The following is a 72,089-nucleotide window of genomic DNA, read 5'->3' as shown; positions in this document are numbered from 1 at the left end:
TGAATACTTCATAAATTATAGATACGTTGGAGACGTATCAGCATCCCCAAGCTTAATTCCTACTCGTCCTCGAGTAGGTAAATGATAAAAGAAATAATTTATGAAGTGTGAATGCTAGCAAGTGCATAAGTTTGATCAATGATAGTTCCAATAAACTTTTTCTTGCATCATTATATATCATAACAGTAGCTCAACTCATAAAACTTTTCATGATCAAGTAACAAGCTATTCACATGTTAAAGCATAGACCATAAACTTTCTTGAAAACTAACAAACTATGTTCTCAGTCATCAAACAACTGCAATTCATCCTATTTTCAGGAAGGGTCTATGTAAGAGCTTTGATTTAACAAATCCCACATACTCAACCATCCTATAGTCTTCCATGATTGCTACCACTCAGAGCATATTTTTAGAACAAATAGTATTCACCGAACACAGAGAAAGATAGGGGCTTAATGTTTCGCCTCCCAACCTTTTACCTCAAGGGTAATGTCAACAATAATAATTCATGCTCAAATATATTTGAATGGCCATATATGCTTAGATCTTTCCATCACATGATGCTTGCCAACTAAAGAGTGGGTTGGAATGAGAAGGAATACTACTGACTCTTGCATAAAAGTAAAAGATAGACCCTTCGTAGAGGGAAGCAGGGATTTGCAGAGGTGCCAGAGCTCGAAGCTAAAACAGAGATGAAAATAATTTTTAGAGGTATGCTTTCATTGTCAACATAACGACCAAGAGTTCCCAATATCTTCCATACTAGATACATTATAGACGGTTCCCACGCAGAAAGGTAAAGTTTTTACTCCCCTCCACCATCATTCACACTCCACGGCTTGTCCGAAACAATGGGTGCCGTCCAACTATCAACATTCCTGAGGGAGTTTTGTTTAAATTATTTGCGAATTTGTTTTTTATCTTTTGATCATAGGACTGGGCATCCCAGTTACCAGCCATTTTCTCGTGAATGATGAGCGGAGTCCACTCATCGTGAGAATAACCCACCTAGCATGGAAGATATTGACAGCCCCTAGTCACTACATGAGCGATTCGGGCATACAAAACAGATTATTATTTGAAGGTTTAGAGTTTGGCACATGCAAATTTACTTGGAACAACAGGTAAATACCGCATATAGGTAGATATGGTGGAAACTCATGGAATAAACTTGGTTCAAGGAATTTGGATGCAAAAGCAGTATTCCCGCTTAGTACAGATATTTTGGCTAGCAAAGGATTCTAAATAGCAAGCACCACATGTTAGAGGATCCATAACAATATAACTTCTATACAAATATACCCAAGCATAACTCATTATGTTGTCTTCCTTGTCCAACTTCAACTAATTTGCTCAGGTTTGAAAATAATTAATGGGGCTCACAATCATAGAAGATGTCCAAGATAGTATATTTATATGTGAAATCTCTCTTCCTTCAATATTCTTTCATGAATTGTTCAAGTGACCAATACAATGTTTGCTAACCTTCAATAAATTTACCACCTCTACTTCTTATATGTGAAGGCATTACTCCCCATGGGAAAGGCATATGAAACATATATAATTTTATATTTATGACATTCAAATCATTCAACCATTTACTCATAGGATATAAGTGAAGCACACGAGTAAATGACAAACTACTCCAAAAAGATATAAGTGTAGATCAATGAGTAGTTAAATAATTATGTAGCTATGTGAAGACTCTCTCTCATTTAAGAATTTCAGATCTTGGGATATTATTCAAACAGCAAGCAAAACAAAATAAAATGACACTTATGGATAGCACTCATCATGTGAAGAAGCAAAAACTTAGGCTCAACCGATACTAACCGATAATTGTTGAAGAAGAAAGGTGGGATGCCTACCGGGGAATCCCCAGGCTTAAATGCTTGAGACTTCTTGATATATTATCTTGGGGGTGCCTTGGGCATCCCCAAGCTTGAACTTTTGTGTCTCCTTAATTCCTTTTATATCACGGTTTCCTAAATCTCGAAAGCTTCATCCACACCAAACTCAACAAGAACTCGTGAGATAAGTTAGTATAAACCAATGCAAAAACCTTATCATTCTCTACTGTAGAAAATCACAAAAATTATTATTCAACATTGCATACTAAATGTCTCTGCATATTCATTACTCCTATCCTCAAATAGAATCATTAAACAAGCAAACATATGCAAACAATGCAAACATAACAGCAATCTGCCAAAACAGTACAGTCTGTAAAGAATGCAAGATTCATCATACTTCCCTAACTCCAAAAATTATGCAAGAAAATTCCCACTGTATTAAATTTATCAGATCTTATTATGCAAAAGGTTTCAACATTTTATCACATTCTGACTTTTCTAGGGAATTTTTGCAACAGCGGTAAACTTTCTGTTTTCAAACAGCAACATGAAGACTTGTAAAATAGGCATAGTAAAGGCTATCAATGCCACTTTTATTGAAATAAAAGATGCAAAACATTGTTCTAAATAACAGAAAGCAAATACTAACAAAATAATTTGTCACTCCAAGCAAAACACATATCATGTGGTGAATAAAAATATAGCTCCAAGTAAAGTTACCGATGAACGAAGACGAAAGAGGGGATACCATCCGGGGCATCCCCAAGCTTAGGCTCTTGGTTTTCCTTGAATATTACCTTGGGGTGCCTTGGGCATCCCCAAGCTTAGGATCTTTCCAGTCCTTATTCCATAGTCCATCGAATCCTTACCCAAAACTTGAAAACTTCACAACACAAAACTTAACAGAAAACTCGTAAGCTTCGTTAGCGAAAGAAAACAAAACACCACTTCAAGGTACTGTAATGAACTCATTCTTTATTTGTATTGGTGTTAAATCTACTGTATTCAAACTTCTCTATGGTTTATAAACTATTTTACTAGCCATCGATTCATCAAAATAAGCAAACAACACACAAAAACAGAATCTGTCAAAAACAGAACAGTCTGTAGTAATCTGTAACTAACGCAAACTTCTGGAACTCAAACAAATTCTACCAAAATAGGAAGACCTAGATAATTTGATTATTGATCTGCTGCAATTGGAATCAGTATTTTATCACGTTCTGGTGATTTTAAACAATTGTTTTCATGAACAGAAAGTTTCTGGAATTTTCAGCAAGATCAAATAACTATCATCCAAGAAGATCCTATAGGTCTTACTTGGCACAAACACTAATTAAAACATAAAACCACATCTAGCCAGAGGATAGATGAATTATTTATTACTAAACAGAACCAAAAAGCAAGAAAATAAAATAAAATTGGGTTGCCTCCCAACAAGCGCTATCGTTTAACGCCCCTAGCTAGGCATGATGATTTCAATGATGCTCGCATAAAAGATAAGAATTGAAACATAAAGAGAGAATCATGAAGAATATGACTAGCACATTTAAGTCTAAACCACTTCCTATGCATAGGGATTTTGTGAGCAAACAACTTATGGGAACAATAATCAACTAACATCGGAAGGCAAAACAAGCATAACTTTAAAACTTTAAGCACATAGAGAGGAAACTTGATATTATTGCAATTCCTACAAGCATATATTCCTCCCTCATAATAATTTTCAGTAGCATCATGAATGAATTCAACCATATAACCATCACATAAAGCATTATTTTTATGATGCACACGCATAGAATTTTTATTACTCTCCACATAAGCAAACTTCTTCTCATGAATAGTAGTGGGAGCAAACTCAACAAAATAAGTATCATGTGAGGCATAATCCAATTGAAAATTAAAATCATGATGACATGTTTCATGGTTATCATTATTCTTTATAGCATACATGTCATCACAATAATCATCATAGATAGCAACTTTGTTCTCATAATCAATTGGAACCTCTTCCGAAATAGTGGATTCATCACTAAATAAAGTCATGACCTCTCCAAATCCACTTTCATCAATATAAGCATCATAAATAGGAGGCATGCTATCATCATAATATATTTTCTCATCAAAACTTGGGGGACTAAAAATATCATCTTCATAAAACATAGCATCCCCAAGCTTGTGGCTTTGCATATCATTAGCATCATGGGTATTCAAAGAATTCATACTAACAACATTGCAATCATGCTCATCATTCAAATATTTAGTGCCAAACATTCTAATGCATTCTTCTTCTAGCACTTGAGCACAATTATGGGAATCCTTATTTTCACGAAAGACATTAAAAAGATGAAGCATATGAGGCATCCTCAATTCCATTTTTTTGTAGTTTACTTTTATAGACTAAACTAGTGATAAAACAAGAAACTAAAGAATCGATTGCAATACCTAAAGATATACCTTCAAGCACTCGCCTCCCCGGCAACGGCGCCAGAAAAGAGCTTGATGTCTACTACACAACCTTCTTCTTGTAGACGTTGTTGGGCCTCCAAGTGTAGAGGTTTGTAGGACAGTAGCAAATTTCCCTCAAGTGGATGACCTAAGGTTTATCAATCCGTGGGAGGTGTAGGATGAACATGGTCTCTCTCAAGCAACCCTCCAGCCAAATAACAAAGAGTCTCTTGTGTCCCCAACACACCCAATTCAATGGTAAATTGTATAGGTGCACTAGTTCGGCGAAGAGATGGTGATACAAGTGCAATATGGATGGTAGATATAGGTTTTTGTAATCTGAAAATACAAAAACAGCAAGGTAGCAAGCGATAAAAGTGAGCGTAAACGGTATTGCAATGCTAGGAAACAAGGCCTAGGGTTCATACTTTCACTAGTGAAAGTTCTCTCAACAATAATAACATAATTGGATCATATAACTATCCCTCCAGATGCAACAAAGAGTCACTCCAAAGTCACTAATAGCGGAGAAAAAACGAAGAGATTATTGTAGGGTACGAAACCACCTCAAAGTTATCCTTTCTAGTCGATCTATTCAAGAGTCCGTAGTAAAATAACACGAAGCTATTCTTTCCGTTCGGTCTAGTATAGAGTTCGTACTAGAATAACACCTTAAGATACAAATCAACCAAAACCCTAATGTCACCTAGATACTCCAATGTCACCTCAAGTATCCGTGGGTATGATTATACGATATGCATCACACAATCTTAGATTCATCTATTCAAACCAACACAAAGTACTTCAAAGAGTGCCCCAAAGTTTCTACCGGAGAGTCAAGACGAAAACGTGTGCCAACCCCTATGCATAGGTTCATGGGCGGAACCCGCAAGTTGATCACCAAAACATACATCAAGTGGATCACGTGATATCGCATTGTCACTACAGATAAGCACATGCAAGACCTACATCAAGTGTTCTCGAATCCTTAAAGACTCAATCCGATAAGATAACTTCAAAGGGAAAACTCAATCCATTACAAGAGAGTAGAGGGGGAGAAACATCATAAGATCCAACTATAATAGCAAAGGTCGCGATACATCAAGGTCGTGCCAAATCAAGAACACGAGAGAGACAGAGATCAAACACATAGCTACTGGTACATACCCTCAGCCCCGAGGGTGAACTACTCCCTCCTCATCATGGAGAGCGCTGGGATGATGAAGATGGCCACCGGTGAGGGATCCCCCCCCCTCCGGCAGGGTGCCGGAACAGGGTCCTGATTGGTTTTTGGTGGCTACAGAGGCTTGCCGCGGCGGAACTCCTGTTCTAGGTTATTTTCTGGAGGTTTCAGTATTTTTAGGATTTTTTGGCATAGGTCTCACGTCAGGGGGGTCTCCGGGTTGTCCACGAGGCAGGGGCCCACACCCATGGGGGGTGGGCGCGCCCCCACCCTCGTGGGCAGCCTGGGACTCTCCTGGCCCAACTCTTTTACTCCGGGGGCTTCTTTTGGTCCAGAAAAAATCATCAAAAATTGGCACGTCAATTGGACTCCGTTTGGTATTCCTTTTCTGTAAAACTCAAAAACAAGGAAAAAACAAAAACTGGCACTGGGCTCTAGGTTAATAGGTTACTCCCAAAAATCATATAAAATAGCATATAAAACATCTAAGATGGATAATATAATAGAATGAATACTTCATAAATTATAGATACGTTGGAGACGTATCATCGCCCCAGTCAAACCTACGAACCGGCGGCGCCAGGCGGACCCGGCAGAACTCCTGTGGGTCGTCCTCCTCAATCCAGCACCACCGGCCCCACCATTCTTCCCACCTCTCCTTCAGGCGCCCTCCTGGTATGTCCCTTTGGACCTTGGGATCCAAGTGATGCAACCAGAGATGGCGCCTCCCTTCTAGATACGAGGGTAGAAGTAATGGCAGAAGAGCGCCATGTTGGGAACGACTCCGGCGAAGCCCTCACAGAGATGGGCGAAGAGAGCCATGCACGCCACGACATTTGGAGTGAAATCCATGAGGTGGAAGCCAAATGTGTGCATGATATCATAGAAGAAATCGGAGAAAGGGGGCAAAGGCCGCAAGAAAAGTAGTCGGCAAAGAACGGGTACCGATTCGGGGCGATCTCGGCGCAATTGGCGGGGATGACGCGCGTGGATGGATGCCCCGTCGCCTCCTCCCCCCCCCGTCTTGCACCCCCATAGGGGTCTGCAGCAGTCCCGGAACTCGAACACGTCGACCGTCGAGGGGAAGTAGGCGAGCTGCGTCCGCCGCGCCGCCAACTCATTCTCCGGCGGCTCCGCCACTCCGGCATCCTTAGCCACCCCTTTGCCCTTTCTGGTTTTGGGGACCATGGCAGCTGCGAAAGGCGAGGGGCGAAGGACAGGAAAGACGCAGCAGCGGCGAGCGAAGGCGAGAGCTCGAGAAGGAGGAAGAAGGGGGCGACGGCTCCGAGATTGAAGAAGACGCAGGGGGTAAAGTGAGTAGCGCGCCCGCGGTTATTCCTTTTTACGGGGAAGGTGCGGGCCGCCTCCTTTCCCATTAACTGCGATGTGACGCATGCGTGCGGGAACCGCCCCACGTATGACCCCCACGTCACTCACGACCCTCCACATCACGCGTTCAACGCGGGTCGTGGGGAAGCGCAGCGGACGAGAAGTTACCACAATAAAAATCCTGCCCCGACTGCCCACGCACCATTCTGGGCCTGGCCCAACAACGCGTCACGCTTATGTGTGGCCCAGGCCCGGGGGCTCCTGTCGGTGTACAAAAGTAGGGGCTCTCCTTTTGACCCCTTTACATGTGCACGGGCAGTCAGAATCACGCGTCGCGGCCACACTTAGCAGGGTAGAGGAGGGAAGCCGGAGAGAAACCAAAGCAACGCCAAAACCAGAGACACAAAGAGCAGAGGGGCGAGGTGGACTCCCCCAACAAGACCCTTGTCGGGGTGACCTCCGCGGCTCCGGAAAGAGCTTTGCCGGGGCAGCTTGCCCAACACCAGCAGAGCGAGCCACCCTTGAGCCGAGGAGTTCCAAACGCCACCACCAACTACATTGGAACCAAGGCTCGAGAGGCGCCTCTGAGGTGGCATGCTGATCTTCGTCAAGATCATAAACATATGAGATCAGATGAGGACCAGAAGACGGCGACCCTCGGCAGGATCCTGGCCGAGGAAATCCACGAGACCCCCGGCAAGCGCCTTTCTAGGGACAACTGCAATGCCACGGCAAGACCCTTGTCAGGCCCCCGGCAAGACCCTTGCCGAAGGTGGGCCACTGCCAGGCCCACGCCAGCCAAGACTCCACCGCCGTCCCCAAGCTGCTGCTAGCTCAACCAGCTGGGCAGGCACCTGCATGGCGACGGGCGGCCTCTACACCAACTCAGCAAGCACCTACATGGTGGCATGAAGATCTTCGTGAAGGCCCTGCCACTACGCCACCTCAGCTGCCTGCCTGCCTACATGGCACCGCGTGCATCGCTGGTCCAAGCGCGTGTCGAAGCGAGGCGGAGCGGCGACGGACGGGACGGGCCTCGTTCCCGTCCCCGATAAAGCTAATGGACACCTAAGTAGCGCATTTAATGCGCTTTGTCCTGTAATGCCGGGCGATAAGCTCGCGCACTGTAGACCTTTCCACCTCCTATGTGCCACTGTGGCAACCCCTTTTGCCTATAAAAGGAGGCCCGAGGCGACCAGGAGGGGGATTCGGGCTCTTTTGGGAAAGTCGCACCCCGTAGCTAGCTCAAGAACACAAGAACACTCAAATACATCCACCAAAGCAGGACTAGGGTTTTACGCATCCTCACGGCCCAAACCTGGGTAAAAGACCCGTGTGCTTCCCATCAGACCTGCTCTTCTTACGACCTCGCGCCCGCCGACCGTAGAAGGGATTCCAGTGATCCCATAGGTGTCGTTCCCACCGACAATTGCGTGTCCACCAATCATGTACTTTGCGAGATAATCTTGAGTGAACTACTTCGTAACCACTGGGAACGAAAAAGATTCAGACATTGTTGTCTAACAACTCATTATGGGCAGTAAAAAGAGAAGGCTGTAGAGTTTGTAGTTACCATCCTACAGCTCACTGTTGTGTTGGATAGAGCATAAACAAATAATTTGCTTGCCACCATTTGTATCTTTTTGCTAATAATCCTTATCAGTTTCCTCACTTGATGCTTGTTCATCAATATATCATTGCCCCATACGCAAAAAGGGTCGATGCGTGGATCCTTGCCAAGGGCATATGTACCTACAAGCAACAAGTCAATATTAGAAGCTAACTAGTGTCCAGGCCTGGATCTATATGCACTACATTATGGAACGACGGGGGAACTACAAGCCGAGGGATGAAGCTAACCTCGGGGGAAAATGGTGGCCACTCCCGTTGTTGTCCTGCATAAGTAGTGGAAAGGCATGATAAGTACAACAATCTTAATATCAAACAAATATAGCAAAGGTAAACAACATCATCTCCAAATGATAGCTTGAATGTGTTGGTTTCAGCATGCTGTTAAAGCAGATATAAAATGGAAGGCAATGTTACCGACAGCAGGCTTAACAACCATCAAATATTGCAATTCAAACTGATATTGCTGAAAATGAATAGAATGTAGGTAATGCTTAAACATCACACTGGATAAATGTGTAAAACTGAAATAAAGGGCATGTGTTAACTACACCAGGAATAACTGGAACCAAATATATCCGTTCAAACTGGTATTGATGTAGTCGAGCGGCACAGTTCTGACTTGCACATAATGAACAACACATTGTGAATGACCGAAGTAAACAAGGCATAAATGACCAGTATAAGAACCAAATATAGCCATTCAAAACTGGACAGGGTCTCACTTCAACCAACCTAACAAGCAAATACAGATAAACAGGGCATATGCTTGAAAATTGGACAAATGCTCACTGCAACCAACCTAACAAGCAGATAAAGATAAACAAGGCATCTGGTTGATAACTGGACAAATGCTAAAAAAAGCAACCTAACAACCAAATACAGATAAACAAGGCATCTGCTTGATAACTGGACAAATGCTAAAAAAAGCAACCTAACAATCAAATACAGATAAACAAGGCATCTGCTTGATAACTGGACAAATGCTAAAAAAGCAACCTAACAACCAAATACAGATAAACAAGGCATCTGCTTGATAACTGGACAAATACTCACTGCAACCAAACTAAGAACCAAATACAGATAAACAAGGCATCTGCTCGATAACTGAAAAAATGCTCACTCCAACCAACCTAACAACCAAATACAGATAAACAAGGCATCTACTCACTATAAACAACCAAATATAGCCATTCGTGAAACTAAAGTGGACAATTCATACTTAAACATCACATAGACCTATTGAACAATACATTTTTGCATAACTAAAATAATTAAACACGGCACAGTTAAAGCACCGCACGGCAAATGCTACTACAACAAAGGGTACGGGTTGGCAAGCTAGAAAAGGTAAGATTTGCTGATAGAATGTTGCCTCACATTTCATGGACGGGATCCTTCCAGTTGGAAGAGCATAGACCCATGGTGCGCTCTCTGATGTCACAGATGGGTTGTTTCACCTTGGAACAACCTTCGTGGGTGCCCTCCTCGTGGTCGTGGTCGATGAGATCTGGCTTGGCAATTGAGGATCCCAAGCCGCCGTTGTAGAACATGTCCTTCAGAAGTGGCAAAATGGGCTCGATGGCGTATAAAGCTCGCAAATCCTTGACAGCTTGGCGGAGGAGATCAGCGGAAGGGCTGTCAAAGAGATCGACGGCAGTTGAACCAAAGGGGTTGGGGATGGACCACTTATCCTGTGACATGGCCCGCGTGAAGCCATCAGTGTGGACGAGCTTGATGTCGTAGCCAGCTTTCCCGAGATACAGTAATACGCTAGCCCGCTGACATGAAGCCTTCGGCATGGCAATGTAGTCAACGTCTTCGCCGGCTTCCGCGGCGACGTGTTGCTCCGAGATCGACAGGTCGGGGCGAACAGCGGCCACCTCGCCAACGTCCGCCGGAGAGGCCATGATAAACCTCTTCTTGGCCGAACGCTCGTTGGGCTCCTCGGGATACGTGGTCGAGCTTAGGCTGCGACATTCTGGAGCAGGCAGGGGATGTGGATCTGGTGGGAAGGGACACTGGAGGCCTCATCTAAAAACTCGGGGGAGTGGGGCGACAGTATGTGAATCGCTGGATAACCTAAACTTTATTATCTAAGCTAGGAGGAAGGGGCAGACCGGCAGGGTTGGCGGCGGCGCCGGCGGTGGCCGCGAGCTAGGGTTGAAAGGGGGGAGGGGGCGGGTGGGGGACTATGGAGGGGGGGTGGGGTGGTGTTTGAGGATACGCCGCGGCTACTGAATTTTTTAGTAATGGTGGGTGGAGATGGTGGTGGACGAGGGAGGGCGACGGTTCAAATGCCTTGGCTACTACAAATTTACTATAAGGTCGGTGCTGGAGGAGTGTGGGCAACTATTGAAGTACGGCGGCTACTAGAATTTGGGTAAAGGAATTGATGCGGGGCGGGAGTGCCCAAGATCGCGCACGGTCCAATAACAATATGCGTGTATGATAATAAGGAAAAGTGGCGCGGATCCGCCGATTTTTGCAACGCTCAAGGCGGGTAGTTTGTTTTTTATATTTCTAGCTAGTGGTCTATCACACACGGTTCGTACTAATTTCCAAATAAACTTACCCGCCTTTAGCTTGCACAGGTGGTGGTTTTACAGCGCACTTGCATCGCACACGGTTAAGCCAGTACCTCCACCCTTTGCTCGCGCTTGCGCGGTCGTGGTGATTTCAGCGCACTTGCATCGCACAAGGTTGAGCCAGTATGCTCGCACTTGCGCGGTCATGGTGATTTCAGCACACTTGCATCGCACACGGTTGAGCAAGTATGCTCGTGCTTGCGCGGTCGTGGTGATTTCAGCGCACTTGCATCGCACACGGTTGAGCCAGTACCTCCACCTTAATTTGCTCGTGCTTGCGTGGTCGTGGTGATTTCAGCGCACTTGCATCACACACGGTTGAGCCAGTACCTCCACCTTAATTTGCTCGCGCTTGCGTGTTCGTGGTGATTCACATCGCACTTGTATTGCACACGGTTAAGGTATTATACCCCGTGTCCATTGAGGGTCATCAGAGTCTTTCCAGCAAAAAATAACGTTAGAGAGGGTCAAAAGACAGCCACACCAGCATGTGGCCCAAATATATACGAGTGAAAAGGGTGGTATGTGATGTTCAAAATTCCAATGCACAACTTTGACCCCGCAGGCCCATGGTTGGGCGCGTCATTGAAGATCGATGAGAGGGGCTAGAAGTCAAGAACCACCTGGAAGTGGCTAAATATATGTACGAATATTGGGGATGTTTAAAACCTTGAATACACAATGCATAACTTTGGTGCCACCTGCCTCGCAAACCCGAAAGCACCCTAACAACCACCTAGCTAGGATATATATAATGACATAATGTCGTACCTAGCTAGGATGCTTGGCCCACCACCTCCCACTTCATGTCAGCGGGGCGGATGCACGTAATGATCGATACTTTGGTCATACATGCATGTCGCCATGACCTACCATAAGACGGACCAATGAATCTTTCGTTTGGTCAAATGACAATTGTTGTTGTCGATAAACCGCTTGGGCCAATAGATTGAACCATCATAAAAATTGCACGAGAGGGACCACAAAACCAGCACCTCTTGCATGCGGCCCAAAATGATGTACGTTGGGAAGGGGTGATCTGTGTGTTCAATATAGAATAATGTACAGTTTAGATGTGGTGCCTACCTCTCGATACGGACAACAACCATGAAGGCAAGGTAGTTAAGGACAAGATACGTACGCAGGGTTTGATGTAGGTCGAACCCAGCAATCCGAGCATCTCGGAGGGAATCCTGATAACGCATGAGCTCGAGCTTTGGTAGACCGACATTTGACGGTGACCGGCCCTAACATGAACTAGGAGGAATCCATTCATGGCCAACACATACCCCTCATTATCGGTCAAAGGGATGATATATATACACTCAGGGAGCCCACAGATATCCGTGTCGTCACAAAAAACCGCACAAGGGAGACATGGTCGATCAGAAGACCCCCTGCATGTGACCCGAAAATATGTATGGGTACAATGGTGTATGATGTGTTGAAATCCCAAATGCACAACTTCCATGGGCCACACCAACTACATTACAAACTGAACACCGTACCCGACTCCAAGCCTGGTTCAATACCTATGATGTCAGTTTCCCATCTTCGAGGCGGCGGCGGGGGGGGGGGGGGTCGTCCCACGCATGCGCTCAAACTTTATTTTTCTAGCATGGGACACATCTATATATATCTATACATCTATACATCTATACACCTATATAGTATGCGAATAACTTTGAAGGTTGCTCGTTGGATGAAGTCAATCCGATGGTACAGAGATGGCAAATCCGAGCACTACTGGCCGTTGGATATCATCTACATTCCACCAGATTCTGCCACATGTACAATCTACTCCATGGTTGAACTTAAGCATAATGCACAAACCTCAAAACACAAGCACTTCTCCTTTTCTCTAGAATCTTCCATATCTTAATTGCCCAAACCTTTTTTTTCTAAATGAATTGTCACTTTTTGTTTTTACCTTTACAATGCACAATTCTATGAATCTTAAAATAGTTTTTTTATAAAACTAATTGATTTTGGATGAGACGAACTATAAGAATTAAACGAACATCTACATCATGCATATCTGGGAGAAGAGGCGGGAAACCGATGAGAGGTGTGGCGAGAAACGGTAGCCTGTTTTGAATGAAAACCTAGTGGAGAAGGAAGCGTGAGCTACACGACACATGCGCACAGTGCTTACCCATGTACTACATGTGCTGTCGAAAAGGCTCAGGGTTGCCGTTCGAGCCGGAAGCATCCAACGGTGCACGCGTACGATCCGTGGGGTTTGGGTTCTGGCCAGTCAGAACGCAGGACTCAGATCGCATGCGCAGCGGGGGGGATATCATACAGAAACCAATATTCAGTGGAAACCGGTGAAAACCACGAGAAAAAGATGTTTTGAAGTTTAACAAAATCAAAAAAATGCAGGATGTTAAGAGGATAATGGTTTATTGCCACACAAAATTTCAAGTTGAAACACATTACGAGATGTGAGCTATGAAAAAGACAAAATCAGTTTTGAATAGTGCCGAATAGTAATGTCACTATTCAGGGCAGAATTTTTCTTTTTCATAGCTCACATCTCGTAATGTTTTTCAACTTGAAATTTTGCGTCGCAATAAAACATCACCTTCTTAACATCCAACATTTTTTTCAGATTTTTATGAAACTTTAAAATATGGTTTCCACGTCGTTTTCATTGAATATCAGCTTTCGTGAGTGAACCGTGTGCTATTTGAAAACATTTCGTGAGAAGAATCTCGGTTTTTAAATCCCCGTGAATCCAAAACTAGGCTGAAAATCATGAAACCTGCCATGGTGTCATGACATCGCACTTATATGTCGAGGAATTTTTTTTCATCCATTGTGGCGCAAGTTTTATTACAAGCCCCGGAGCTTCTCTCAAAGAAGCCTCGTGGTTCTGATAGGGAAACGTGTCCCCCTTGTGGCCGAAACATAATCACTGCCTCTTTTCATCTTGTATTTTCTTCTACAAGCTATCCATGCTGAAATTTAAACTTATTCGGGGTTCGTTTGGCCTTTTTATACACTAATTGAGTTTCCTAGGCATTTAATGTCCATAATTCAAATCTGAACTACAAATACATGCTCCAGTTCACCAAAATGGCTAGAAAAATTATACATGTGTCCTTGGGTGCATGTTTAGGTCCCATGCCAAGAATGGGAACGAATTACAACCGTACCGGTGTCATGGCTCGTCCTCAAACATTTCGAATCTCGGTTTTTAAGTCCCCATAAATCCTAAACTCACCAGAAAGTCATCAAAGGTGGCATGGTGTCACGTCATGGCACATATATGTCGTGGTAAAAACATTGTCCAATTTGGGCCAAGCTTTATTACAAACCTCTTACAAAAACTGGAGCTTCTCTCAAAGAAGCCTCGTGGTTCTGATAGGGAAACGTGTTCCCCTTGTGGGCGAAACGTAATCACTGCCTCTTTTCGCCTTGTATTTTCTTCAACGGGCAACAGGGAACGACAGGATATCCGTGCTGAAATTTAAACTTATTCAGGGTTCATTTGGCCTTTTTATACTCTAATTGAGTTTCCTAGACATTTAATGTCCATAATTCAAATCTGAACTACAAATACATGCTCCAGTTCACCAAAATGGCTAGAAAAATTATACATGTGTCCTTGGGTGCATGTTTAGGTCTCATGCCAGGAACGAGAATGAATTACAACTATACCGGTGACCAGGCTCATCCTCAAACATTTCGAAACTTTGTTTTTAAGTTCCCATAAATCCTAAACTCACCAGAAAGTCATCAAAGGTGGCATGGTGTCACGTCATGGCACATATATGTCGTGGTAAAAACATTGCCAATTTGGGCCAAGCTTTATTACAAACCTCTTACAAATCGGAGCCTGCCGCAAGAACCCTCGTGGTTTCAATAGGGAAACGTGCCCCCTTGTGGGCCAAACAATAATCACTCCCACTTCTAGCCTCGTATTTTCTTCTACACGCGACACGGAAGAACTGGAGAATTGCACTGAACTTTGAAATTATTCAGGGTTCGTCTGACCTTTTTTATTCATTAATTGAATTTTCTAGGCATTTAATGTCCATCATTCAAATCCGAACTACAAATACATGCTCCAGTGCACCAGAATGGCTAGAAAAAATGTACATGTTTCCTTGGGGTGGATGTTTAGGTCCCATGGAACGAATGGGAATGAATTCAACCGTCTCGCCATCCTGGCTTGGCCACAAACATTGCGAATCTCGGTTTTTAAATGTATGTAAATCCAAAACTCACCAGGAAATCATGAAACTTGGCATGGTGTCACTACATGGTACATATAATTGTCCAATTTGGGCGAAGCTATATTACAAGCCTTTTACAAACCGGAGCGTGTCGCAACCCTCGTGGTTCTGGTAGGGAAACATGCCCCTCTTGTGCGTGAAACCATAATTGCTGCCTCTTCTCACCTTGAACTTTGTTTTCTACAGGCAACATAGAATAACAGGAGTGCCGGGCTAAAATTTGAAACTGTTCAGGGTTCGTTTGGCCATTGTATGTATATTACTAATTACTAAGTTTTCTATGCATTTAATGTAGTCCATAATTCAAATTTGAACTACAACCACATGCTCCAGTGAAGCAAAATGGGTGGGAAATCGTACATGTGTCATTGGGTGCATGTTTAGGTCTCGTTTAAGGAATGAGAATGAATTACAAACTTGTCGTCGTCCTGAAACAATGAGAATCTTGGTTTTTAAATCCTAGTAAATCAAAAAGTCACCCAAAAACATGAAATTTGGCATGGATTCATGACATAGCACATATATGTCGTGGTAAAAAAACCGTCCAGTTTGAGAAGAGGCGCACACATTAGTAGCCAACGAAGTCCTTTTTGAAACAAAAAGCTGACACGTTAATATCGCAAACGGTTGTATTATATTTACCGTGTCGAAATTTAACCATACTTGGTGGCATGCGTGCAGCTTTTTGATTAGATGGGGCGAGCGCGAGAAGTCCGCCATGCAGGCTCGACGGGACGCGTGTGAGCAGTCCGCCGCGCAGGCTCGACGGGACGCGTGCATCCTGTCCACCTCGCAGGCTCGACGGGACATGTGCGAGCAGCAAGGCCGCCCATGCTCACCGGGAAGCGATCTCTTTGACCTCCATGCACCAGCCGCCGCCCGCCTCGCTCACAACTTCTCCATTAATGGGTTAATTAAAGCACCTGGACGGAGGGTGTTTGGTTGTGATCCCATGGCAGCATTTTCTTTGCTCGTGTTTTCAACTCGTATTCCGCCCTAATTTAAATTTCCACATAGGGCAACAGATAATATGACCACAAATAAAATGGCAACGGATAATACGACGACAAATTTACAATGGCGCGGATAATAATTGTCTTACATATTCCGGATAATTCAAAATGCCACATGCGGCAAAGCCCGGAAGACACGGGGGCAAGAGAAGAAGGAAAATGCAGACAACGATCTGGGTCGCTACTATCTCTACTCGTCGATGGATCAACGGGCGGCGAAATCCTCCAACTCCTTCTTCAACTCCTCACAACTTTGCTTGAAAGCAGTCATGGATTCCTCCACGTCCTTCTCGCGCTCGATCCGGAGCTTCCTCAAGCCACCCATCAGTTCCTTGACGACCGCTTTCAGCATCATCTCTGAGGCACTACTCTGCTCATTCAGCATCTTCCAGCCGGCGGCCTCCTCCTCCTTCTCGGTGACCAACTTGAGGAGCTTCGCATTGTCATCCATGAGTTGCTTGACGAGGCCCGTCGCCTTGTCAACCGAGGCATCACTAATCTTGAGCAGCTTCATCAAGCCGTCGACTAGCACCTGCTGCGTAGTGATGCCAGCGAGAATGTCATCGTCGCTGGTGAAGGACTTCAGGAACACCGGCTTGTCGCGATGGCCGACGCCGCGAATGCGCTTGTGAGAGCCCTCGCGTGCCCGTGAGAGCTCGTTAGAGGGCTCCGCGGCGCGCTGGGACATCTGTGCTGCGGCTGCGGCTTCATGACGGGACCTCTCTAGTGCTTCCGTGGCCTTGGTCTTTGCTGCCTGGTTATATGTCCACCCTAAACTCCTCCTACCAGTCATGGCGGAATGACTTGACAGAAAAAACCAGTTTTGTGGGCGATGAGGAGAGGAACTATGAAGTAATTTTCAAGTGTGTAGTTTTTATAGCCCGGTGCTAAGTGTGAGCACATATTAGTTTGATAGGTGTGAACAGATTTGCCATTACTTATTGCGTTGTAATCAGCAATGTGATGAGAAACATGGTCAAAATTTATTGATGGCAGAAGGTTGACCACGTGGTTGCTCGCCATTGAGGCGGCCGCGGCGCGCTCTGCTCTGGCGTCCCTGCGCGCGCTCTGCTCGCCATTGAGGCAAATTTACAATGACAACGGTTAATAATCCTTAATAATTGTCTTACATATTCATGATAATTTAAAATGCCAAATGCGGCAAGGCCCAGAACACTCACGACCTACATATGCATACAATTATAATAAAATATAAGCTAAAAGGTTGAGCTGGCAGCCTTCCGATGATGGTCTTCTTGGACTCCATGATCAGCATAGCACCCTTGCGGCCGTTCACTCCGAGTGTCCCGACCCGCCTCCGCCTACGGAGCTGCTGGCGCTGGGAGGCTCTTGGGGCTGCTGGGCCTCTTCCAGAAGAGCTTGACAGCATGCAGTCGCGCGCATGACAACTCCGCGGAACCGCTCCATTTCCATGTCTCTGGCCTGGTAGCAAATTCCGTCGATCACCTGCATCCTCAAGATATCATGTTGGCGATGTTCTACTCCGTCGGGGACGTCAACTCCGCCAAGGATGCGCTCGAGCCTGGCCACCACATCATCGGGATGAAGGTTGACACGGCCGCCGCGGGCAATGATGAAGCCGCATGCTGCCTTTGTCTTGACTAAATCACAGAGGCCCTCTGCCCATTCCTTGCGGGTCATGAGGCTCTCGATGAGAACTGGTGACGGCGGTTCTTCGGGTGGGTCGTCGATCATGCCACCGAGCGGCTCTGGATCTTTTGCAGGGTGGATGGCAAACTGCTCATCACACCTCCTCTGTAATATGTCGATTGTGCTCCCAAGGACTGTGACGCCGATATCGCTGCTGATGACCCATGGTGCCTGCACCGGCCGATGAAGCTCTTGCTCCCCGACCTGCTCCGGCTCGTTCTCCTCGCCGAAGATGTAATGCAGGTAGGCGTCGACGTCGAAGCTGTGGTCGTTGCCTGGCATGCTTGGAATAACTAATGGTAGATGGGTGAGGACTAGATCTTCGCAGAGTGTCGCGGCGGTGCATTGTCATGGAGGGAATAGGCGTTAGCTGGTGGCAGCAAACCGGTGAGGGAATAGGCGTGGATTTTACAATTCACCCATGTGGAGCGCGGGAAGCAGCCGCTGGAGCGCGGGAAGACTAAGTGGAGCACACACACAACCCGAATACCGTATCCGGTGCCACGTGATTTATCACACAAGTGTTAACATAAGGAAATGCATGTGTAACTTACTAATCATCGCACATGAGTACTCGCAGACGCATCGTGTGCGATACTCCTAGCCACCGCAAACAACTAGTTTGCATTTTTCAAAGTTTTTTGTACACACAGAATCGCACATGAACTAACTGCATTAACCGTCCGTGTTGTAAATTCTCATCGCAAACAGTTCATCCGAGTCGGCTATTTGTCACGTATCACACGCATCATATCTAAGTTGAACCGTTTCTGTTGCGTTCGCTAATCGAAAACAGTTCGTCTGAGTGAACCATATGCCCTATATCACACACACCTTGATCTGGCTAACCGTTTATGTTGCACTCCCTAATAGCAAACGGTTCATCGGAGCGAACTGCATGCCGTATATCGCACACACATTGATATGGCTGCCCGTTTTTGTTGTTCTGCCTCATCGCAAACAGTTCAAACGGGTTAACCGTGTGCCCTACATCGCACACGCAACTAAAATCTGAACCGTGTTTGATGTGTCCTCCATCGCAAATGTTTCCACCTTTTTCGACGGTTTTTTTACATCCCCGTTTGTGATTAATGCATCGCACATAGTTTCGTGAAAGGGTCTCTGATCGTAGTGTCGCGTTAGCACCATCCTGCAGTAGTGCACATGTATTTGAGAGAAACTAGAATAACCATCTAGAAAGAAAAAATGTGTATGCTTGGATAATCTTTCTAGCATTTGATAAATAAAAGGTAGAGGGCAATGATCTTTTCTAATAGCTTTATTTAATTTGCGAAAATCAATTACCATTCTATAACCTGTAACAATTCTTTGAGGAATCAATTCGTTCTTATCATTAGGAACAACAGTAATACCTCCCTTCTTAGGGACACAATGCAGACTTACCCATTGACTATTAGCAATAGGATAAATTATACCTGCCTCCAAAAGTTTTAGTATTCCATTTCTTACCACTTCTTCCATCTTAGGACATAACCGTCGTTGATGATCAACATCTGGTTTAGTGTCTTCCTCCAGTTTAATTTTGTGCTGACATAGAGTGGGACTAATGCCCTTAAGATCATCAAGAGTATATTCAATAGTGGCACAATGCTTCTTCAGAGTTTTCAATAATTTCTTTTCTTCATGCTTTGAAAGGTTAGCACTAATAATAACAAGATATATCTTCTTTTCATCAAGATAAGCATATTTCAAAGTATCAGGTAACGGTTTAAGCTCAAATACGGGATCACCCTTGGGTGGAGGAGGATCCCCAAAGATTTTAGCCGGAAAATTGTGTTTCAGAACAGGTCCTTGATTAAAGAATACTTCATCTATTTCCCTTCTATCATTCATAAACATATCATTTTCATGGTCTAGCAAATATTGTTCTAAAGAATCATTAGGAGGCACGACAATAGAAGCAAGACCAATAATTTCATCCTTACTAGGCAATTCTTTATCATGAGGTTGTCTAAGAAATTTAGAGAAATTAAAATCATGAGATATATCCCCTAAACCAACTATAACAATATATTTCTCGCAGTCTATCTTAGCATTAACAATATTCAAGAATGGTGTACCAAATATAATGGGACAAAAATTATCTTGTGGGGAACCAAGAACAAGAAAATCAGTAGGGTATTTTATTTTCCCACAAAAGACTTCAGCATCTCTAACAATCCCAATTGGTGATATAGTATCTCTATAGCAAGCTTAATAGTAACATCAATATCTTCTATCTCAACAGGTGCCATTTCATTCGTAATTTCTTATATAAGGTATAAGGAATTGCACTCACAATATCACCCGCATCACATACGCCATGATAACAATGATCTCCTATTTTAACAGAAACAACAGGCATGCCAACAACAGGTCTATGTTTATCTTTCATATCGGGTTTAGCAATCCTAGCAGCTTCATCACAGAAGTAAATAACATGCCCATCAATATTATCAGCCAAGAGATCTTTAACCATAGCAATACTAGGTTCAACTTTAACTTGTTCAGAGGGTGTAGGTGTTCTAGTATAACTCTTACGAACCACAGTTGAAGCTTTAGCATGATCCTTAATTCTAACAGGAAAAGGTGGTTTCTAAATATAAGCAGTAGGAACAATAGGATCAACATTATAAGTAATAATTTCTTCTTCAACTTTAATAGGTTCTACTACTTTACCTTAAATGGGAGGATGATATTTAAACCACTCCTCCTTAGGGATATCAACATGAGTACCAAACAATTCACAAAAAGAAGCTACTATCTCAGACTCAAGTCCATATTTAGTGCTAAAATCACGAAAAGCATCGGTATCCATAAAAGATTTAACACAATCAAACTTAAGGTTTATACCTGACTCTTTACCTTCGTCGAGTTCCCAATCTTCAGATTTGCGTTTAATTCTTTCCAACAAATCCAATTTGAATTCAATGTCCTTCTTCATTAGGAACGAGTACAAGAAGTATCGAGCATGGATCGATCATTATGAGAAAGCCTGATACGTCTCCAATGTATCTATAATTTTTGATTGTTCCATGCTATTATATTATTTGTTTTGGATGTTTTATATGCATTCATATGCTATTTTATATGATTTTTCGGACTAACCAATTAACCTAGAGCCCAGTGCCAGTTTCTATTTTTTTCCTTGTTTTAGAGTTTGGCAGAAAAGGAATACCAAACGGAGTCCAAACGGAATAAAACTTTCGTGATGATTTTTCTTGGACCAGAAGACACCCAGGAGACTTGGAGTGCAAGTCAAAAGAGCCGCGAGGTGGCCACAAGGGTGGAGGGGATGCCCAGGGGGTTGGGGCGCGCCCCTGATCCTTGTGGGCCCCTCGTAGGTCTCCTGACCTAATTCTTCCTCCTATATATCCTCTTATACCCCCAAAACATCCAGGGGAGCCACGAAATCACTTTTCCACCGCCGCAACCTTCTGTACCCGTGAGATCCCATCTTGGGCCCTTTTCCGGCATCCTGCCAGAGGGGGAATCGATTATGGAGGGCTTCTACATCAACACCATTGCCTCTCCGATGAAGCGTGAGTAGTTTACCACAGACCTACGGGTCCATAGCTAGTAGCTAGATGGCTTCTTCTCTCGCTTTGATTCTCAATACAAAGTTCTCCTCGATGTTCTTGGAGATCTATTCGATGTAATACTCTTTTGCGGTGTGTTTGCCGAGATCCGATGAATTGTGGATTTATGATCTGCTTATCTATGAATATTATTTGAATCTCCTCTGAATTCTTATATGCATGATGTGATATCTTTGCAAGTCTCTTCGACCTATCGATTTGGTTTGGCCAGCTAGATTGGTTTTTCTTGCAATGGGAGAAGTGCTTAGCTTTGGGTTCAATCTTGCGGTGCTCGATCCTAGTGACAGAAGGTGAACTGACACGTATTGTATTGTTGCCATCGACGATAGAAAGATGGGATTTTCATCATATTGCTTGTGTTCACCACGCCACATCATGTCATCTTACTTAATGTGTTACTCTGTTCTTATGAACTTAATACACTAGATGCAGGCAGGAGTCGGTCGATGTGTGGAGTAATAGTAGTAGATGCAAAATCATTTCGGTCTACTTGACACGGACATGATGCCTATATTCATGATCATTGCCTTAGATATCATCATAACTTTGCGCTTTTCTATCAATTGCTCGGCAGTAATTTGTTCACCCACCATAATAATTTCTATCTTGAGAGAAGCCTCTAGTGAAACCTATGGCCCCCGGGTCTATTTTACATCATATAAGTTTCCGATCTACAATTCTTGTTTCCTATTTACTTTATTTTGCAATCTTACTTTCTTCTCCACAAACCAAAAATACCAAAAATATCACTTTACCATTTATCCATCTCTATCAGATCTAACTTTGCGAATAACCGTGAAGGGATTGACAACCCCTTTGTCGTGTTGGTTTTAAGTTGGTGTTTGTTTGTGCAGGTATACAGTGGCTTGTTGCATAGTCTCCTACAGGATTGATACCTTGGTTCTCAAAACTGAGGGAAATACTTACGCTCCTTTGCTGCATCACCCTTTCCTCTTCAAGGAAAAAACCAACGCAAGCTCAAGAGGTAGCAAGAAGGATTTCTGGTGCCGTTGCCGGGGAGTTCTACGCCAAGCAAAGACATACCAAGTACCCATCATAAACTCTCATCCCTCGCATTACATTATTCGCCATTCGCCTCTTGTTTTCCTCTCCCCCACTTCTAAAATTATTTTCGAAAAGATTCTCCTTTTCTTCGCCCCTCTTCCGTTCGTCTTTTCGTTTTCCTTGAAGTCTTATTTAGCTCGTTTGCTCGTTTGGTTGGAATAATTGTGTATTTATTGCAAATCAAAGAACCTAAGATTTATGGATCCTCATCCGCTTGCTAATATTTTTAAGAGATCCAATTATGATGAACCAATTGCTAGTGACTTTTGTGCACTAGATTATCTTTATGAAGTTTTTCTTGAAATTCGTGAATCTGAAAATTGTGATGAAGTACTTTATGAAGTGATTCACGATAGATCTTTGAATAAAAAGCATGATTGCAATGATGTTATTATACATTCTATTAATGTCAATTCTGCTAATAATATGCAAAACCCTAAGGTTGGGGATGCTAGTTTTGCTATGTCCACTACTTGTTGCAATGATCTTGATTGGGGTGATTCTTCTTATGATCTTGAAAATTTATTTAAGCCCCATGATGAATATGAGATTTATAATAGTGTTTGCAATAATATTGAAAGTGGGTTTGGAAGAGTGTCAACTTTAGATCCCACTTATTTGGAGAATTTTAAATTTTTTGATAAAAGTGGGTTTGGAGAGATCATGACTTCAGCTAATGTTAATCCCACTATTTTGGAAGAGTGTCAACTTCGCATGCATGTGGGTCGTGTTGAGAATATTATATGTGATAGCTATATTGTTGAATTTTCTTATGGTCCTACATGTAATTATTATGAGAGAGGAAAATATGGTTGTAGAAATTTTTGTGATATTAAATTACCTCTCTTCATGTTGAAATTGCTATCGTTTCTTTCTTCTTCCTTGCATATGCTAGTTTTTGCTTGCCTTGATAATTTGTTTGTTTATAAAATGCCTATGCATAGGAAGTATGTTAGACTTTAGTGTGTTTGTCACGTGTTTTATGATGCTCTCTTTGTGCTTCAATTCTTGCCTTTCATGTGAGCATCATTGAAATCTCAATGGCTAGCTAAAAAGGCTTTAAAGAAAAGCGCTTGTTGGGAGACAACCCTATATTTTTCCTTGCTGTTTTTCAATAAATATTTCATCTAGACTCTGGTTAGATGTGGTTTTGTGTTTTAATTAGTGTTTGTGCCAAGTAAGACCTATGGGATAGCCTACGGTGATAGTTAATTTGATCTTGCTGAAAAACAGAAACTTTTGCGCTCATGAAAACAATTCTCGTTTTTAGCTGGAGAGTGCTTTTTAGTTGATTCTTTTTGCAGAAGATTAATAGACAAATTATCTAGGACTTCCTATTTTGTCAAGATTTTGAGAGTTATTTCGAAACTTCCAGATTGCTACAGACTGTTATGTTTTTGACAGATTCTGTTTTTCGCGTGTTGTTTGCTTATTTTGATGCATCTATGGCTAGTATCGGGGGGTATGAACCATGGAAAAGTTGGAATACAGTAGATATTACACCAATATAAATAAATAATAAGTTCAAAACAGTACCAAAAGTGGTAATTTATTTTCTTATACTAACGGAGCTTACGAGATTTTCTGTTGGGTTTTTTGTTGTGAAGTTTTCAAGTTTTGGGCAAGGATTTGATGGACTATGGAATAAGTAATGGGAAGAACCTAAGATTGGGGATGTCCAAGGCACCCCAAGGTAATATTGAAGGATTTCAAAAAGCCTAAGCTTGGGGATGCCCTGGGAAGGCATCCCCTCTTTCGTCTTCGTCTATCGGTAACTTTACTTGAGGCTATATTTTTATTCACCACATGATATGTGTTTTGCTTGGAGCGTCTTGTATGATTTGAGTCTTTGCTTTTTAGTTTGCCACAATCATCCTTGCTGTATACACCTTTTAGGAGAGACATGCTAGGCAAAAATTGCTCTAGTGCTTCACTTATATCTTTTTAGAGCACGGCGGTGGTTTTATTTTATATAAATTGATGAACTATCGTATTTCACTTATATTATTTTGAGAGTATTTAGAACAGCATGGTAATTTGGTTTGGTTATAAAATTAGTCCTAATATGATAGGCATCCAAGAGGGATATAGTAAAAACTTACATATAAAGTGCATTGAATACTATGAGAAGTTTGATTCCTTATGATTGTTTTGAGATATGAAGATGATGATATTAGAGTCATGCTAGTAATTAGTTGTGAATTTGAGAAATACTTGTGTTAAGGTTTGTGAGTCTCGTAGCATGCACGTATGGTGAACCATTATGTAACAAAGTTGGAGCATGAGATGTTTTTTGATTGTCTTCCTTATGAGTGGCGGTCGGGGATGAGTGATGGTCTTTTCCTACCAATCTATCCCCCTAGGAGCATGCGCGTAGTACTTTGTTTCGGTGACTAATAGATTTTTGCAATAAGTATGTGAGTTCTTTATGACTAATGTTTAGTCCATGGACTATACGCACTCTCACCTTTCCGCCATTGCTAGCCTCTCTAGTACCGCGCAACTTTCACCGGTACCATAAACCCACCACATACCCTTCCTCAAAACAGCCACCATACCTACCTATTATGGCATTTCCATAGCCATTCCGAGATATATTGCCATGCAACTTTCCACCGTTCCATTTATTATGACACGCTCCATCATTGTCATATTGCTTTGCATAATCATGTAGTTGACATCATATTTCTGGCAAAGCCACCGTTCATCATTGTTTATAGATGTCGCTCTTGATTCATTGCACATCCCGGTACACCGCTGGAGGCATTCACATAGAGTCATATTTTTTCTAGTAGCGAGTTGTAATTCTTGAGTTGTAAGTAAATAGAAGTGTGATGATTTTCATTATTAGAGCATTGTCCCATGTGAGAAAAAAAAGAGAAAGGCCAAAAAAAGAGAAGGCCCATAAAAAAGAGAAAAGGAAAAAAGGGAAAAGAAAAAAATGAGAGAAAAAGAGAGAAGGGAGAATGTTACTATCCTTTTTGCCACACTTGTGCTTCAAAGTAGCACCATGATCTTCATGATAGGGAGTCTCCTATGATATCACTTTCATATACTAGTGGGAATTTTTCATTGTAGAACTTGGCTTGTATATTCCAATGATGGGCTTCCTCAAACGCCCTAGGTCTTCATGAGCAAGCAAGTTGGATGCACACCCACTTAGTTTTCTTTTTTGAGCTTTCATAAACTTATAGCTCTAGTGCATCCGTTGCATGAAAATCCCTACTCACTCGCATTGATATCTATTAATTGGCATCTACATAGCCCGTTGATACGCCTAGTTGATGTGAGACTATCTCCTTCTTTTTGTCTTCTCCACAACCAACGTCTATTCCACGTATAGTGCTATGTCCATGGCTCACGCTCATGTATTGCGTGAAAGTTGAAAAGGTTTGAGATTGTCAAAAGTATGAAATAATTGCTTGGCTTGTTATCGAAGTTGTGCATGATTTGAATATTTTGTGTGATGAAGATGGAGCATAGCCAGACTATATGATTTTGTCGGGATAAGCTTTCTTTGGCCATGTTATTTTGAGAAGACATAATTATTTTGTTAGTATGCTTGAAGTATTATTGTTTTTATGTCAATATTAAACTTTTGTTTTGAATCTTACGGATCTGAACATTCATGTCACAATAAAGAGAATTACATGGATAAATATGTTAGGTAGCATTCCACATAAAAAATATTGTTTTTATCATTTACCTACTCGAGGATGAGAAAGAATTTTGCTTGCTACGTCTCCAACGTATCTATAATTTTTTATTGTTCCATGCTATTATATTATCTGTTTTGGATGTTTTATATGCATTAATATGCTATTTTATATGATTTTAGGGACTAACCTATTAACCTAGAGCCCAGTGCAAATCTTTGTTTTCTTCCTTGTTTTAGAGTTTCGCAGAAAAGGAATACCAAACGGAGTACAAACGGAATAAAACTTTCGCGATGGTTTTTCTTGGACCAGAAGACACCCAAGAGACCTGGAGTGCAAGTCAGAAGAGCCGCGAGGCGGCCTCAAGGGTGGAGGGCACGCCCCCAACCTTGTGGACCCCTCGTAGGTCTCCTGACCTAATTCTTCCTCCTATATATACTCTTATACCCCAAAAACATTCAGGGGAGCCACAAAACCACTTTTCCACCGCCGCAACCGTCTGTACCCGTGGGATCCCATCTTGGGGCCTTTTCCGGCATCCTGCCGGAGGGGGAATCGATCACGGAGGGCTTTTACATCAACACCATTGCCTCTCCAATGAAGAGTGGGTTGTTTACCACAGACCTATGGGTCCATAGCTAGTAGCTAGATGGCTTCTTCTCTCTCTTTGATTCTCAATACAAAGTTATCCTCGATGTTCTTGGAGATCTATTCGATGTAATACTCTTTTGCGGTGTGTTTGCCGAGATCCGATGAATTGTGGATTTATGATCAGTTTATCTATGAATATTTTTTCAATCCCCTCTGAATTTTTATATCCATGATTTGATATCTTTGCAAGTCTCTTTGAACTAACGATTTGGTTTGGCCAGCTAGATTGGTTTTTCTTGCAATGGAAGAAGTGCTTAGCTTTGGGTTCAATCTTGCGGTGCTCGATCCTAGTGACAGAAGGGAACCGACACGTATTGTATTGTTGCCATCAAGGATAAAAAGATGGGGTTTTCATCAGAATGCTTGAGTTTATCCCGCTACATCATGTCATCTTAGTTAATGCGTTACTCTGTTCTCATGAACTTAATACTCTAGATGCAGGCAGGAGTCGTTCGATGTGTGGAGTAATATTAGTAGTTGCAGAATCATTTTGGTCTACTTGACATGGACGTGATGCCTATATTCATGATCATTGCCTTAGACATCGTCATAATTTGCGCTTTTCTATCAATTGCTCGGCAGTAATTTGTTCACCCACCGTAATAATTTCTATCTTGAGAGAAGCCTCTAGTGAAACCTATGGCCCCCAGGTCTATTTTACATCATATAAGTTTCCAATCTACAATTCTAGTTTCCTATTTACTTTCTTTTGCAATCTTTACTTTCCGTTCCATAAACTAAAAGTACTAAAAATATTACTTTACCGTTTATCCATCTCTATCAGATCTCACTTTGCGAATAATCGTGAAGGGATTGACAACCCCTTTGTCGCGTTGGTTGCAAGTTGGAGTTTGTTTGTGCAGGTATTCGGTGGCTTGTTGCGTAGTCTCCTACTGGATTGATACATTGGTTCTCAAAACTGAGGGAAATACTTACGCTCCTTTGCTGCATCACCCTTTCCTCTTCAAGGAAAAAACCAACGCAAGCTCAAGAGGTAGCAAAGCCGAGCATAGAAATTTTGAATAATAATTTCTATTGAGAGCTCATGATTGGGGCATGATTATAACATTGACTTAAGCCTCCCCCAGGCTTGAGCTATACTTTCTCCTTCACGAGGCCAAAAATTATATATATAATTCCGATCACGATGAACTAGATGCATAGGATAAAACTTCTGATGAAATTCCAATTTCATCGGTTGGAGTTCCATGATCCAATATCGTCCAATAGCCTATACCATGTCAATGCCTTTCCCTTCAAAGATAAAGGGAAGACCTTCTTCTGGACAACATCCTCGGGCATACCTGCAAGCTTAAATAATCCACAAACTTCATCCACATAGATTAGGTGCATATCGGGATGTAATGTTCTATCTCCTGCATAAGGATTAGCTAGGAGTTTCTCTATCATACCCGAAGGAATTTCATAATAAATATTTTCAGTAGGTGCAGTAGGTTGAGGGGTAGCTAATTGTGGTGCCAGTCGAGGTGAAGATACCTCGAACAAACCCCTCGAAGGATTATTTTCCATAGTAACAAGCGACGGTAAATTTCAGCACACTATATAAATATTTCCTTACCAAATTCCACTTACTAAAGGCGCTTCACTCCCCGGCAACGGCTCCAGAAAAGAGTCTTGATGACCCACAAGTATGGGGGATCTAAAGTAGTCCTTTCAATAAGTAAGAGTGTTGAACCCAACAAGGAGCAAAAGGAAATGACAAGTGGTTTTTAGCAAGGTATTCTCTGCAAGCACTGAAATTATCAGTAACAGATAGTTTGGTGATAAGGTAAATCATAATGGGTAACAAGTAAATAAAGTAACTAAGGTGCAGCAAGATGGCCCAATCCTTTTTGTACCAAAGGACAAGCCTGGACGAACTCTTATATAATGCAAAGCGCTTCCGAGGACACATGGGAATTGTTGTGAAGTTTGTTTTCATCATGCTCATATGATTCGCGTTCGTTACTTTGATAATTTGATATGTGGGGGACCGGTGCTTGGGTGCTGCCCTTCCTTGGACAAGCCTCCCACTTATGATTAACCCCTCTCGCAAGCATACGCAGCTACGAAAGAAGTATTAAGGTAAACCTAACCATAGCATTAAACATATGGATCCAAATCAGCCCCTTACGAAGCAACGCAAAATCTAGGGTTTAAGCCTCTGTCACTTAGCAACCCATCATCTACTTATTACTTCCCAATGCCTTCCCCTAGGCCCAAATAATGGTGAAGTGTCATGTAGTCGACGTTCACATAACACCACTAGAGGAGCCCAGTCAAAAAAACACCACTAGAGGAGAGACAACATACATCTCATCAAAATATCAAATGAATACCAAATTCACATGATTACTTATAACAAGACATCTCCCATGTCCTCAGGAACAAATGTAACTACTCACAAAACATATTAATGATCAAGATCAGAGGAGCATTAATTATCATTAAGGATCTGGAAATATAATCTTCCACCGGATAAACCAACTAGCATCAATTATAAGGAGTAATCAACACTACTAGCAACCCACCGGTACCAATCTGAGGTTTTGGGACCAAGATCAAATACAAGAATGAACTAGGGTTTGAGAGGAGATGGTGCTGGTGAAGATGTTGATTGAGATTGACCACCTCTCGATGAGAGGATCGATGGTGATGATGATGGTGATGATTTCCCCCTCCCGGAGGGTTGTTTCCTCGGGAGAACACCTCCGCCGGAGACCTAGATTGGTTCTGCCCAGGTTCCGCCTCGAGACAGCGGCGCTTCGTCCCGAAAGCTTCCTTTTGATTTTTTCCAGGTCAGAACACACCAAAGGCTTGCCAGGGGCCCCACAAGGTCGGGGCGCACCCAGGGGGTAGGGCGCGCCCTCCACCCTTGTGGCTAGCTGGTGGCCCCCCTCTGGTACTTTCTTCCCAATATATTTTTTATATTCCAAAAACATGCCGCGTGAAGTTTCAAGAATTTTGGAGTTGTGCAGAATAGGTCTCTAATATTTGCTTATTTTTCCAGTCCAGAATTCCAGCTGCCGGCATTCTCCCTCTTCATGTAAACCTTATAAAATAAGAGAGAATAGGCATAAGTATTGTGATATAATGTGTAATAACTGCCATAATGCAATAAATATAAAAGCATGATGCAAAATGGACGTATCACTGTCCCCTCCTATTACATCAATCCAGTGGGAGGGATTCATGCATACACATGTGCTCAAACTTAACTATATACTATATGTAATATTCTCAGCATGATCTACCGTAAGACAAACCAAAAATTAATCCCCTCCTAGGTCAAATCAACCTCTCTTTATCGGTCAAATTGATGGACCAAGCGGGCACACAGATGGAAGTATCACTGATAACTGCTTGAGTGAGTGCCAGAGGACGACCACCGCTTGCATATGGGCCAAACATATGTATGGCTGTGTTGTATGATGTTTGAATATGTACCCGATGCACAACTTTGATGTGGCACCTGCCTCGGAAACCGTAAAGTCCCCACACGGAGTGTGAGGTTCACGACGCGTAGTATATGCTGCCCCCACTTCGACACGCACTATATATACTCCTATGTCCCGTAACACAGACCAGCCAAAAAGAATCCTCCTTGGTCTAATTAACCTCTCTCGTTGTATGTCAAAGTGATGGGCCTCGCAGGCCTGCAGATGGAATTATTGCCGATAACCACGCATGTGAGTGTCCTAGGAGAACAACCGCCTATGTGTGGCCCAAAGAGGTGTTGTGTGATATTTGAATATATATACTAAGTGCACAACTTTGATGTGCCACCAACTTCTCAAAGCAGAAATGCCCCACAAGGAGGTTCATGATGCGTAGTTCCCCTCACTTCGAGTTGGTGGGAGGGATTCACGTGCATGCACGCGCTCGAACTTTGATCTGGAATCTCACCATATATAGTATACACCGTAACACATGCCAATGAATCCACCTTTCTATCTAATGCCTCTCGTTGTCGGTCAAAGTGATAACATGCACGGGATAACAAATGGACGTATCGCTGATAACTGCATGAGGGAGTTTAGAAGAACCACCACCACATGCATGTGGCCCAAACATATGTATGAAAGGGTTGTGCCACCTGCCAAACAAACCATTCAATCCCACAAGAAGGCTCGTGAGCACGTATTGTGCCAAACCCCTTGTCGGTGTCAAAACCGGCCGATCTCGGGTAGGGGTCCCGAACTGTGCGTCTGAGGATCAAAGGTAACAAGGGACAGATGGGACACGATGTTTACCCAGGTTCGGGCCCTCTTAATGGAGGTAAAACCCTACGTCTTGCTTGATTGTATTTGATGAGTATAGGGGTTACAGGAGTTGATCTACCTCGAAATTGTAATGGCTAAACCCTAGATGTCTAGCCCGTATGAATTCTGGTAGCCTATGCGGGCTAAACCCTCCGGTTTATATACACACCGGAGGGGCCTAGGGTTATACAGAATCGGTTTGCAGAGGAAGGAAATTACATATCCGAACACCAATCTTTCCATCCATGCATAGGAGAGTCCTACCCGAACACGGGGGAAGGTCTTCTGCCTTGTATCTTCACGGCCCATCAGTCCAGACCATATCTCATAGCCCGGACACCCGAGGACCCCCTAATCCAGGAATCCCTCAGTAGCCCCTGAGCCAGTCTTCAATGACGATATGTTCAGCACGTGGATTGTCTTCGGCATTGCAAGGCTTTCCTTCTCCTGAATACTTCAAAGCAATCTTCGGAATAAAGGAACTGTATCTGGCTCTATACAATTGTTGCAACCCTTAGCCATAAAGGTAAAATATCAAACAAAACAGTGTCTTTCTACTGACAACTTTTTTTCGGCGAAACGTCACGTTTGGTCTCTTAACATTTCAAACCGTTTTTACACCTCCCGCTTCGCGTTTCAAGGCACAACCTCTATTGACACGTCTTGTCAAAACAGAGATCATGTCCGCCCATTACGGGATCCTCATCAATATAGTTTTGGGTAATCCAACTGTGCCATTCGCACGACCCCTCGAGAACATGCGAGTTTTAAGGCTTAAGAGGGGGGTCGTTTGATATTCACCGCCTATATAAGAGGATAAGGATTCCTCTTTCTCACCATGCCTTCTTCCTTCTCCTGCTTTCCCATCTTCAAGCTCCAGCACCCAAACTTCAATCTTTCCCACCGCCACCAGACTCACCAGCCATGTCAGGATCTGGTTCAAAGGGCAAGTGGGAGGCCTCCTCCGTCACCAAAAAGGACGTCAAGGAGCTCCAGGAGGCGGAATATCTGTCTGCGGACATCGCACACAGGCTCCCTGGCAAGGATCAAGTCATCCCCACCCCGGAGCCCGGCGAAAGGGTTGTATTCATCCCCCACTTCCTCCGCGGGGGTTTCCCCTCCACCCATTCTTCCGCAGCCTCATGTTCTACTAGGGGCTAGATTTCCATGATCCAGCCCCAAATTCTTTCCTCCACATCTCCGCGTTCCCCCACACTTCGGCCTATGGCTTAAAGTCTTCAATCTGAACCCGAAGGTGGTCGATGGGCAGCATGCGGACTACAGCGGCACCATGGTGAGCAAGCTCCCCAACATCGTTTGGCCTAAGGGGCCTTCATGGACACCGTCAAGGTGTGGCAGCAGGAGTGGTTCTACATCACCTGACCCCGCAACGCCAAGTGGGCGGCCACTCCTGAGTTCAGATCCGGAACCCCTATGCGGCTCACTTCATGGACCACTAAGGGTCTGGATTGGGGACCCATAGTGGAAGTGTTGATGCTGCAAAAGCGCATCACAAACATGATAGGCAAGAACACTAGTCTCACTAACGTGATTCAGGTGATGCTCTTCCACCGGATTCTTCTCTGCCAACTCCGGCCCTCCCACATTTGGGAGTTCAATCCGGAAGATCCACGAACCTTGAAGCACTTCTTCGGCACTGTCACATCCCTAGATCGGTCTTTGTTTGTCTTTGCATGATCATCATGTTTTAGTTCAAATGAATTTGAATTGGGGATGTTCAAACCCTAGCATCAAATGGAATTCAAAGAGGTTCAACCTAAAAATATTTTCAATGAACTCAAAATGCGCTTTAAAAATGTTCATCATTTCTGGATTAAGGTGGAAACATCTACCAAAAATGGTTTACATTTTTGCAGGACATATTTGGGCTTTGAAACAAATCAAGAAATATTTGAGTTGGGGCTATAAAATTCTATAAATATTTATACAACTCCAATATTTCTGAAAATTGTAGAGGGTCTCTGGAATAAGCCCATCTTGCACCCACTACTTTTCTCAGAATTTACCAAAATGTTTTGGTGGTTAAACTAAATCAACACAAGGGTAAAAATAGAAAATAGAAATAAGAGAGAGAGAGAGAGAGAGAGAGAAACTCACCTGGGCCTCTTACCTATAGCGGCAACCCACCTGGCCTGGCCACCTGGCGGCCCAGCCTAGCAGGGCACAGCCGTCTTCAACCTCTGCCTACTGGCAGAGACGTGTCGACGCGCGCGCGCCCGAGGCCTCCACCTCCCGCCTGCCTGCCGCCTCACCGACGCGTCTGGACGACGCCACGCGCCAGCCTGGTCCCTCTCTCCCACTCCCTCGTCCTTTCCCCGCCTCTGCTCCCTCTCTGCAGCGCGCCCGAACACCCCGCTGGACGCCGACCAGCACCGCCGTAGCCACAGCCATCCCAGCGCCTCCCCGTGCTGACCCCGATGTCCGCCTCGACGCCTTGAAGCTCCCCCTCAACACGAGCATCGCCGGACGCAATGTCTCCTCGCCATCGACCCATCTTCTCCGGTTGGCCGCTGAGATCGCCGACGACCTCACGACGTCTCCAGCCCGTCCCCGAGCTCGCCGTTCGCTACCCTGCACTCACCGTGAGCCACTAACCCTTCTCCCTCTCTATGTTCTCGCTCTCGTGCGCCGTAGCCACCGCACATTGCTCGCCCGCACGCGCCACCGCCTGTGCTCGCTGCCGACGTGTCTCTGGCCATCTAATGGTCTGGCCGTCGTGCTCAGCTTCCTCACTGTGCCGCATAGAGCATGTAGGTGCCTCGCACGAGCTGCCCCGACCGCTGTAGCATCGACCCCGAGCTCGCCCGAGCTCCAGCGACCGCGAAGGTCGATGCCGGCGACGACTAAGGCCACCCCAGGCCCAACCACCACCACAACTCGACGCGGACGAGTGCCCGCGTCACGTAGATGCCCTCCGCCGGCCATTTGGTCGCCGGAGGAGGAATCCCGAGCCCATCCACCGTCTCTGGCCTTGCCGGCGACGACCCCAGGTCAACTTTGGTGAGTTTGACCCAGGTTGACCCAGTTTGACTCCCCCTCGCGAGTCACTGACATGTGGGGCCAGCCCCTAACTAATTTCTATATTAGTACTAATTAAAATAGGTTAGTTAGTTAGACACTGACATGTGGGCCCCACTGGTCAGGTTTGACCTGGACCAACCCGTTGACCTGCTGACATCACTGTGACGTCATGCTAACGCAATAAGTCATTTTTTGGATTTGTTTTATTTCTAAATAACCAGGAAAATCTAGAAAATGATTTAAACTTCAAAAATTCATAGAATTCAACCGTAGCTCAGATTAAAATAATTTTTATATGACAAATTATCAGAAAAATACAAAGAATATGTTTATGGCATTTTCATGCATGTTTTAAAAACTTATACCTGCTGATCAGGTCAAACCAATTAAATGGCATATGAATAATCACAGATGGAGTTCGAATTTGAATCTTGGATTCAAACCAACTCCATTTAACCTGTTGCTAGTTGCATTAGCTCAAATCACATCATATTGACATGTCATGATCATGCATCATATTGTGCATTGCATTGATTGTGTTCCTTCTCTGTTGCCGGTGGTTGTTCCCTCTCGATAGAGGTGTTCTGACGATGAGTTCGATGACACCGATGAAGAGCTATACTATCTTCAGGACTGCCAGGCAAGCAAAACCCCCTTGTTCATTCCAATACAATCCCACCCTCTCGCTCCTGCTCTCTTTTATTGCATTAGAACAACAACGATTCATCTGTTACATGCTGCGGTAGTTGAACCCCTTTTCCTATGCATGACCTGGCATTGCCATAGTAAATAGATGAAACCCACTAGCATGAGTAGGAGTTGTTTGAGCCCTGATGTGCCTACTCATTCATGCTTGTTTGTCATGCCTGCTACTGCCTAGAGTTGAGTCAGTTCAGATTCATCGAGGATGAATTGGAATGGTGATGAACATGTCCTACTATGTGTGAGCTAAGTGTGTGAACATGATTTGGTAAAGGTAGTGGTGAAAGGCCATGTAGGAGTACACGGTGGGTTGTCTCGTTGAAACTGTCCTCAGGAACTGAGTCCTGTGTTTGTGATCCATGAACAGCTACTAGGACATGTTGTGCCCTGAAATATGACCACGCTCGACTTATTAACCGCCCCTGTCCTCTATCCAGGATTTGCAAGTAGTTTTTGGTGTTTGTAGTATGCTGGGCGCCGTGCGTGGCGCTGACCCGAGGGGTGGGCTGTGATGCGGTAGGCACGTGGCCCGATGTACCGAGTCGCCCGTTTGGTGACCTGGGAACCCTGCACACATCGTTCGGGGCTGTATGTGGAAACCTCGGCCGGACTCCCTGCGGATGAAACCTGAATAGGCGATAAACCTGGACTAGGGACTTGTGTGGTTAGTCAGGTCGTGGTCTACACCCACGTCGGCTTTCGCTTGAAGTCTGCCGAGCACATGTCGTGTGCAGACGCTAAGTGGTGGAAACATGTGTGAAGAAGTACACCGCTGCAGGGTTATAAATGATCTATTCGAATTGCCGCGTCCACGGTAAAGGACTTCTGGGTTGCCTATGCAGTTCATAGACAAGTGAAAGTGGATACTCTAAAATGCCCAAGATAAGCATGAGTGCTTTGGATGGCATTCTCGTAGGGAGACGGGAGCGGATCCATAGTGGTGTATTGATTGGTGAATATGTGGACTCCTGTGCGCCACCCCAAAAGAGTTACTTGCATACGTAGTTCAGGATAGCCACTGAGTCAAAGCTGGCTTGCTGCAGTTAAACTCCACCACCTCCTTTGTTGATACTGATGCATATGTAGCTAGTTCTGATGTAAGTCTTGCTGGGTACATTTGTACTCACGTTTGCTTAATTTATGTTTTTGCAGAGAGACTTCAGTCTCACTAGTAGTTCCGCGTGGACTTCGACGTTTAGCTTGATACCTGTGCTACGATCCTGTGCCCTGGGCAGGGTCTTGTAGATAGTCAGGCTTCTCAGCCTTTTTCATTAGTAGTTGTCCGTACTCAGACAAGTTAAGCTTCCGCATGTGCTTAATGCTTGTATGACTTGAATGCTCGGTCATCAGACCCATATTTGTAATATCTGGCTCCTCGGAGCCTAATGAATAAATACTTTGAGTCATAGAGTTTTGTTGTGATGCCATGCATGTTGTATTTGCACATACCGAGCATATTGTGTCTATGTTATTGAAATGCTTGGTATGTGTGGGATCCGACAACCTAGTTGTTTATCCTTGGTAGCCTCTCTTACCGGGAAATGTCTCCTAGTGCTTCCACTGAGCCATGGTAGCTTGCTACTGCTCCGGAACACTTTGGCTGGCCGGCATGTGTCCTTCTTCATTCCTGTGTCTGTCCCTTCGGGGAAATGTCACGCGGTGTCTACCGGAGTCCTGTTAGCCTACTACAGCCCGGATTCTCCACAGTCCTGTTAGCCCAGCTGCTACAGCCAGGATTCACTCGCTGATGACCGACACATTCGTTGTTGGGTCATGTATGCCTGTCCCTGTAAGTTAGTGCCACTTTGGGTTTACGACTAGTCATGTCGGTCCGGGTTCTCTGTCATATGGATGCTAGCGACACTATCATATACGTGAGCCAAAAGGCGCAAACGGTCCCGGGCCAAGTAAGTTGGCACCCGTGGGAATACCGCGCGTGAGGCCGCAAAGTGATATGATGTGTTACATGCTAGATCGGTGTGACTTAGGATCGGGGTCCTGACAGCTTTGGTATCAGAGCCTGACTACCTGTAGGTTTACAAAGCCAAACTGGTCAAAGTTGAGTCTAGAAATGCTTTAGTTATATAAGGGAATTTTTTGTGGAAGGGGAACGTAAGGCTCTTTTTACTCCTTTACCTTATGCCCTTCTGATCTGAGTCAACCTCTTCTCCTCTGCGGGGATTAAGAACTAGGCTTCTCATCTTTCTATCAGGATCACGTGTTATTAATCCATAGACTTATAGAATTGATGGATTCAAGTCTCAGTTCAGTTTCTCCTACTTCCGTATGTTCATAGGTGGCCTCAGAACCATGATATTGTGATGTTGAGTGGTCATGCAACTATTTTGCAGGATGTCTCAAATCTTTTTGAGTATTTACATCCGTTATGCTATCCGAGTCATCCCAGGTTTCTAAATAGTCTGATGCATTTGAAAATCCCTTCTTCCCATTCCCAATGATCCTTTTGGGCCAGATTAACCACACTAACTGCTGAGTTGAGGTACTCCATTACCTCGACATATATGTTGGGGCTATTATTATGACCGTAGGTGTCTTAGAGAACCACCTAGTAATCTAGCCATGATTAGTGTTCCCAATGTGATGATTCTGGCCGTCATTCTCGAAAGCATCCCGTGATGCCATTTAGTAGTAGGTATTCTACTCCTGGGTTCTTGACCCAAGATTCGCTTTACTTCACATTGATAGTGTTTGCTCGTTCCTTTAGGAAATTTTTAACCTTTGTGATACTCCTCGAGGTCCGTGGTATTTCCTTCTTCCAAATACCATGAACTACTTATGGCAGAAGTTCCTCGTTGAACTGAAATATCACAACCAGAGTGCTCTTGATGAGTTCTGAACTCTATGTTGTGACTCTACCAGTTCTACCTTTCTGCATGGGTTATCCGGAAGAAATGTTGAGAGTTGTTCGACATGCTAATCTATGCATCCACAACTCCGAAAATCGTATGTTCCTCTAAGTTGTCCCACTTTAGTTGTATCCCGACCTCCGTCTATCAAGTGATAGTCAGGAATAGTTGTGCCTTCGTGTTCATTGGTGCCTATTATTCTTGTGGTCCGTCAAGCCATTCTAATTCAGAATGACTAGGAGAAACAAACTCCAGTACCTCATCCATATCCAGGGTTGAGTGAAGCAGTTGTATTACGCAGATCAAAATGCCAACCCAGCTTTTGATTTTGTTCTACCCTGAAGTATTACCGTCTTACGTCAAGAATGTCATGAGAATTGCACCACCTCTTATGAATTCTTGACGCAGTGATACTTCTTGCCATCATTGGTCATTCCTTGGTTCCCGTGTTATTGTAACCGGAATGCCGACAAGTGAATCGTGATGTGTGAAATCAATACCCCTAGCAACTGTGTTGCTTGGTACTTAATGGACGATAATTCCATTTGTGTTGGTTACTGAACCATCATTCTAAGACTAATCATGCTACCTAGTCCATCTTCCCTGGTGGAATCCTTGATCACATCGTCTTGCCCTGAAAAGCAAGATTGTTCTCGAGCTTAGTAACATATTGGTGGTTCGTGATTTTCCGAATATCTTCTCAGAAGTGTTACCAGGTTGTCACCTGACCACTATGTTGAGTTCGTGATCAAGTTGGTTTCTTGTAGCCACCCCTTTCTCCAAGAATTTGTGTTGGATACCCCTGAGCTAGTTGGTTAAGCTAAACAACAACTTGGAGAGTTGGAAGATAAAAGCTTGCCTAACTTAGTTCGTTCCAAAGGGATATCCTTGTGTTTGTGTGTTAGTTGAAGAAAGATGATATCTTCATTGATTGGTCTCTGTGATCAGTTGTTGGACATATTGTCTTATCAAAACTTTGATTTGAGTATGGGCTATCACCAAATCAAATGAGTACCAATGATGTTCGTAATGTTGTCTTACTCGTGGTTGATCCCTCGAGCATACATCATTACATCTTTTTTTCTGACCAATGCTATCGCCTTGTTCACATAGTTGTGGAATTCCATTCTCATGGAAATCTGGATGAATTATTGTTGAGCCCATTGGCAATATTTTTATCTCCTCCATGATTCATGAGGAACATTAAAGCTAGCATTGGAAACTTTGTAAGCTTGCCTTCATGTTCCGCTCAGGAGATATACGCTTGGATGAAAGAAGTGACATCCTCTAACTCGCGTGCACTTGATGTAAGTTGCCGCCGTGAATTCGAGAAAGCTTGTTTTTGCTCCCTCTGGAATCATCCCAAGTGAGTCACGCATATGTGCGAAGTACTCTATGGTTTGATAGGTTGGCCGCCTCCACTCCATATGTGTTCCTAGCACACCAAGCCACCGTGGCACCCCGATCTGCATGGAGCAGGGGCCTTCGCACGTCAGCCCAGGATAACACCTGACGCACGACAGCTCCATTATACAACATTCCAGGTACAATATTATTCATAAAATACATGTGTATATGGTTACATCATTGATGAATACAATTATCTGGCATAGCCCTAAGGCTATTTAAATGGTGGCGGAAGTCTTGGTTTAGCAACATAACAACTCTGGCTGGGCTCCATAACTCACAGGACTGGCAAGGTTACGGCCTAGCGCGACCAAGCAAACAATCCAGGCATGACCTACAAACTGGCATGACACGCCAGGTCAATACATTGAATGTACTTGCAAGACAACCAATTATATAGCATCCAAACAAGCAGAAGACAAAGCAAGAACCAAGCGCATGCAACAACCTATCTCATATCAATTACTAAACATGGCATGACATAGATCAACTAAGCATGAACAACATTATAACATCTACTATCATGGCAATAACATGGTATATGAAAATATGCTTCTAACATGGCAATAGAAAATCATGGCATAATTTAGCATATCAATCGAATCATGGCATAGCATCATGAAACTATGCTGAATATAAACTTCCGATCATATCCAATGCAGACATAACATCTTAACTTTATGCAACCATCTCCTGTTCTGGCATGGTTCTTTAAAAAATGACAACATATTACTCATGCAATGCAACCAAACTTGTGCACCGAGTCTCTCGGACTCTCTTACCAACGGGTTGCCTCGCAACCGAACGGTGATCACTCACAGATCACAAACGGAACCATACCCGGTTCAACGGGTTACCTTGTAACCAAACGGTGATCATTCACGGATCACAAACGGAACCACACTTGGTTCAACACTCACCGAGACCTCGTCTCGTGATCATATCAATACATCATCGTGACTACTCACGACGTCTCATAGTCCAAGTCACCACATTATTTGTTACAAATTAATAAACTTAATTATTTCATGTGTATCCTCCATTTCGCCCAAGACCCGATAGTGTGACCTAATACGAACTGTGCTGCTATCGATAGCCTTAATAAACACTCTGCAGAGGTAGCGCACTGTACCCACACCACAGAACCCATGGCCTCGCACTCCCATTCGGGTGGACCAACGGCGTTCCGACAAAATGGACCTACTACCATGACACTCTCCCGGCCACTCCGACCAACACCCCTTTTGGGTTCAGTCCTGGGTGGCCCCGTGCCTACCAAAGGCACCAACGGCCACCGTCGTGGCAAAACAAAACAGTCCCAAACGGGGACATGAGCTCAAAACCAAACACGGGCACACAAGGCTTATGTCCGTCTAGCTGATTAGGGTAGCGCACTCCCATAACCTTCCCTCGTTGGAGGCACCGGCGAGAGGCATGAAAATAGATCGCATTAGGGCCTTCCCATAATGGCAAATGTGGCTGCACTAAAAAAAGTTCGATTTGGTGGCACTATGACTCGATCCCATCAATAACGGAGGAGGTTTGTTATTATTAAGTCATATTATTATCCTCTCCATCATCATGAATATAATTAACATGAATGCAACAATGAGCATGCATCATATAAAAGCTTTAACAAAATACCATGCTTCTCAATTGAACAACTATAGCATAAAGAACATGACAATACCAAGTACTAGCATATCAACGGTGTATTACAACCATCGTAACATTTTATAATGATGACATGAAAATAAAGTAGAGTAGTGACATGGCATTATCAATAACAACATCCTAACTAGCACGGAAAAAGTCATCATGAAAAACACAAGCATGCATGATAAACATAACGGAATAACTGCAGACGAAAACGATAAGAAACAACTGCAACTACACACACACAAGGTGCAAGCAAAGTCAACATGCAAGTTCGGGGCTCATGATAAGAGCTTGGCTTGCCTGGGGGTCGACAAATACTTCGAGAAGAAGTGTGAAACAATCACGGAAAGATTTGCCGGAAACAGTTCTCTCTCGGAGGGGGCTGTTTACAGGCAAGGGCAAAGTGGTCATTTTCACTGTGTGAAAACATTATGAAAATGATACCAACAGAAAGATCTCGACGAACAGAGAAAGTGATCACTGAAATCACCTCAATCGGAAGTACGGTTGCAAAGTTGTGAGCGTTCATTCGTTAGACAGAAAAATAAATAGAAACTATCCATTTTTGCTGCCAATGGGTGAACGTTCACAATATAAAGGATACGGCGCCGGCCTGAAAAAGCTAAATGCACTTTCAATAAAGGAAAACGCGTTTTGGGGAATACGTCTTCGTAATACTGAAAGCGTATTCTTAACAAAGGAAACAGCTAAATGCACTTTCAATAAAGGAAGACGTACTCACCTGAAGTGCGCTTCCACTTAATCCAGTCAGCGGGTGGGCCTGGTCAGTACTGAGACAATGACGGGTGGGAACCGCTTCATCTCCTTCTCTCTCCTCGCGGTCTTCTTGTCGACCGCGATACAGAGCACAGAGGCGGGCCGGCCGCCGGCTTGGCCGTCGCCTCGCTGCTCCAGTGGGCCGGCCGTCAAGAGCAAGAGAACAGCCGCTCCTTGTCGCGCCCAATGGTGGTCGCGGGCCTGTCCGGCGTGCACCACAGCTCCCGCGCCATGGGGAGCCCGCGGCGATGGTCGGAGACAGAGGGCGGCGGGGTTCGGCGATTGGTGGCTCCGGTGGGGGAATGAGGTGGGCGGCGAGCCAGGGAGGGTCGCCGGGGAGTGGAGTGCTCGGTGGAGGTCTCGGACGGGGCAAGGGTCGGCTGGAGAGAGAGGTTGGGCGCGGAGGCCGTGGGCGGACTCCATCTAAATTGCTGGGCTCCGGCAGGGGATTTGGTCGAGCACGGGCGTTAGATGGCTCCAGAGGGAGAGGGGAGGGGCTGGCTTGCTCGGGGAGGGCTCGGGCTGGCTATTTATAGCCGGGCGAGGGCACCCGAGCCGGTTGCTGCCGAGCACATCCGGTCGCGGCTCTGGTCGTGCCCAGAGGTCACGAGGAGGCGCAGGAAGCCGACGAGGGGGATGCGGACGAGTGCCAGAGGGTCATGGAGACGAGCAGCGCTCGGAGACGAGAGGAGGAAGAGGACAGAAGCGAGGAAGGCGACGATGGCCACAAAGGTCATTGTTCGGTCGTTGGAATGGCTCGCCGGAGAAGAAAACGGAGGGGGCCAGAGGTCCAGAGGGAAGAAGAGTCGAGAGGGAGCTGTAGGACATTAATTTGGAGCCCAAAGCCAGTCAGAGCAGCGCTGCCGACGAGAAAAGTGCGTAGACCACCGTTTTGGCCGGTCTACCCCCGTGGTCACCACAGGCAAGGCACGCTCTGGACTCTTTCAAAGTGCCAGCCCTTGTCATTAGTGATGGCCTTCCAAGGTAGAGTATTACTACGGTAAAGAAACGGGCAAAGACAAAGGGAGCTGAGTAAACTAAGATGCATAAGTTTGTTGTAGCAAACTTGACCACATCCTTGAGATAAAACCAGGGAGGTTAAAAGGTAAACATGATGCCTGGGAGGCTTAGGTTAGTAAGGACTACGATCCTGCTAAGTTTGAGGTGATTTGGACAACTATTTAACATAGTTGCTGTTCAACTGCCAAATCTGGCCCAGAAGCTAATTCATGCAGAAACACTCACTAGGAGTGTTGGATTGGGCTAAAACTTGGCAAAGCTAGATGATTTGGGCATATAATGATGTTGTAAAATTTTCATACCAAATGAACTTGCCAAAATGGTACTTCCTTCACAGCTATTATTTCTGCCCAGAAACTTGAGAAAAATCCTCAAGACAAATGGCTAAATAAAATGAGCCAAAATCTTGTGGAGACAGGTTATATGGATAGGAGAAGGCTTGGGAAAATTATTAGCCATAATGGAGCAAGATAAAATACACTTGCTTCACAAACTGAAAATTTGGACAGAAACCAAGAATTGCTCCTATGCTCACATAGTTCAATGGAATGATATGAAACTGGGAGAAGGGTGGTGATATGATCATTAGAGACTGCTGGAAAAGTTTCAGCTCATTTTGATCATCTATGAGGCTACTTCCTTCACAGACAAGGAATCTGAACAGAAACTTCAGAAAATTGCCAAGGAATATTGGATAGATGGATGGAGCTGATTTTTGGTATCTAGAGGTAATTTATCAATGTTAATCACCCTGCCAAATTGGAGCTCAAATGGATCAAGGGTTCAAGCACTTCCTTTGCAAAAAATTTAGACAGGGCAGAAACTTGCATTGGATCATGCGCTCAAATTATGATCTTTGGAGCATGGGTTTGGATGGAAATGGTGAAGATATAGCAAGTGCAAGCTCCACAAATCATATGGTAAGTTTCCTTGCTATAAAAATGGTATCTCCTTTGGAAAATGGTAGAAATGCAATATTGGCTTAAAATAGGAAAAGGCAATTTTCCTTATTTACTTAGGGCCAATATTTTTGCCAGAGCTAGGATTAGACATAAATATCATCTCCACCAATTTTCATGAATTTAGGAGATGACTAGCTATGCCTTTGGATTTTATCCCTCAGATAGACAAGAAAAAGAATAAATCACAAATGAAAAATATTGCATAAGACTTAGCAATATTTTTGCATATCCAAGATTTGAAAGGGTAGGAGGATCTCTGAGAGGATTTGGAAGATCAAAAGATCAAGAGAAATGATGGCTCCTTTGTAATCACAAAGGACATATTCAAATTCCAAAAATTGGAATTAGGGTTTTGATGGATTTGAGATGATGCAAATGGGGTCTTGCCCAGTAACAAAGACATGAGCAAGGTTTTGAATGGTTGAAAATGGCAAGAATTGTCAGAGTCATCCAGCAAACTCAAGAGAAAGATTTGAAAAATGATTGCCAGGAAGGAATAACAGCACAAAAATTGATAACCCAATTTTGGGGCTGTTACATCTCTTCCCCCCTTAAAAACAATCTCGTCCTCGACATTGTAACGCCCACGATGCGGCTATATCTCCCACGTGTCGAGGCACGACTTAGAGGCATAACCGCATAGTGGTTTTGTCGCAAGAAGGGTCATCTTCACACAATCCCATGTAATGAACAAGAATGGGATAAAGAGTTGGCTTACAATCGCCACTTCACACAATACATAAATATCATTCATACATCATCCAAAATACAATCATATAGACCGAGTACGGTCAAAATCCAGATGAAAATAAGACAACCCCAAATGCTAGATCCCCGATCGTCCCAACTGGGCTCCACTACTGATCATCAGGAAAAGACACATAATAACGACCACGTTCCTCGTCGAACTCCCACTTGAGATCGACGCCATCGTCTGCACTGGCATCGTCAGCACCTGCAACTGGTGTTGGAAGTATCTGTGAGTCACGGGGACTCAACAATCCCACACCCGCGAGATCAAGACTATTTAAGCTTGTAGGAAAAGGTGGTGCAAAGAGGTGGAGCTGCAGCGACAAAAGCATATATGGTGGCTAACTTGCGCAAATGAGAGCGAGAAGAGAAGCAATGGAGCGGACGTCATCTAGCAATGACCAAGAAGAGGTCCTGAACACCTACTTACGTCATACATAACACAGACCATGTTCACTTCCCGGGACTCCGCCGAGAAGAGACCATCACGGCTACACACGCACTTGGTGTATTTTAAATTGGGTCAAGTGACAAGTTATCTACAACCGGACATTAACAAATTCCCATCTGCCACATAACCGCGGGCACGGCTTTCGAAAGTTAATACCCTGCAGGGGTGTCCCAACTTAGCCCATCATAAGCTCTCACGGTCAACGAAGGATAAACCTTCTCCCGGAAAGACCCGATCAGTCTCGGAATCCCGGTTTACAAGACATCTCGACAATGGTAAAACAAGACCAGCAAAGCCTCCCGAATGTGCCGACAAATCCCGATAGGAGCTGCACATATCTCGTTCTCAGGGCACACCGGATTGTCCAAGCTTCCGATAGGCCAGACCAGAGTTGCCCCTGGTGGCCACCGGCGACTGACAGTTTGGACCAATACTCAGAGGAGCACTGGCCCGGGGGTTTAAAATAAAGATGACCCTCGGGCTCTAGAAAACCCGGGGGAAAAAGGTATAGGTCGCAAATGGTAAAACCAAGGTTGGGCCTTGCTGGAGGAGTTTTATTCAAGGCGAACTGTCAAGGGGGTCCCATAAATCACCCGACCGTGTAAGGAACGCAAACTCAAGGAACATAATCCCGGTATAACAGTAACTAGGGCGGCAAGAGTGGAACAAAACACCAGGCATAAGGCCGAGCCTTCCACCCTTTACCAAATATATAGATGCATTAATTAAATAATAGATATTGTGATATCCCAACATATCCATGTTCCGACATAGAACAAACTTCAACTTCACCTGCAACTAGCAGCGCTATAAGAGGGGCTGAGCAAAAGCGGTAACATAGCCAAACAACGGTTTGCTAGGAAAAGATGGTTAGGGGCTGACATGGCTGAAATAGGAGACATGATATAGCAAGTGATAGGTAGCGAGCATGGCAATAGAGCGAACAACTAGCATAGCAAAGATAGAAGTGATTTCGAGGGGTGGTCATCTTGCCTGCAAGATTCTTAGAGTTGTCGAAAGCTTCATCCTCGTAAGCGTACTCGACAGGTTCCTCGTTCACGAACTCGTCTCCCGGCTCTACCCAAGACAAGAACACAAACAAACGGAACCACAATCAACAACGAGAAATGCACAAGCAACATGATGCAAGATATGTATGATATGCAAGATATGGTATGCGATGCGTATGCGTGCTCCAGAAGGAAAATGATGAACATGGCAGTAACTTGGCAAACCAAGCATGCCACTGGAAAGATGAGATGATTTCGGTCGAAATCGATATAAAGATCACCGGAATCGGATGCACGGTTTGCAAATGGCGAGCAAAACAAGAATGACACTAATCTGCGATTAACAGCAAGATAGCACTTAAAATACAACAAGTAACAATGCTACAGCACCCCAACATAGCAACAAAGCACATGGCAGTAATCTACAGGAGATGCTTGACAAAAGATGAACACTGAGCTACTGCTAGTTCATAACATATCAAGCTCAAACAAGCATGGCAAAAGTGTAAAAGATTACAGGTTCACAGACTTAGTGGAAAACTGGACATGGCAGAAAACAGCATCAGGTAGCAATGTTCAGAGCACGAAATCAACATGCTACAGGAACTTAACATAGCAAAACAAGGCATGGTAGTGTTTTACTAAATGCACATTACAAAAGTCCCTTACTGACGATAAGCCAAAAAGGGCCAGAAGATATGATGGCAAGCATGTAAACATAGCAAGTTTCGTTATCAGGTTTCAGACTTAGCAGAAAACAGAGCATGGCAGAAATATTAATATGTAGGACTCTTTGTGAGCTTGATGCACTCACTACAGAGCAATGCATGACAACCCAAGCATACCTACAGCAATATGGCATGTTTATGAAACTATCCATGGCAAGAACAATTACATAGCATGTATGGATCAACTACAATAAGCTTGGCAAAAATGCATGTCATGTTAAGAATCTGTCAGAAATATTTTATACCAAAAGTAGAGCAAGATTGAGTCATGCTATGTTACTCTAAAATTGCAAACAATTGCAGGAATGGATCAATTACAACTATAGCTACAAAACATCCCTACTTAACATCTCCAAAATATGCATGGATCTCTCTGTAGCATCAAGTTTTCATGGCAACAAAATTACAGCAGACTAGGACTTAGAGAAATCACTAAGTCCCTGAAATCAGAAATATTACGGGACCTACTTTGCATGCTTGTGCTAGTCACCACATAGATCAAAAAAATAAATGGACTATACCACTGGAAAGATGGCATGGCATACTTCAAAACACATGTAGAGCTCATGCTCAAAAGGTGCACAGAATAAATGATACAAAAATGACAAATCTCCAAGTTCTGTTAAGAACCAGAGATTAACAGCAACTAGCCCTCTTCCAACGAAGATTTGGGCATCAAGATGACCTCTAATGAAAATGATGCAATTGAACAAAATGAAGAGCATCACGAGACGAACAATTTGACATATTATACGCGCGAATCGGAGCTACATGCACAAAGTTATCGCATCGGGAACACAAGCACTTGCTGATGGAATTCACAGACTTAGGAAAAAAACGAAGCTCGGGGAAAGTCAACGGGAACAGTGCTATACCAGATCGGATCGAGGAGGCTTGCTCGATCCCGAGCTCGTCGCCGGTGGGAGGAGGAAGGAAGGCAGAGGGAGCGGCGGCGCCGGTGGGGGAGGACGAGGCCGGCGGGGCTGCTCCGGCGGGGAAGGTGGCCGGCGGCGGGCGGCGAGCGCGCGGGACCGGCGGGGAAGCTCGTGGCGGCGGCGACCGGTGGCGATTGCGATGGCCGGCGGCGGCGGAGGCGGCGCCCGGCGGCGGGGCAGGCGCGCGGCGGAGGCGGCGCCCGGCGGCGGGCGTGGGCCGCGGGGACCGGAGTCGGGCCCCGCGGGCCGGCGGCGGGGCGAGGCCGGAGGCGGCCACGTGGCGCTCGCGGGTTGGCCGGGCGGCGCGGCGGACGTGTCCGGCGCGGGCGGACGCGTCCGGCGCGGCGCGGAGGGAGAGGGTTAGGGTTTCGTCTGAGATTTCGTTTTTCGGGATGCCCACTCATTTATAGGTAGAGGGAGCTAGGAGACTCCAAATGAGGTGCGGTTTTCGCCCACACGATCGTGATCGAACGACCTAGAGCATGGAAGAGAGTTTGGTGGGCTTTGGGCTGGTTTTGGAGGGGGTTTTTGCTGGACACTCAAATGGACATTGCGGAGGCCCGGTTAACCGTTGGAGTACCAAACGACCTCCGAATGGAACGAAACTTGACCGGTAGTCTCCGGGTGGTATATTAAGACCACTTGACAAGCCTCGGTCCATTCCGAGAAAGTTTGACACACGCACACGAAAGAAAACTAGAAGGGTGCACCGGGGAAGATAGGAGCGCCGGATTGGAAAACGGACAACGGGGAAAATGCTCGGATGCATGAGACGAACACGTATGCGAATGCAATGCACATGATGATATGATATGAAAATGCATGACATGACAAAATACAAAACGAAAGACAAAACCCAACAACGGAGGGAAAAAACCTATCACATAGCCGGAAATGGCAAGAGTCGGAGTTACAAATATGGCAAGTTACATGCGGGGTGTTACAGACATTCCTAGGGTTACAGCAACAATGAAAAGATAGCCACTCCGGGGAAAAACCTCTAAGGTTAATTTTAACCCTTTGGTCTGGTACAGACGAGTTGGGATACCGATAATTGGTACATCCAGGGGAAATATGGGGAAAACCGGGTTACCTCCACGGCTAGGGGCACTCGAGACCAAACTCCTGAAAAATTGCTGGATGCACCCTAGTGAACAGTGGTTTCACCTGCTGACACGTGGGTCCAGGGCCCACTGGAAGACTCCTTCTTCTACCTCCAGCTTGCTGCTTCTTCTTTGTCGCTGCTTCGAGTGCGGCTTGGCGCATCGCGCATCTAGCTCCTAGGGTGATGAGGACCCTAGTACCGTAGTGCGCGGCGTGCACGGTGCCGGTGCAGAGAGCACTCACGTCGTGGGCCAGCACCTTGTCGGCACTGCTCGCGGATTCGCCTCCTGGACGCCGGTGATCGAGCAACGAGTGGTTCTCCTGGACCTCGCTCACCGTACACCGGGGTTGGGCTATAAAAGACGACAGCACGGCTCTCCTCCAACGCACAATCACAATGCCGCTCTACTACCTCTTTGGTTTGGGCGGGATCGAGCCGAGCTCCTTCGGCGAGGAGGTGTTCTTGGTGGCGTTGCGGTTGTTCCTTGCGGCGCTGCTGGGTACACTGATCGGCTCGTCGATCCTTGATAACCCACAAGTATGGGGATCGCAACCGTTTTCGAGGGTAGAGTATTCAACCCAAATTTATTGATTCGACACAAGGGAGCCAAAGAATATTCTCAAGTATTAGCAGTTGAGTTGTCAATTCAACCACACCTGGATAACTTAGTATCTGCAGCAAAGTATTTAGTAGCAAAGTAGTATGGAAGTAACGGTAACGATAGCAAAAGTAATATTTTTGGATTTTGTAGTGATTGTAACAGTAGCAACGGAAAAGTAAATAAGCGGAGAACAATATATGAAAAGCTCGTAGGCATTGGGTCGGTGATGGAGAATTATGCCGGATGCAGTTCATCATGTAACAGTTATAACATAGGGTGACAGAGAACTAGCTCCAATTCATCAATGTAATGTAGGCATGTATTCCGAATATAGTCATACGTGCTTATGGAAAAGAACTTGCATGACATCTTTTGTCCTACCCTCCCGTGGCAGCGGGGTCCTAGCGGAAACTAAGGGATATTAAGGCCTCCTTTTAATAGAGTACCGGACCAAAGCATTAGCAAAAGTGAATACATGAACTCCTCAAACTACGGTCATCACCGGGAGTGGTCCCGATTATTGTCACTTCGGGGTTGCCGGATCATAACACATAGTAGGTGACTATAGACTTGCAAGATACGATCAAGAACTGACATATATTCATGAAAACATAATAGGCTCAGATCTGAAATCATGGCACTCGGGCCCTAGTGACAAGCATTAAGCATAGCAAAGTCATAGTAACATCAATCTTAGAACATAGTGGATACTAGGGATCAAACCCTAACAAAACTAACTCGATTACATGATAAATCTCATCCAACCCATCACCGTCCAGCAAGCCTACGATGGAATTACTCACGCACGGCGGTGAGCATCATGAAATTGGTGATGGAGGATGGTTGATGATGACGATGGCGATGGATTCCCCTCTCCGGCGCCCCGAACGGACTCCAGATCAGCCCTCCCAAGAGAGTTTAGGGCTTGGCGGCGGCTCCGTATCGTAAAACGTGATGAATCTTTCTCTCTGATTTTTTCTCCCGGAACACGAATATATGGAGTTGCAGTTGAGGTCGGTGGAGCTCCAGGGGGCCCATGAGGCAGGGGACGCGCCTGCCCCCTGGGCGCGCCCCCACGCTCGTGGAAAGGGTGTGGGCCCCCTGGCCTTGATTGTTTCGCCAATATTTTTTATTACTTCCAAAAATAATCTCCGTGAAGTTTCAGGTCATTCCGAGAACCTTTGTTTCTGCACATAAATAACACCATGGCAATTCTGCTGAAAGCTGCGTCAGTCCGGGTTAGTTCCATTCAAATCATGCAAGTTAGAGTCCAAAACAAGGGCAAAAGTGTTTGGAAAAGTAGATACGACGGAGACGTATCAACTCCCCCAAGATTAAACCTTTGCTTGTCCTCAAGCAATTCAGTTGATAAACTGAAAGTGATAAAGAAAAACTTTTACAAACTCTGTTTGCTCTTGTTGTTGTAAATATGTAAAGCCAGCATTCAAGTTTTCAGCAAAGATTATGAACTAACCATATTCACAATAACTCTTAGGTCTCATGTTTACTCATGTCAATGGCATAATCAACTAGCGAGCAATAATAATAAATCTCGTATGACAACACTTTCTCAAAACAATCATAATATGATATAATAAGATGGTATCTCGCTAGCCCTTTCTGAGACCGCAAAACATAAATTCAGAGCACCTTTAAAGATCAAGGACTGACTAAACATTGTAATTCATGGTAAAAGATATCCAGTCATACCCAATATAAATTAATAGTAATGGATGCAAATGACAGCAGCGCTCTCCAGCTGGTGCTTTTTAATAAGAGGGTGATGACTCAACATAAAAGTAAATAGATAGGCCCTTCGCAGAGGGAAGCAGTGATTTGTAGACGTGCCAGAGCTCGATTTTAAAGCAGAGATAAATAATATTTTGAGCGGCATACTTTCATTGTGAACATAACAACCAAGAGATGGCGATATCTTCCATGCTACACACATTATAGGCGGTTCCCAAACAGAATGGTAAAGTTTATACTCCCCCTCCACCAACAAGCATCAATCCATGGCTTGCTTGAAACAACGAGTTGCTCCAACTAACAATAGTCCCAGGGGAGTTTTGTTTGCAATTAATTTGATTTGATTTGCATAAAGCATGGGACTGGGCATCCCGGTGACCAACCATTTTTTCGTGAGTGAGGAGCGGAGTGCACTCCTCTTGAGAATAACCCGCCTAGCATGGAAGATACGAACATCCCTAGTTGATATGTGAGCTATTCGAGCATACAAAACATAATTTCATTTGAAGGTTTAGAGTTTGGCACATACAAATTTACTTGGAGCGGCAGGTAGATACCGCATATAGGAAGGTATAGTGGACTCATATGGCATAACTTTGGGGTTTAAGGGATTGGATGCACAAGCAGTATTCCCCCTTAGTACAAGTGAAGGCTAGCAAAAGACTGGGAAGCGACCAACTAGAGAGCGACAACAGTCATGAACATGCATTAAAATTAATAAACATTGAGTGCAAGCATGAGTAAGATATAATCCACCATGAACATAAATATCGTGAAGGCTATGTTGATTTGTTTCAACTACATGCGTGAACATGTGCCAAGTCAAGTCACTTAAATCATTCAAAGGAGGATACCACCCCATCATACCACATCACAACCATTTTAATAGCATGTTGGCACTCAAGGTAAACCATTATAAGCTCCTAGTTAATTAAGCATGGCATAAGCAACTATAATCTCTAATTGTCATTGCAAACATGTTTATTCATAATAGGCTGAATCAGGAACGATGAACTAATCATATTTACAAAAACAAGAGAGGTCGAGTTCATACCAGCTTCTCCCATCTCAATCAATCCATCATATATCTTCATAATTGCCTTTCACTTGCACGACCGAACGATGTGAATAATAATAATAGTGCACGTGCATTGGACTAAGCTGGAATCTGCAAGCATTCAATAAACAGGAGAAGACAAGGCAATATGGGCTCTTGGCTAAATCAACAATAATGCATATAAGGACCACTTTAACAATTTCATTATGGTCTTCTCCTATCGACCCCCAAAGAAAAGAAAAGAAATAAAACTATTTACACGGGAAAGCTCCCAACAAGCAAAAGAAGAACATGAAATATTTTTGGGTTTTCTTTTAATTATTACTACTATAGCAAGAAAATAAACTAGCTAAAAGCTATTACTAATTTTTTTGGTTTTCTTAAGGTTTTTTCAAACACACAAGAAGAAAGCATAAAAAGGAAGATAAACTAGCATGGATATTACAGTGAAAAAGTATGAGCACCGACATTTAGCAATGAGTGTGTGAATTTAAATGTAATGTCGGTGAGAGATACGTACTCCCCCAAGCTTAGGCTTTTGGCCTAAGTTGGTCTATTGCCACGGATGGCTTGGCGGATATCCAAAGTTATAGTTGGGGTCGTACTGAGATGCAGCAGTAATTGCATCGTGGGCTGCAGCTTGGAGGCGAGCTATCTCAGCCCTCCTCTTATACCCATCCACCTCCTCTCTGGTTATGAAATATCTCCCCTTTTCCTGAAAGTCAAAGAAAGTAGAAGCAGGGAGAGCGACGTGATAGGTGCGTCGTCTGTCAAAGATTAGTCAGTACTGGAGGAACTGATCGTTCCTCTCAACAAACTGATGACGAACCATAGCCTCATAATCTAAATAAGCAGGAGGCAACTCAATATCATCCTCACGTACAGTTACACCAAGAAAATTAGCTAAACGGGTTGCATAAATTCCACCAAAGAAATCTCCATTAAATCTATTATTGTGCAACCTACGTGCAACAATGGCTCCCAAATTATAATGTTTATCCCCTAACACAGCACTCCTGAGAACACTGACGTCAGGGACACACATGTGACATGCTTCATCCTTACCATTTATGCACCTACCTATGAAGAGAGCAAAATAATGTATAGCAGGTGTCGTGGAATTGTCACGCCAGATGTCCTTGTACAAGGACTTAGTCGTGGAGCCATCGCACCTAGGAAGCTTAAAGGGGTTAAACGGGACAAGGAACACGAGGGTTATACTGGTTCGGCCCCTTGCGATGAAGGTGAAAGCCTACGTCCAATTGAGGTGGTATTGATTAGGGTTTCGATGACCAGGAGCTAAACCGTCCTGCCTGGTTATCGATTTAGTCTTACTTGTCCCTAAACCGCCGCCGGGTCGTCCCTTTATATAGAGAGGTTGACGCCCGGCGGCTCTCAGAGTCCCGGCCGGCTCATAACAGTGTCTGGCTCGGGCTCTTACTATTCTTGCCTTACACTACAAGTTTCATCATAAGGGCGGTTATCACTACGGGCCTTAAGCCGTCTCCGGGTCTTAAGCCCATTATTGACCCGCCGTCTTCAAGTCTGGTACTGGGCTTCGCATGATGACCATTATGAGTAACCCGGCCCCTCCTGGGCGGGTGACTCCAATGGTTATATCCTCAACATTAGGCCCAGATTGATTTGAACTGGTTCATGTCAATCTTCAATCCCTTTGAGAGAAAATCTTCCGGCTTATATTTGTGCGAAGGTTATAACCCGCCGTGACGTCATCTTCTGGATTCCTGGTAACCCGCCATGACGTCATCTTCCATTAAGTCCATTTTTTTATTCTGTCATACTCCAACGGATCTTTATCTTTAATGGCCATCCCGAAAATTGAGGCGCTTCTGTAGCGAGATAATCACGCCTTGGCCTCCTCGTTTCTCGCGCCCACTTATTAGCCTCACCTTATAAATAGGCCCGGCCCGTAAGCCTTCATTTACTTATCTCCTCCATCGTCTTCCTCCTCTGACACCCGAGAGCTCGTGCTCCGCCGTCGCCGCCGCTCTCCTGGTCTTCGTCAACCTCGGCCGCTGCTTCACCCTGACCGGTCCAGAGAAACGGCGGCGACCTCCGCGACTCATCAGCACCCGTAAGTCCTTGCCACTTCGTAGAGTAGATCCGCATTGGGGTTCTTGCCGTTCTCCCCTATTCTTCGCAGTTCGTCGCCATTTCTTCACAGTTTCTTCTACACGGCCCCCTTGGATCCGGAAACCATATAGAACTCGTGCGGCTGTGGTTTCACACCCATTTTCAATAGTAGCATGTCCCCTTTACTTGCAAAGAGATCTCCTTAGAGCTCATGAACTTCTTTGTATCAGCTTTCTAGGTCTAGAAATTTTTTCTTTCTAGTCGATCGTTTGATCCAAAATAATTACTGCGATCTGTGAAACTTGTTTGTGCCACACTGAGTCAAAAATTGCATCTGTTAGCTATGGCAGCTCATATCTCCGGCTTAAAAGAGGCCATGCGCTGTGAAATTTCTGGCTCACTTATGATAGGGTTTTAAACAACTTGAATTACTCACGATGCCCACATCGGCTTAGATAACCCGACGCAATTAGCCATATGTCATTAGGCCCCTTCATAAGCCGCCATCTTGAATACTGAACTGTAAACTTCCTCCGGCTTATAGTTGAACCGGACATTTCTTTTTGTCATAGGCTTTCGTCTTTCACAATGCCGCCCAAGGCTCCCAAGGCACCCATCACGTGCAACTGGATGAGATCCAATGTTACTGATGACACTTTAGCTGATTTCGTGAAGACGGGTTACCTGCCAAAAAAGGAGGTCATGTCCTATCGTGCCCCTGACCCGTCGGAAGAAAGACCTCAACCAAGACATGGAGAGGTTGTGATATTTGCTGATCACATGAGCCGGGGCTTCGCACCTCCCGGCTCAAAATTCTTTAGAGATGTTCTGAACTTCTTCGATCTGCGGCCGCAAGACATAGGACCCAATTCCGTGTCAAATATTTGCAACTTTCAAGTATTCTGCGAAGTATATCTTGGAGAAGAGCCTAGCCTACTGCTCTTTAGGGAGCTGTTTTATCTGAACCGCCAGAATGAGTGCGCCAACGGGCCTAGCTTGGAACTTGGCGGAATCTCCATTCAACGACGGAGAGATTGCCTTTTTCCTTATGCTGAGCCGCCAAGCCACCCAAAGGACTGGAACCAGACATGGTTCTACTGCCAATATACTTCTCCGGCTGATGAGAACCCTCTGCCCGGCTTTCGTGCCCTGCGTCTGGAGCCAATTCACCCCCTGCCATACAAACTATCTCAAGCTGAACGTCAACCACTAATCCCTACCATCAACAAGATTAAGGCTCTTCTGGGAAATGGCCTTAACGGCGTTGATCTGGTCCGGGTCTGGATTTCTTGGCGGGTGATTCCCCTGAGCCGCCTCCCCGGCTTAATGTGTGATTACACGGGCTGGAAGGATGACCCTCTGCGGCACAGCCCCAACGATCTACCTGAGGACGTCGTGGAGGACATGACCAAGTCCCACTTGAAGGAGAGCTTAGCAGACTGCGGGAGGACCGGCTTAAGCCCCTTCTGCCAAGCTAACCCGGCTCCGGCGGTAAGCTACCAATCTGAGCACTTTACTTTCCATTTTAATAGTTTTCGTTTTAACTTCAAGGAAACCTTTATTGCATTTTTCCAGGCTAATGACAAGTTCTGGAAGGTCAAGTATGACCATGAGGCTGCTAAAAAAGCCAGGAAGGCTAAGAAAGCCGCCAGGAGAGCCGCTCCCCGCAAGAAGGGATATAGGCCTAGCGCCTCAGAGCTGCTTCAGTTGGATGATAGCTCCGAGTCAGAGGTAGCTCTTGATTCTTTAGACTCTTCTTTTGTTTTTTCGTCTGTTTTTAACCACCTTATTGACTTGATCATCCGCAGGATGATACCGGAGCGAGTAACCCGGTGACTGAAGAGGTAACTATACTTTCCTCCGACTCAGACCCCTTCCCAAGACTGAAAGTCCGAAGAGTAACCCGGAAAGTAAGATTTTCGCATCCTTTAGCTTATCAAGATCCTCAATTTCTTTTGAAGCAACAGATTCATGAGAGCCGGAGGCAAACCCGGGCCAGCAAGGATGCAGACCTCTCCTCCGGCTTACCCGAGGCATCAAGAAAGCGCCGGACTGAGGTTATCTCCAACTTATACCCTTTTCATCCTTTAGCGGGCGTCACTCGTCAACCACTCAATTCGTCTGATTCAAACTATCAGGAAACTTCACCTTCCTCTGGTGACTCCATGCAATCTGACCTGCCGGCTTTCAAGACCGCACCGGGGTAATGATAATCATCTCATTTGTGCTTATCTTATTTATGTTTTTTGTACTAACCTTTTGACTTTCAGTGCCCAAGCCAAGCTCAGCAAGAGGGCCAAGAAAAATAAGCCGGTCGAAGAGCCGGACTTAACTGAACCCAATGCCTCTACCTCTGAGCCGCCATCTGCACCAGCCCCAGGAACTACCGCCTCAAATGAAGAACAAACCATGGCGGGTTCTGACAACCCGGAGATTCCCAGCTCCGCTCAACCGGCCGATGACCTGGATGTGGTGATTACCCGGACTGAATATGTTGAGCCGGAAGACCCACTGTGCTGGCCAGATGCTCTGCCAAAGAAGAATTGCTAGAGCGCCGCTGGGCTAGACTGGAGATCACTGACTATGCTAACTTGAGCATTGGAGACATTGTTTCTGGTTACATTGGTCAAGTGCACAACAGCCGGGACCTGGAGATTGATATGGTGAAGCAGATACAACAAAAATCGGAGGTACAACTCTCTTGCTTACTCCATAGTCAGTCTTACCATGCTAGCCCCCAAGTCTATTACTTATGATAGAATATGTTGTAGACTTAACTTCCGGCTTACCTTCATGAACCGGCAATTGTAAATAGAATCTTTCAGCCTACATTAGCCCCCAAGTGCCAAGTGTCTTTGCTTGCAAAGTGCTTGGACTTTAATGTTGCATAATAATCACTCACACTGTAACCCGGAATTTGTACAGGCTGCCTGCAAGAAATTTGAAGCTGAAATCTCTGAGCTGAAGAACCGCCTGAAGACTCAGGAAACTGAGACCCGGAAGGCCAACGCCAAATTTGAGTTCAGTGTTACTGCACAAGAAAAGCTGAAGAAGAAATTTGAAACAGAAAGAAAGACTTGGGCCGAGGAGAAAACTGCTTTGCTCAGCCGGGCCGAACAAGCGGAGGGTGCTCTGACGGAGAGAACCGCCGAACTCTCCGCTTAAAGCGCCATGTGTCACAGATGGTCGCCGCAATCTTCGGTAAGTCATTCTGCAAGCTTTTAACAAGCTTACATTCTTTATGTCTTAGAAGTCCCACAATTGCCATCAGTTCACCTAACTTTGTTATGCAGGTCCCAGAAGCTCCAACCTTAATCAGAATGTTCTGACCAAGTTGAAGGCCGTGTACACCTTGGTGGAGCAACTCTACACCGGGTCACAGCGTGCGTTAGCCGTTGTGGCTCTGTCCAACGAGGTTACAACTCACCTGGCGGACGTACTCAGGCGGCTTGCCGTTCTTCCTCAGCGCTTCCAAGAGCTAAGACGGGCCTCTGCAAGAGCCGGAGCTATAGCTGCTTTGAGCCGGGCCAAGGCTTTTCTCCCAGAGCTAGACCCGGCCGACATCGCTCTTGGATACCCCAGCCTGAAGGAAGACGGCACCCCCTTTGACCAGAAAGATTTCGCTGCCTGTGTGAAGAGTGTGCGCCCGGTGGCCACCCTGATTTGGAACGACACCGACCTTACCAAGTATCAGCCGGGCTATGACGCGGAGAATCAGAGGATCCCCACTCCACGCTATGAAGCAATCAGCTTGACCCCTCCGACTCGTAAGCATACCTTCGCCCCAGAAGTTGACCCGGCCGGGTTAATTGATGACGAGGCTCAGTTTGAAGCCTTGAGCGGCATTGACTGGAAATCATCAACCTTCCAGGTCATGGAATCAGCCGGAGGAGCGGAGAGGGATGAGCCGGAAGCTTCGACTCAACAAGCACCTTGACTTTTAGGCGGCTCATGGCTACATCTTAAAACAATGCCTCACCTTTTGGACTCGGGGAGTCTTGTAATAGAGTAGGACAAAAACATAATTTTGTAGTGCCATCGTGCACGTGTTGAATGCTTAACTCCATTTAAGCTGCTTCGTCATATTCCTCCGGGTTACAATTGATTATTTATTTTCCTTAAGCTTGAAGAACCGTCTTTAACCATCCTGCATAGAAAACAAATCACAAGTCTCTGGGCGGCTTACCGCACTAAGAATCATAGACTTTATATATAACCCGGAATATGAACCAAAGTCACCAAAGACTGGCCCTCAAGTATATCCTTGATGTAACCATAATAGCATACTTACAAGCCTTCAAGTATACTTCTGGTTTATGTAACCCGAATAATGAGGCTGAGATCTCAACTCCGGTTCACCGGCATCAATAACGCTTATTATGTGCTATCAACGTTGTGAATCAAAGCTAAGTCGGCGAAGTAAGAACCGCCCTTGCACACTGTTGATATAACCAGAGGAACTTGTTGCAAATCAGAAGATCAAAACTTAGGGGCTTCCGGTTCGAATACGACCAGAGAACCGTCCCAAAGGGGTTAAGCCAAGATTCGAATGCGATCATATAGCCCCCAGTGGGTTTGGCGTTGCCGATCAAGAGGGTACCGACAGCTATGTTCTCTTAGGTTCGAATACGACCCATGTTTCAACAGGAAGCCCCCAAATGACTTTAAGAGTTGTTTAACGACGCTGATTCAAATACGATCCACGTCGGTTCCCAAAGGGGGTTGAGCCATGATTCAAATATGATCAAGGAAAACTCCCCAATGAGCTCGGCAGTTTGCCAATCAAGTGGGTATCGACAGCTATGTTCTCTTTGGTTCGAATACGACCTATGTTTGAACAGGAAGCCCCCAGGTGATCATATTGTTTACGGCTAGATTCAAATACGATCGTAAGCCGGATCCACCTCCAAGTGACCATGTGATGGTGTAATGGAAATAACACGTTTACCTTTGGAGGAGAAAAGGACAGAGGTCCTGCTTTATTATTTATCATAATATATACATGGCTATAGAAATATGTACATTATGAGAGCCGGTGGCTCAAGTGTAATAAGGCCGAAGCTGAGCTATGTTCCACGGCCGACGGGTCTCTTCCTCCGACTTGCGTGAATCTTTGTGCTCCCGAACATCGATAAGGTAGTATGACCCGTTGTGCAAGTTCTTGCTAACCACAAAGGGCCCTTCCCAAGGCGGGGATAACTTGTGTGCATCTGTTTGATCTTGGATGAGCCGGAGCACCAGATCACCTTCCTGGAAGACCCGGGACTTAACCCGGCGGCTGTGATAACGCCGCAGGTCTTGTTGGTAAATCACCGAGCGAGCTGCTGCCACATCACGCTGTTCGTCCAACAAGTCAAGAGCATCTTGGCGCGCCCGCTCATTATCCGCCTCGACATAAGCCGCCACACGAGGCGAGTCATGACGGATGTCGCTAGGGAGGACTGCTTCCGCTCCATAAACCATGAAGAAAGGCGTGTAACCCGTAGATCTGGTAGGAGTAGTATTGATGCTCCATAACACGGAGGGCAACTCCTCCACCCAACAACCCGGCGTCCGTTGCAAAGGGACCAAAAGCCGGGGCTTGATGCCCTTCAAAATCTCCTGATTAGCTCTCTCCGCTTGACCATTGGATTGAGGGTGAGCCACTGAGGAAACATCAAGTCGAATATGCTCTCGTTGACAAAACTCCTCCATGGCGCCCTTAGATAGATTGGTACCATTGTCAGTTATAATGCTGTGTGGAAAACCAAAGCGAAATATCACCCTTTTCATGAACTGAACTGTTGTGGCCGCATCACACTTGCTAACTGGCTCTGCCTCAACCCACTTTGTGAACTTGTCAACTGCCACCAAGAGGTGGGTCTTCTTATCCTTGGACCTTTTAAAAGGCCCAACCATATCAAGCCCCCAGACCGCAAATGGCCAAGTAATTGGAATCATCCTCAGCTCATGAGCCGGCACATGAGCCCTTCGCGAGAACCTCTGACAGCCGTCACATTTACTGACCAAGTCCTCCGCATCAACATGAGCCGTCAGCCAATAAAAACCATGACGGAAAGCCTTGGCCACAAGGGATTTTGAGCCGGCATGATGGCCACAATCCCCTTCATGGATCTCACGTAAGATTTCTTGACCTTCCTCAGGGGAAACACAACGCTGGAAAGTTCCAGTGACGCTGCGACGATGTAGCTCACCATTGATAATTATCATTGACTTAGACCACCGGGTTATTTGTCTGGCCAAAGTTTCATCCTCAGGCAATTCTCCCCGGGTCATGTAAGCCAAATATGGTACTGTCCAGTCTGGGGTAATGTGGAGAGCCGCAACCAACTGTGCCTCCGGGTCAGGGACAGCCAAGTCTTCCTCTGTAGGCAACTTAACAGAAGGGTTATGCAAGATGTCCAAGAAAGTATTAGGCGGCACCGGCTTTCGCTCAGAGCCCAGTCGGCTTAATGCATCAGCCGCCTCGTTCTTCCTGCGATCGATATGCTCTACTTGGTAACCCTGAAAGTGTCCAGCAATGGCATCGACTTCACGGCGATAAGCCGCCATGAGAGTGTCCTTGGAATCCCACTTGCCTGACACTTGTTGAGCCACTAAATCTGAGTCACCAAAGCACCTTACCCGGCTCAAGCTCATCTCCTTAGCCATCCGAAGAACATGGAGCAAGGCCTCGTACTCAGCCGCGTTATTAGTACAGGGAAACATCAACCGAAGCACATAACGAAACTTGTCACCTCGAGGGGAAGTTAATACAACTCCAGCCCCCGAGCCCTCCAATTGCCTAGACCCGTCGAAGTGAATAGTCCAGTATGTATTATCCGGTTTCTCTTCAGGCACCTGTAGCTCTGTCCAATTGTTCATGAAATCCACCAATGCTTGAGATTTGACAGCAGTGCGTGGCACATATTTCAGACCATGAGGCCCAAGCTCTATAGCCAACTTAGCCACTCTTCCTGTGGCTTCTCTGTTTTGGATGATATCTCCTAGGGGAGCAGAACTAACCACAGTGATGGGGTGACCCTGAAAATAATGCTTAAGCTTCCGGCTTGCCATGAACACACCATAAACAAGCTTCTGCCAATGTGGATACCGCTGTTTGGACTCGATGAGCACTTCACTGACGTAGTAAACCGGCCGCTGAACCGGATACTCCTTACCGTCTTCCTTGCGCTCCACCACCACAGCCACACTGACGGCTCGTGTGTTAGCAGCTACATATAGTAATAAGGGCTCCTTGTCAACCGGAGCAGCAAGAACTGGGGGCTCAGCCAGCTGTCTCTTCAAATCCTCAAAAGCAGCATTAGCAGCATCATTCCAGACAAAGTCATCTGTTTTCTTCATCAACTGGTACAGTGGCATGGCCTTTTCACCCAAACGGCTTATAAACCGGCTCAAAGCAGCGATGCGGCCTACCAGACGCTGGACGTCATTGATGCACGATGGCTTAGCCAGAGAGGTGATTGCCTTGATCTTTTCTGGGTTAGCTTCAATGCCTCTTTGAGAAACCAGGAAACCCAAGAGCTTGCCTGCGGGAACACCAAAAACACACTTGGCCGGGTTAAGCATCATCTTGTAAACCCGGAGATTATCAAAGGTTTCTCTAAGATCATCCACCAGGGTCTCCTTCTCCCTGGACTTAACCACGATATCATCCACATAGGCATGAACATTGCGCCCAATCTGGTTATGAAGACAATTCTGCACACAACGCTGATAAGTCGCCTGTGCACTCTTGAGTCCAAAAGGCATAGACACATAACAGAAGGCTCCAAAGGGAGTGATGAACGTCGTCTTCTCCTGGTCCTTAACTGCCATTTTAATCTGATGGTATCCAAAATAAGCATCCAAAAAACTTCAGCGCTCACAGCCCGCCGTAGCATCAATGATTTGATCAATACGGGGGAGAGCAAAAGGATCAGCCGGACAAGCCTTGTTTAAGTCCGTGTAGTCCACACACATCCGCCAGGTGCCATTCTTCTTGAGCACGAGTACCGGGTTAGCTAACCATTCTGGATGAAAGACTTCAACAATAAACCCGGCCGCCAAGAGCCGGGCCACCTCCTCACCAATGGCTTTCCGCCTCTCCTCATTAAACCGCCGAAGGAATTGCCTGACCGGCTTAAATTTCGAATCAATATTGAGAGTGTGCTCAGCGAGTTCTCTAGGTACACCTGGCATGTCAGAAGGTTTCCATGCAAAAATGTCCCTGTTCTCACGGATGAACTCGATGAGCGCGCTTTCCTATTTCGGATCCAGATTGGCACTGATGCTAAACTGCTGAGATGAGTCACCTGGAACGAAGTCAACAAGTTTAGTCTCATCAGCCGACTTAAATTTCATTGCCGGCTCATGCTCCGTGGTTGGCTTTTTCAAAGATGTCATATCTGCCGGGTCAACATTGTCCTTGTAAAACTTCAAGTCCTCTGTTGCACAAACAGATTCTGCATAAGCCGCGTCACCTTCCTCACACTCCAAGGCTATCTTTCGGCTGCCATGAACCGTAATGGTCCCATTGTGACCCGGCATCTTGAGCTGTAAATACACGTAACACGGCCGTGCCATGAACTTGGCGTAAGCCAGCCGCCCAAATATAGCATGATACGGACTTCTTATCTTAACCACCTCAAAGGTTAATTTTCCGCCCTGTAGTTGTACTCATCTCCAAAAGCCACTTCTGCTCGATCTTACCAACTGGATATGCCGACTTACCAGGCACCACACCATGGAAAACAGTATTGGACTAGCTGAGGTTCTTATCAATCAACCCCATACGACGGAAGGTCTCATAATAAAGGATGTTGATGCTGCTGCCTCCGTCCATGAGCACTTTACTGAACTTATATCCCCCCACCTGAGGAGCCACCACCAAGGCCAGGTGACCCGGATTATCAACCCGGGCAGGGTGATCTTCCCTACTCCACACAATAGGCTGCTCAGACCATCTCAAATAGCGTGGAACCGCCGGTTCAACAGCATTCACAGCCCTCTTATGAAGCTTCTGATCTCGCTTGCATAGACTGGTGGTAAACACATGATACTGTCCACCATTGAGCTGCTTTGGATTGGTCTGGTATCCCCCTGCTGCTGTTGATGACCCTGGCCGGACTGCTGATTAAAGCCCCCTTGAACATTCTGAGGAATGGAATTTGAGCCGCCGCCCGGGCCGTGAAAGCCGCCGGCGCCTGAGCCGCCGCCCGAGCCATTGTTGCCATTAAAGGCATTGGAATTCTTAAAGGCCTTCATGATTGCGCAATCTTTCCATAGATGAGTAGCTGGCTTCTCCCTAGAGCCATGCCTTGGACAAGGCTCATTCAACAACTGCTCAAGCGTCGGGCCTGACCCCCCGGCTCGGGGAGGTGGCCTCCCCTTACGTCACTGGTTATTACCCTGTGAGCTGGCGTTGGCCACAAACTCTATGCTGCCATCAGCCTTACGCTTGCTACCTCCTTGGTTCGCCGGGTTATGCTGAGGACCCTTGCCATTGCCGTTCTTCTTTCCCTTCCCTGTACTTTCATCATCCGACGCGGGGTCCTTGGTACTATCAGAGTCGGCGTACTTGACGAGAGCCGCCATCAGCGTACCCATATCATTGCAATCGCACTTGAGCCGCCCGAGTTTCATCTTCAGGGGCATGAAACGACAATTCTGTTCCAACATTAAGACTGCAGAGCCGGCATCCATCTTATCAGATGAATGTATTATCTCTTTGACCCGGCGAACCCAATGGGTTGTAGACTCACCCTCCTGCTGTTTACAGTTAGTCAAATCCACAATTGACATAGACTGCCTACAGGTATCCTTGATGTTTTGGATGAACCGGGCTTTCAGGTCAGCCCAAGACCCGATAGAATTTGGTGGCAGCCCTTTCAACCAAGTGCGGGCAGTCCCATCTAACGTCATGGTGAAGTACTTGGCCATTGCCGCTTCACTGACTTCCAGCAACTCCATAGCCATCTCGTAACTCTCGATCCATGCTCCGGGTTGCAAATCAGCTGTGTAATTAGGCACTTTCCTTGGTCCTTTGAAATCCTTGGGCAGACGTTCGTTACGGAGAGCCGGCACAAGACAAGGGACACCTCTAGTCCTCGTAGGTATACCCACGTCGATGGAAGCCGTCAGATAAGCCGGGGGTGGCTGGTAAGCCGTCAACTGAGGCGCCTGCTCTGCCTCTTGCCGTGCCCTGTCTTGGTCTACCGCATGAAAGGCTCTGTTATGAGCCGGGCCGTGGCCAGGAGGCAAGTCATGGAGTCGGACATTACTTGAGCCGGTCGCTGAGACAATGTGTCTGCTATAACTCAGGCTCCGGCCTGGACGAGGGGTTGAATGAATCCTGTCCCGGCTATAAGAATATTCCTCTTGCTGCGCCAGAGCCGTCTGAAGGAGTTCTCTGACCCGGCGGGTTTCAACCGCCGTTGGAGAGTCACCATCAATTGGGAGAGCCGCCAGCCGCGCCGCCGCGGCGACCATGTTTTCCAACGGGTTGGCATAATGACCCGGTGGTATTGGCACGTACTGAGGCGGGGCAGGGTTCACCCGGGGAGGTCCCATCACTTGGGGCTGAATTGGCGTTCCAGCCCCGGGCACTATGATCTCTGGCGGGTTACTAGACCCTGCACCAGGGGTGTTGAAGAGGTTTCGAGGATCGTAAACCGGAGGGAGTCGAGATTGGGCCTTTTGATGCCTCCTTCTCATGACCTCATTGGACGCATTCTGATCCATCGTGAGCCGGAAGGACTGTGCCTGAATCAGCTGAGTCTGGGCGTCGAGAGCCGCCCTCTCTGCAGCCATCCTGATCCCCTCCGCCTCCAGATCCTCCTTGGCCTTTGCTAGATCCAACTTTAACTGTGCCACCTCCGCGTCATGCTGAACTTGATCCGCCGGGGCAACCGTAGCGGTCAATAGGACCGTCATCTTGTCTGTGAGATCCATCAGCACCTGAGCCGGCGAGGGCACCGGGCTTCCTGACCCGGCGGCAGGGTTTTGAACAGGTTGTGCGCCGGCCATGAAGATTCCAACCCGGCTCGGCGGCTCAAAGCGGTCCGGAATGATGTCGCCATCGGAACAACCCCTGAGCCTGCCATCTTGAAGTTGATACAACGAGTTTGACTCATCCGTAGACGACTCATCGTCAGAGCCGGCGGCCATCTCATCACCAGATCCAGGACCTTCAGAGAGTCCTCCATGGACACATCCCACGAAAGCATGCTTCAAGGCAGGTAGAGCCCGGGCAGGTCGTGCACGCTGAGCCGTCTCGATGAGATCGGCGCAGAGATCCGGCTCAGGGCCCGGCTCACCAATCTTGCCAATGAAGACATGAATTCCGCCGAAGGGGACCCGGTACCCGTACTCGATTGAGCCGGCGTCGGGGCCCCAGTTTGCATCGTCGATGTAGAGCTTGCCGCGACGACTCTTGGTCATCCGGCCCACAGCGTATCCCTTGAGCCCTTCGAAGCTGCCCTTCAAGAACTCAAATCCACCGTGCGCTGGCCCCACGGTGGGCGCCAACTGTCGTGGAATTGTCACGCCAGATGTCCTCGTACAAGAACTTAGTCGTGGAGCCATCGCAGCTAGGAAGCTTAAAGGGGTTAAACGGGACAAGGAACACGAGGGTTATACTGGTTCGGCCCCTTGCGGTGAAGGTAAAAGCCTACGTCCAGTTGAGGTGGTATTGATTAGGGTTTTGATGACCAGGAGCTAAACCATCCTGCCTGGTTATCGATTTAGTCTTACTTGTCCCTAAACCGCCGCCGGGTCGTCCCTTTATATAGAGAGGTTGACGCCCGGCGGCTCTCAGAGTCCCGGCCGGCTCATAACAGTGTCCGGCTCGGGCTCTTACTATTCTTGCCTTACACTACAAGTTTCATCATAACGGCGGTTATCACTACGGGCCTTAAGCCGTCTCCGGGTCTTAAGCCCATTATCGCCCGGCGGCTCTCAGAGTCCCGGCCGGCTCATAACAGTGTCCGGCTCGGGCTCTTACTATTCTTGCCTTACACTACAAGTTTCATCATAACGGCGGTTATCACTACGGGCCTTAAGCCGTCTCCGGGTCTTAAGCCCATTATTGACCCGCCGTCTTCAAGTCTGGTACTGGGCTTCGCGTGATGACCATTATGAGTAACCCGGCCCCTCCTGGGCGGGTGACTCCAATGGTTTTATCCTCAACAGCAGAAAATGAATGCTCCCTATGGTAGCTTGTGCTATATCTCTAGATTCCCCCACAGTTATACTAGGAAGAAAATCTCTAAATTCAGATTTGCGAGGTTCACTAGCACTACCCCATTGTGGAAGTTTGCAAGCAGTGGTAAAATCCTCTAAGTCCATAGTATAAGAATTTTCAAAAAGATCAAACAGGATAGTTTGAGAATTGTGTGAAAATGAAATTTCAAACCTCCTCACAAAGGAACTAGTGAGATAGTGCTACTGACGGCACTTGTCAGCCTCGAAGCTCACAAGATCAGCGTTATGCAAATATGCATTAAATTCTTCCTTGATTCCTGCTTGATCCATGAAGTCCTCTGAAGGCCATTCACAAGGCCGCACTGGAGCGTCCCTGGGTGGTTCATCATCAGCATCGCGCATTGCAAGCCTGGGTCCTTGCTTCCTTGAAGAACCACCTTGGTACATTTTCCTAAACATATTTCTTCCCTGAAAAATTTCTGAATTTTTTAGTAACTTCAAATAAAAGTGAACCACGATCAACAAAATTTGATAGCAACTACTCCTACAAGTGCCTAGGGCCTATATCATGCATTAGAACTACTTGGAACCATATAAATTTGACATGCAAGCTCAAGAACATGGTCACCTAGGCAGCAAAAATTTGCAATTAATAAAGCACTAGAACAAAAACTAATTGGACCAATGGAGGAGTCACATACCAAGTTACAATCCCCCAAAGCAGTTTTGTGAGAGGTGGAGATCGAAAATCGCAACAAAATGGGCTAGAACTCGTGCTTGACCTGGTTGTTGATTTTTTTGGGAGGAAGAAGAAGTGTGTGGGTGCAGGAATAAGTGGAGGGGAGCCACCATGGGCCCACGAGGCAGGGGGCGCACCCAGGGGGGCGGGCGCGCCCTGGACCCTCGTGCCCAGGTGCTTGCTCCCCCTGCTGTGTTCTCAGTGCCAAATATTCTCAAATATTCCAGAAAAATCATATTAAATTGGCAGGGCATTTGGAGAACTTTTATTTTCGGGGTAATTTTATATTGCACGGATAATTCAGAAAACAGAGAGAAAAATACTAATTTTACTTTATTTCAACTAAATAACAGAAATTAAAAGAAGGGTACAGAAGGTTGTGCCTTCTAATTTCATCGATCTCATACTCATCAAAAGGAATCCACTAACAAGGTTGACCAGGTCTTGTTAACAAACTCATTTCGAATAACATGAAACCGAAGAAATTTCGAATAACACTATGTTACCTCAATGGGGATATGCACATCCCAATAATAAGAATATCATATCTCTTTTTGACAGTAGGAAGAGGAAATTCAAAGCCTCCAAAGATAATCGATGGAATTTTTCCAATAGAGTTGATACTGTGGACTTGAGGTTGTTTCCTCAGAAAGTGTACCGTATGCTCATTGCCATTAACATAAAAAGTGACATTGCCTTTGTTGCAATCAATAACAGCCCTGCAGTATTCAAAAAGGGTCTTCCAAGAATAATAGACATACTATCGTCCTCGGGAATATCAAGAATAACAAAGTCCGTTAAAATAGTAACATTTGCAACCACAACAGGCACATCTTCACAAATACCGACAAGTATAGCAGTTGATTTATCAGCCATTTGCAAAGATATTTTAGTAGGTCTCAACTTATTCAAGTCAAGTCTACGGTATAAAGAAAGAGGCATAACACTAACACCGGCTCCAAGATCACATAAAGCAGTTCCAACATAATTTCTTTTAATGGATCATGGTATAGTGGGTACTCCTGGATCTCCGAGTTTCTTTGGTATTCCACCTTTAAAAGTATAATTAGCAAGCATGGTGGAAAATTCAGCTTCCGGTATCTTTCTTTTATTTGTAACAATTTCTTTCATGTACTTAGCATAAGGATTCAATTTGAGCATATCAGTTATTCGCATACGCAAAAAGATAGGTCTAATCATTTCAGCAAAGCGCTCAAAATCCTCATCATCCTTTTTCTTGGATGGTTTGGGAGGAAAAGGCATGGGTTTCTAAACCCATGGTTCTCTTTCTTTACTGTGTTTCCTAGCAACAAAGTCTCTCTTATCATAATGTTGATTCTTTTATTGTGGGTTATCAAGATCAACAGCAGGTTCAATTTCTACATCATTATCATTGCTAGGTTGAGCATCAACATGAACATCATCATTAACATTGTCACTAGGTTCATGTTCATTACCAGATTGTGTTTCAGCATCAGAAATAGAAATATCATTTGGATTCTCAGGTGGTTCAGCAATAGGTTACTAGAAGTATGCAAAGTCCTATCATTTTTCTTTTTCTTCTTTTTAGGAGGACTAGGTGCATCTATATTATTTCTCTGGGAATCTTGCTCAATTCTCTTAGGATGGCCTTCGGGATACAAAGGTTCCTGAGTCATCTTACCAGTTGTAGTAGCCACTCTAACAGCATAGTCATTATTCTTATTATTCAATTCCTTGAGCAAATTGTTCTGAGCTTTAAGTACTTGTTCTACTTGAGTGGTAACCATAGAAGCATGTTTACTAATGAGTTTAAGTTCACCTTTAACTCTAGGCACATAGTCACCCAAGTGTTCAATCATATATGCATTTTGTTTTAATTGTCTACCAAAATAAGCATTAAAATCTTCTTGCTTAACCATAAAGTTATCAAACTCATCCAAACATTGGCTAGCAAACTTAGTAGGAGGGATTTCAGCTTTATCATATCTATAGAGAGAATTTACCTTTAATACCTGTGTCGGGTCATCAAGACCGTGTGTTTCTTCAATAGGTGATGAATTAAGACCATGTATTTCTTCAACAGGCGGTAAATTAAGACCATGTATTTCTTCAATATGAGGTAAATTCTTAACATCTTCAGCTTTAATACCTTTTTCTTTCATAGATTTCTATGCCTCTTGCATATCTTCAGGACTGAGAAATAGAACACCCCTTTTCTTCGGAGTTGGTTTAGGAATAGGCTCAGGAGTTGGCTCAGGAAGTGTCCAATTATTTTCATTGGTCAACATATTATTCAATAGAATTTCAGCTTCATCTAGTGTTCTTTCCCTGAAAACAGAACTAGCACAACTATCCCAGTGGTCTCTGGAAGCATCGCTTAGTCCATTATAAAAGATATCAAGTATTTCATTTTTCTTGAGAGGATGATCAAGCAAAGCATTAAGTAATTGGAGAAGCCTCCCCCAAGCTTGTGGGAGACTCTCTTCTTCAATTTGCACAAAATTATATATTTCACTTAAAGCAGCTTGTTTCTTATGAGCGGGGAAATATTTAGCAGAGAAGTAATAAATCATATCCTGGGACTACGCACACAACCAGGATCAAGAGAATTAAACCATATCTTAGCATCACCCTTTAATGAGAACGGAAATATCTTAAGGATATAATAATAGCGAGATTTCTCATCATTAGTGAACAGGGTGGCTATATCATTTAATTTAGTAAGATGTGCCACAACAGTTTCAGATTCATAGCCATAAAAAGGATCAGATTCAACCAAAGTAATTATATCAAGATCAACAGAGAATTCATAATCCTTATCAGTAACAAAGATAGGTGAAGTAGCATAAGCAGGATCATATTTCATTCTAGCATTCAGAGTTTTTTGTTTAAGCTTAGCTAATAATTTCTTAAGATCACTTCTATCATTGCAAGCAAGAAAGTCTCTAGCAGTTTCTTCATCCATAACATAGCCCTCAGGCACAACAGGCAATTCATATTTATTGGGAGATTCTTCATCATCACTTTCATCAATATTATCAGTTTCAATAATTTCATTCTCTCTAGCCCTAGCAAGTTGTTCATCAAGAAATTCACCAAGTGGCACAGTAGTATCAAGCATAGAAGTAGTTTCATCATAAGTATCATGCATAGCAGAAGTGGCATCAGCAATAATATGCAACATATAAGAATTAATAGCAGAAGAAGGTTTAGGTGTCGCATGCTTACTCAAAACAGAAGGTGAATCAAGTGGAGAGCTAGATGGCAGTTCCTTACCTCCCCTCGTAGTTGAGGGATAAATTTTTGTTTTCTCGTCTTTCAAGTTCTTCATAGTGACCAGCAGATATAAATCCCAAGTGACTCAAAGAATAGAGCTATGCTCCCCGGCAACGGCGCCAGGAAATAGTCTTGATAACCCACAAGTATAGGGGATTGCAACAGTTTTTGAGGGTAGAGTATTCAACCCTAATTTATTGATTCGACACAAGGGGAGCCAAAGAATATTCTCAAGTATTAGCAGTTGAGTTGTCAATTCAACCACACCTGCATAACTTAGTATCTGCAGAAAAGTATTTAGTAGCAAAGTAGTATGGAAGTAATGGTAACGATAGCAAAAGTAATATTTTTGGTTTTTGTAGTGATTGTAACAGTAGCAATGGAAAAGTAAATAAGCAGGGAACAATATGTGAAAAGCCCATAGGCATTGGATCGGTGATGGAGAATTATGCCGGATGTGGTTGATCATGTAACAGTTATAACATAGGGTGACACAGAAGTAGCTCCAATTCATTAATGTAATGTAGGCATGTATTCCGAATATAGTCATACGTGCTTATGGCAAAGAACTTGCATGACATCTTTTGTCCTACCCTCCCGTGGCAGCGGGGTCCTAGCGGAAACTAAGGGATATTAAGGCCTCCTTTTAATAGAGTACCAGACCAAAGCATTAACACATAGTGAATACATGAACTCCTCAAACTACGGTCATCACCGGGAGTGGTCCCGATTATTGTCACTTTGGGGTTGCCGGATCATAACACATAGTAGGTGACTATAGACTTGCAAGATAGGATAAAGAACTCACATATATTCATGAAAACATAATAGGTTCAGATCTGAAATCATGGCACTCGGGCCCTAGTGACAAAGATTAAGCATAGCAAAGTCATAGCAACATCAATCTCAGAACATAGTGGATACTAGGGATCAAACCCTAACAAAACTAACTCGATTACATGATAAATCTCATCCACCCATCACCGTCCAGCAAGCCTATGCTGGAATTACTCACGCACGGTGCTGAGCATCGTGAAATTGGTGATGGAGGATGGTTGATGATGACGACGGCGACGGATTCCCCTCTCCGGAGCCCTGAACATACTCCAGATCAGCCCTCCCGAGAGAGTTTAGGGCTTGGCGGCGGCTCCGTCTCTTAAAACGTGATGAATCTTTCTCTCTGATTTTTTTCTCCCCGAACACGAATATACGGAGTTGGAGTTGAGGTCGGTGGAGCTCCAGGGGGGCCACGAGGCAGGGGGCGCTCCCAGGGGGGCAGGTGCGCCCCCACCCTCGTGGAAAGGGTGTGGACCCCCTGGCCTTGATTCTTTCGCCAATATTTTTTATTATTTCCAAAAATAATCTCCGTGAAGTTTTCAGGTCATTCCGAGAAGTTTTGTTTCTGCACATAAATAACACCATGGCAATTCTACTGAAAACAGCGTCAGTCCGGGTTAGTTCCATTCAAATCATGCAATTTAGAGTCCAAAACAAGGGCAAAGTGTTTGGAAAAGTAGATACGACAGAGACGTATCAATCCTCCTGCTGATACTCATCAGGAATGATCGAGCTCGGGGCAACGCGCGGCTGGGTGCGGTGGCTCGAGATGCGGGAGAAGATGGTGCACTGGGTGGTCCTCCGCCACGCTTGTGTCGGTGTACAAAAGTGGGGTCCCTTTTTGCACCCCTTTACTTGTGCGCGGGTAGTCGCAGCCCCACGCACCTAGCCACGCTTGGCGGGGAAGAGGAAGCAAAAGACGCAAGATGATCAGACCAACGCCAAGCCGGAAACGCAAAGAGC

This window comes from Aegilops tauschii, chromosome 6, assembly GCF_002575655.3.
Source record: "Aegilops tauschii subsp. strangulata cultivar AL8/78 chromosome 6, Aet v6.0, whole genome shotgun sequence".
In the NCBI taxonomy this organism is placed as follows: Eukaryota; Viridiplantae; Streptophyta; class Magnoliopsida; order Poales; family Poaceae; genus Aegilops; species Aegilops tauschii.
Note: the sequence above shows the minus strand (reverse complement) of the source record.